This window comes from Marmota monax, unplaced genomic scaffold, assembly GCF_021218885.2.
Source record: "Marmota monax isolate L192 unplaced genomic scaffold, Marmota_monax_Labrador192_F-V1.1 WCK01_AAM20220418_F8-fsc00022, whole genome shotgun sequence".
Classification (NCBI taxonomy): domain Eukaryota; kingdom Metazoa; phylum Chordata; class Mammalia; order Rodentia; family Sciuridae; genus Marmota; species Marmota monax.
The window spans coordinates 20,797,005-20,854,158 of NW_026695215.1; the positions used below are offsets into that span (position 1 = coordinate 20,797,005).

General features: G+C 47.9%; 1 protein-coding gene across 1 annotated transcript; it reads left to right on the top strand.

Moving 5' to 3' along the window:
• Window positions 1–3,038: 3,038 nt before the first annotated feature.
• Ky (kyphoscoliosis peptidase) lies at window positions 3,039–45,923 on the top strand. The gene is made up of 11 exons (XM_046431769.1): window positions 3,039–3,220; window positions 6,131–6,193; window positions 10,093–10,155; window positions 23,203–23,277; window positions 25,145–25,207; window positions 26,903–26,985; window positions 30,566–30,674; window positions 31,261–31,378; window positions 39,674–39,862; window positions 41,362–41,552; window positions 44,462–45,923. The coding sequence occupies exons 1-11, from the start codon at window positions 3,085–3,087 to the stop codon at window positions 45,355–45,357; spliced, it is 1,986 nt and encodes a 661-aa protein (XP_046287725.1). The 5' UTR covers window positions 3,039–3,084; the 3' UTR covers window positions 45,358–45,923.
• Window positions 45,924–57,154: the final 11,231 nt, after the last annotated feature.

The window sequence follows — 57,154 nt, forward strand, 5'->3', positions numbered from 1 at the left end:
CTGGTAGTGTAGGTTTGTTTACACCAGCATCACCACAAATATGAGTAATGTGTTATGCTACGACATCACCATGGTCACGATGTCACCAGGTGATGCGAATTCTCCAGCTCCATTTAATGGTATAGAGCCAATATCTACATGGTCCAACACTGAAATGTTATTGTCATAGGCGAGAATACAGAGATCCTTGAAGCCTGTGTTATTCAAGATGGCAGCAGGATGGTGGAATTTGTATATTAAGGAAAACCTAGAGGCAGAAAGGCCAGATGTGTTTGGGACATAGAAGAAATGGCTTTGGCCGCAGGATACATGGGTCTACAGAAGGAGGGTAGGCTCAGGGTGTGAACTGTGGACTTAGAATCTGCTCTTTGTCCTGTAGGACCAGCAAGAGGTGGGATTTGAGCAGATGGGATAGAACCTCTGTCTAATGCTATGTCAGTAGCTCAGCCTTCTCTTCTGCTCCCCTCCCCTTTACTGATATATCCAAATGCATGTACATACATTTCTTTTCCCATAATATCTCCCTCTCCCTCCAGGAAGAGGTCTCCATGAATAGGTCCTGGGAAGAGGGATGCAGCTGACTTGAACAAAGCCAGGAAGTGCAGAGGGGAGTGAGAAGCTAATCTCATCTTTATGCTCTTGCTCTTGGCAGGGAGTATCTCTGAAAGTCCCAAGAACTGGGCTATTGCATGACAGCCATGAGGGAGAGCCCCTGGGGAGTGGATCCAAGTACTGGTAGCATTAGGATTCAGGGGCAGTAGCATCTCTCAGATCAGCCAAGTTGGCCCCATTTGCTCTCACTGTCACTGGGAAACATTTGTCTGTGTCTGAAGATGTTCTAGGTTGTCACGATAGGTGCTACTATCATCTAGTAGGTTTGTTGCTAAACATCCTGCAATGCAGAGGACAGCTCTCTACAACAAAGAATTATTTGGCCCAAAAGGTCAATGGTGCCAAATGAGAAGCAAGCCCTGTTCCAAAGTCTCAGATTCCAGACATAGTGGAGAAGCAGGATGCCCCCAAACTGTCTTAGTAGACCTCTGGCTGGCACACTTGCAGGTCTTCATCTTCTCCAGAGGCAATTCTGGGAGGGGACATCATGGTGAGAGAATCCCTAAGAGTGACACTTTCCAGCATGGGAGTTAGAGCCTGTTACTATAAGGCAAGTGGACATCAGAATCCCTGCTTTCCCCACTCAGCAACAAGGATTATTGGACAGAAGCTGCTGGTGGTTTCTGTACTCTGAAGGATAGAGGCAATACTGTCCCAGGACAGTAGAAGTAATTCTGGCACCTGAAAGCCACCTCAGCAGACTCTAATAACCCAGAAAGTTTGCATGGTCCATAGTCCTTTTCCCCCAGCTTCCCAGACCCTCCTGAACATGTATGTGCCCATGTGTATGCATGACAAAGAGAGAAAGAGCCCATACACATGTAAACACGGAACAGGACTCAATTTAGCAGGAAAAATCCTGCCTTGGGAGTCATCCACCTCCAGCTGCCCATCCATAGGCTCAGATCTCTAGGGACACCAGTTCAACACTTACCAAAAGCCAATGACAGCTGCCCAGTAGGTGATGAGGTGGTGGTGATACAAAGGGGCAGCAACCTTTATATAGGCCCATGTGAAAGCCAAAGGCACTGGGGGAAGACCTTCAGAATCTGAGGGTGTGGCTGTGTGCACCCCCCCACCTGGCTTCATTACTGGCTTATCACTCCACCTGTCCCTTTCCTCACCCTCAAAATGAGATAAGAATGACAGCTAACATTTGGAGACCACTTACTATGTGCCAGGCACCTTACATGCATGTCATTCTCACAACAGCCTTGTGAGAATTTTTATTACCCCAATGATACGGGTGAGAAAATGGAGGAGAAATGGCTGTTCCAAGATCACATGGCCAGCAAGCGGTGGAGCCGGTACTGGAACACAGCCGCCCAATACTGGCAGTTCTAAGGAGAGGGTGGAAGCTCCTGGGCCGATCTGCAAAGCAGGTCAGTATAGTCTGACGTTAGAAGGGGTTCCAGAGGAAAGCCCTCCATGTGGACAGCATTTATTCATGGTGGAAATTCAAATTAGGGAACTGTCCTCTACCCCGTGGGCCTGTAGTGCCAAAGGCTACCAGGCAGATGCCCATGTAAACACTCCTTAGACCCACAGCCAAGTGCCCTGCTGCTGTTGGCTGGGCAAGCTAGACCAGCTAAAAATAGAGGGTTCTCAGGTCCAGCTCCCTGACAGCAGCAGGCAGCCCCCTGTGCCCCAGCCTCCTCCCTCCCTCCCTCCTCCTTTCCCCTGAGAGCAGGAGTCAGTCTTCTAGAAGGAACAGAGATTTTACCACTTCCATTTCAGGCTAAAGAAGATAGTTAACCTGATGTCCAGTGGACACGATTTTAGTTCTGGACTAGCCATAATGCGGAGGTTGTGACCCCAACACCCACCCAACTCCCTCCTATAGAGAAAGCTGCCAACCTCCAAAACCCACCCAAAAAAATGAATGAGGCCAAGGCCAAAACCTGACCAGTTTCGGCACACCTTGCAGTTTATTCAGGAACCCCCTTGCTGTCTTTCCTTCCTTGAACTAACTCTCAATGTTGATGGCACTGTGCCATTTCTGCATTGGCCAGTGACTTTTCTCAGGAGGTCCCTTTTGGGACCCCCCTACCCCTAAGTTCCCGGAGATGGTGGGGATGAGACAGCAGCCAGCCATGGGGGAGAACAGTCCCGCAGCCCAGGATCAGCGCTTCAAGCACAGGGGGCGAGAGGCCAGGGACACCAGGAGGGACGCTCTGGAGCCCGCCGCTTCTGCGGACCACGGCCTGGGTGCAGGTCAGGGCTAGGCTTGGGGATTTCCTTTCAAAGGTGACTTAGAGCCGCTTCATTAGGATAGCGCCCTCCCGGGCGGGTCCTAATAGTGTGTTTGGCAGAGTCAGCGAAACGCGGCGCCCAGTGGCTCTGGCGGCGGGGGAGCGCCCTCTCCCGCGCCCTGTCCTCTCCCGCGCCAGGCAGCGGTGCACACGGGGCCATTTGCAAAGGAGGCAGCCTCGCGAGCAGCCGCGGCGCGCCGGCCCGGAGGGAGGTGGCACCATGGAGCTGAAGAAGGACAGTAACGCCGTGTCCATCGACATGCTGCTGATCGTGCACTCGGAGAAGCGGCGCGCCGCACAGGGCGCGCACATGGACTCGCAGGCGGACCCGGGCGCGCTGCTGCAGCGCCGAGGAGGTAAAGCGCGCCCGGCCCGGGTCCCTCGGCCCCTTGGCACCTTGGCCTCCACGTCCCAGGGCCCGCCCGCCGAGGGAAGTCTCGTATGTCCCCGAAAGAAGTCAGCAAGCCGGGTCCTCTCCCCTGTGCCTCCACGCCTTAGCACCGGCGTCCCGTGGCAACGCGTAGTCGGGTGGTTGTCCTAGCTTGACTCCCAGTGTGGGCCTGGGTGCTTCGGTCACCCGGGAGCCTGTTTCCTGGGAACCACTCCCTGAAGGGTGCAGATCAGGGTTGGAGGATGCCCTGGAGAAAGGGGGCCAGAGCTTCGGGCTGACTCATGTGTGGCAGAGGCCTGCTGCCCTATGTAGCACACTGCAGGGCACGAGGGACCCAGGGGCATCTGTGTACTGAGCCAGATTCTGAGACGAGGAGCTCCCTAGGTGGCCTTGCACAACTTATAACCTCAGTTTTCCCTTCTTCAGTCTCATTCCCAGCCTCCTACAGATAGAAAGAGCACAGGCTTGGGTGGGATGGTTCTGCTCTCTCAGTTTGAACTTGTCCATCAATGTAACTTGTTCTACAGACTTTCTGGGGAAGTGAAAAGTGGTCAAATAAAGTAACTGGTTATAGAGCAATTGTGGAAGGGGACCCTGGCCTCAACTCAGAAGCAATGTGAATAGAGTATAAATGGTTAATAATGGAGGTTCAATAAGGCCCTGAGAACCATGGGAACCTAATGTCCTGGTCTCCCAGGCTGGTATTGGGGTGCATTGGTTGCCAGTACACCAGGTCTTTGGGAGTGATGTTTGACAGCCCTTATGAGGAAATGATTTCTGCCTCCCCCGCCCCCAACTTCCCCTCCAGTTCTGGAGCTCCTTGGAGCGGGCTGCCACTCTGCCCCTGGCTCTTCTGTCCCCAAAGTCCCAATGCACATTGACCAGCCACCCTCCACCTATCCCACTAAAGCACCAATTCTGTGAATGGTCTTGTACCACAAGCCACCCAGGCTGGAGAGATCTTGGGGAAGCTGTCCAGGGAAAGAAATAGACCCTGGAGGGCTGAGAACATCGAGGGGTGCTCCAGTCTTGGGAGGATATGGGGGTCAGGAGTTGTATAAGTTAGTCGGTTCTCTAGTTCTCAGAGCAGATCCTGGGAGAAAGGGAAATAAATGGCCCACAGGGTATTTATAAGTAGGAAATCAGCAGAGGTCATCAGCTTCATGAAAGACAGGAGACTGCTCCTACTACATGCGCTACAATCCAGACCTCCCCCCATATGTATGTGCTGGAGAAGGTCCCATTCCAAGTCACCCCATGAGTTCCCACATCTTCACCCCTCTGATCATGTCTGTTCTAAAGACTCTGACACCAGAGGAGGGCAAAGGACACAAAGAAGCAGAAAATGCCAGGCAGGGACACCTCTCTGAAAGGTACCTGGTATACAGCACAGCTCCCCATGACTCTAGACCATCACATTTTGCACTCATGACCATGACTCAGGGAGGAAAGCACCCCTGCTTGATAGGAGCTGATATATTTCTACTAATATTTTCCCAATGGAGGTTTCCCAAAGATGCTATGACAGTGGAGAAAACTGTCACTCATTAACAACCAGATAGTTCTGCTCTAGAATGGAAAAAAAGGAAAGAACAAGCCTCCAATAATGCCTGCCGGTAGGTGATGTTCAGGAGACCCCAGGCCAAGTCAGTTTGCAGGCCCGCTCCTTGAGCTGCAGCCCCAAGGGACGAAAACACCAAGCAAAACTAGCTTGCCCAAGGCCTCTTATGATTACACAAGATTCCAGACAAACACCGGCCACTTGCAGGTGTCCCCTCTACATGACCGTTTCCCCACTGGGGAATGGCTCTTCCTCACCTCTGCAAATATCAGAAGAGTGAAGCTCAGTTACTGCCACAATTCAGACACTGGGTGGCCTTGTGGCAGAAAGGAGTCAGAGGGCAAGACAGCCAGGCGAGCGCAGATAGGCTAGTCGCAAGGGCTTTGGGCTGCAAAGCCAGTGGATGCTCTCTCCTTTCTTCTCTGGCTCTAGCATCTTCCCAGTTATTCCCTTAGAGCAGAACTTCTCACAAAGCTTGCTTTGGCGGGGAGAGCTCATATATACCTGTGGCAGTAGAGGAGATAGCCTGTAGCTGCCTGCACCAAGTCTGGAAGAGCTATACGCCTAGATTTTTATCCCAGAAGTTTATGTGACTCATGCATTCCATTCCACTAGTACATCAGTGGGAGTTCCAAGTGGTCTTTGGAGGACTTCACAAAAAAGAAGGGGACTAAGGTGGAATTGGGGGCTTGTGAGTGATTGCAAGTTTGGAGAGCTAGACTCGAGGCTGAGCTTCCAGGAATTGTGTCACAAAGTGTGCTACAGAGCTGGTCTGCTGAGGGAACTTCTGCAGCCACCAAGGTGCACTGGACTTTTCTTCCATGCCAGGAACTCACTTTGATTGCAGGAGCTCCCACTGCCAGAACATATGTCAGTTTCATGCCAGGAACTTGACCTTGCAGCTATCACTTCCAGCTGCTGTCAGAGAAGTCTTCCTTTCCCTTCCCCATTGCATCAGCAACAGAGTCTGACTCAGGTACATCTGATTGAGCCTAGGCCACACAGGTCCATGCTCTAGCTGTAAGGGAAGCTGGGAGAGCAGGCTACTGTCACTTTCCATTCCCATAGAGGGGTGGGCATGCCTATCTCTATGACAATTCTATTTTAACAGTTTTTTTAAATGTTTTTGAATTTTGAGGGTTGCCTTTATTTCCTCAAATGCATCTCATTTGAGGGCAGCCTCCCTTGGATCCCAAAAGAATCAACTTCCACCAGCCCCACTTTAACACAAATAAGTCTGCACTTAGTACATGCTTGCTTGCCTGGGCCTCCCTCTGCAGAGAACCTCACTCCAGTGTCCTTGTTATTTCACAGGATTCCAAGGTGTTGGAAACGGAATCCGGAAATGGCAGAAATTAGAAGGAAATGAACTTTATGGTAAATTCTCCTTTCCTTTCTGTTTTCCTTTCAACCTCTGCAATCTAATACATTGAAAAATAACTGGAAGGGTTGGGTTTCATTCATTTGAAGACTGGCTCTAGACATCTAACCTCTGAGCAAAGAATGGCTGCTTGTGATTCAGCCAGGCCTCTAGGGCTGCTGTGAACCTGGAAAGTTTTCCCTGGCATCAGGGCCTCTGCTCTCCTGGAGACTGGAGCTGGGGAGCAATGCCATGAACTTGAGCACCCACTTGTTTGCTGGCTAAGCAATAAGGGAAGACTTGGCCTCCCTTGGGGTGATGAGGTTTGATTGTGTTCCCACAGAAGATTGGTCTGCGCATGTCACAAGGCTATCCATTTATTTATTTATTTATTTATTTTCTGAACGGAGGGGATGGTGACCTGCCTTGGGCCATTGATGCCTGGGGAGGCACTAGTCAAGGATTCTGTTTATAGCTGCCTGCCGGCCTGCAGGCCTGGGACCCAGAATACAATAAGAAGTCAGTTTCCAAAGCCTCTCTCTCTCTCTGGTACTAGACATCTCTCCTCCCTGAAAACTCAGCATCCCTCTGGAAGTGGTTTGGATGGGCTGATTATAATGAGCCCTGTTCTTTGCCTTTCAGGGATTCATAATCCCAGGCTTCAGGGACAAACATCAGTGACAGTACATGTGATGATACATGAGAATTCTAATAGGAATCAGACCTGCACTCCCAGAGCCCCCCTATGGAACTCCATCAGACCCCAGCTGTGTGAGCCCTGGAATCAGATAACGGGCTTATCATATGCCAGTCTAAAAAAAAAACCACCCTCCATGACCCTTCCCAAAGGGGCAAATAGGACTGCAATTGAGTAAAACCACATAAGGATGCTCTGTCTTCCTTCTTACAGTAACAAAAGGAAAGGATGGGGTTTCAAAAGTAAGTTCATTCATTCATTCCCTCCACAAATATCTTTAGTGTCAGATACAGTTTCAGAAGAAACAGTGAACAAGGCAGTCCAGAACCCCTGTCTTTGTAGGACTACATTAAAATTATAATCATAATAACATTCATTGCTATAGAGTCTCAAAATCATGGTGGTGAAGTGTCTTCCTGTTTCCCCTGCTCAGCTCATGGGTAGAAGTCATCCTCAGGATATGCCTGCTCCTCACCAGGGAGACCACCCCTCTGTGTCCTGGCTGTTGGGCATGCATGAGTACAAAGGCTTTCTTTACTTTGTTCCTGGGACCATCAGACAGTAGACATACCAGCTTGTGCTCTAGCAGGCACCATAGCTAGTTATGGGCTAGTGAGAATTATAATCAAGACCAGACCTCCAGAAACCTGTCAGCCTCAGAAATGGCCTGCAGGGCATGCATGCTGGGCAGCGTATGAGTGGGCAAGTGGGCAAAGTAAGCCTCAGGTGGGTGCAAAGAGACACAGCATCCTTATTTACTGCAGTTCTCTCTGACCTTCCCCGGGTCTGGCATTCATCTTAGGAAATCTCAGGAATGAATTGGAATATACTGAACTCCTGCTATTTTTTACCATCTTCCAGGGTCTTGATTTTGGGGAAAGTTAGTGGAAAATACAAAATAATGCAATAACTATTTCAAGACTATTAGAAAACTCTTGTAAAAGACAGGAAGTGGGGGCTGGGGCTGGGGCTGGGGCTCAGTAGTAGCACACTTCCCTGGCATGTGTGAGTCACTGGGTTCGATTCTCAGCACTGTGTATGAATAAATAAAATAAAGGTCCATCAACAACTAAAAAAATATTTTAAAAAAAAAGATAGGAAGTGGGTCTTAGTCCATAAAGAGGATGATTAAAATAGTTCTTGCAAAACCACCTTGAGAGCTGAGAGTTTGGAGTAAATGCAGAGCTGGGAAGGGAATCGACAGAGTCCTGGTTCCAGAAAAGATGATGGTTTTACCACTCCACCAATGCATGTAATTCAAAGTGAATTTTCATTTATTTTTCAAATGGCATGTTTGTAATAGGCCAAAATTAAAACAGAAAGAAGAAGATGCCTTACTTCTTTCTGTGTTTCTAAATTCCAAGATCTGGGCTTCAGGTATTGAAGCTCATCTTTTCTCATACATGCCCTGGTGGAGCCCAAGACACCCATTCCTGGTGACCAGCAGGCCGCCCAGCCCTGGCAACTGGATACTTTCATCTCAGAAGGAAGCAGCTGATGGCCTGGGCTGGTAGAGTGTGCACCAATGAACATGGCATTGATCCAGAAGGGCACATTTTTCCCCCTGTTGCTGCCCTATACACTCCTTGGACCTGGGTGTTGGCAGGTGTGGGGAGGGGGCCCTGGAGAGCTCCAAACTTTTAGAAGCAGCAGGTGTTGGCACTGAGCCACACTGCCACCCATAGCTTGCCCAGCAACGGGCTTCCCCTGCTGTGATTGGCTGCTTTCCTTGGTCCTGGCCAAAGTCTGCCTAGCAGCACAGTATCCAATGCCCTACAGCTAGAGGGAAACCAGTCATAGAGCCCTGACTATAAATACCGCACAGAAGCTATGCCAGCCAATCACCCTCCTTGAGGATTCCCTTCCCGGATCCTGTTTCCTCCTGGAGATGCAGCCAGCTGTGCCCACAAGAGGCAGCCTCCCTGTCCTGCCTGGTTCTGGCCTGGGGCTCCAAACCAACATGCCATATCACCCTGCATTGGCAGACACAGCCTAGCCTCGGCTAACTAACCCTGGCCTGGGGGCTTCAGGGGCCTGGTTCAGCTTATTCACCAGAGAAGACTAGAGCAGTCAGGCTTGTCCCAGGGAAGGCCCTGCCAGGTGGATCACAGATCCTGACCAGCTCAGGGTCCCCTTTCCCATCCACCTCAACTGGCTTCTGCTTGGGATCAGGCATGGGAAGCATCTGAGTGACCCATTTGGTTGAATGTACAAAAGGAGTCATTCAAATGGAATCTGTTCAGCTCAGCACCCCAGGAACAAACTAATTCCCAGGCTGAGGCATTAGTTCCAGTGGTCATTCCCTGTGGCAGGCCTGCTGCAGGCCAGCCGGAGGCCAGAGGAAGAAGATGGCAGGACAGGGTGGTCGTGGTGGAACCACCTATTGCCATAGTCTGGCCCTTCCCCAGCTCCTCCTCTGTCCCCTGAAGCAGAGGTTCAAGGGCAGCTTCCGTAAGACCAAGGTACAGCCCCGGCAGCCAATAGGCAGCAGGGATGAGGGAGAGGTCATGCTTCTCATAGGAGAAGCAGGGAAGCCTGAAGATTCCCCTTTGATTGCCTATGGCAGAGCCTAGGCATCTCTCTGCAGTAGCCTGACCCTACTAGGCTCTAAGGACAAGTGGTTTTCAAAGGACAGAAATATCTATGGTGTATAGATAGAACCTGTCCTGTGATGTTTATGAAACTGAATCAAACTGCACATTGTCCCCACTCCAAGGCTGGCATAATGACAGCTGCCCCTTGTTCTCCTAACAGAGAGGTGGGAAGCTAAGATTTAAGAAACTTGGTGTTCAAGTTCCAAGTCAGAACCTCCCATATGTGGAGATCGCATGAGGTCTCCATGCATGTGAGAGTATGCAGTGACACCTGTCAGTGTTGTGTTATGGCTAATGTTGTGTTATGGCTCCACAACATTAGGGGTATTACCGGCTTGGTCCTGTGAGCCCCAGCCTGCGCTGGCTCCTGCTGGCAGGTGGAAGGGGCATGTGCACATGGGCTCCCAGGCATTTGCCTCCATATTCAGGTGCATCTCTGTGCCGGTTCACAGGTGGTGTGCACACCATGGGGGTGTCCACGGGGGTGTGCATGTGAATGGGCCAGGCCTGTGGATGTGCTCAAGCCTGCCTTTCTTGCAGATGCACACAGCTCCCTGCTCTGCCCAGGGAAAATTCCACTGTGTTCCCAGTGGTCACTGCAGGCCTCTCTGTCTTCCTTAAATAGGAAACCTGGCAGAGAAGCAGCACCCTCAGCAGCCCCAGGTCATCACTTCCTATGACAACCAAGGTAAGTGACTCGCTCACTAGTGGTGACCTCTCCTGTGACTGTCCCCCCGGTTCTGCTGCCCCAGCCAGAGACAGACCTGGATGTGGAGCTCAGACCTTGGAGAGCAGCTCCTCTCTGCGCCCGTGGAGGTTGGAGCAAGCACCCTTGTCCTCTCCTGGCATCCCAGAGGAAGCCCTGGGAGGTTTCATGGTCTGTGTCTGCCCTTCATCAAAGGTCAAAAAATAAAGTCCTGCTGGGCACAATGGCACACACCTGTAATCCCAGCAGCTCAGGAGGCTGAGACAGGAGGATCGCGAGTTCAAAGCCAGCCTCAACAAAAAGCGAGCCGCTAAACAACTCAGTGAGACCCTGTCTGTAAATTAAAAATACAAAAAAATAGGACAGGGGATATGGCTCAGTGGTCTAGTGCCCCTGAGTTCAAACCCTGGTACCTCTGCCCAAAATAAAGTCCTTGTGCCACCAAACCCCATCATCATCGTCACCACCATCATCGCCATCACTATAGCTAACCTTTATTGAGTGCTAACCCTGTGCCAGGCACTCTGCCAAGCCATTTACATATTTATTCTCACGGACATTAAGCTTCTCAGCAATTCTATTTGATAGGTGCTCTCACGGTCCTCATTTTACAGATGGGTAAACTGAGGCTTGGAAAGGCTGTCATATATCCAAGATCACATGGCCAGCAGGAATCAAAGTCGGCACTTTGATCCGTTGCCCTCTACCCCTCAGCAAGGTCTCAGCTGTTACCCGGCTCAGCTTCTGCAATTCCCCTGGAAACCGATCTCCCCCTGCTGGCTGATGGTGTCCAAGCCCTTCCCTTCAGTGGCTCCTTGGCCTCTCCTGAAACTGAGCCTGCCAAGAGCTTTCCACCTAGTGCCAAGATGGAGTGATAGGGCCCTTCCTTGAGAATGCTTACTTTTCCAGGACAGGTTCAGGGGAGCTCAGGAACGGCAGGCAATAGCATCACCAGGCTGATTCTGCAATCAGCTGGATCTGGGAGCATGACAGGATAGAGATAGGAGGTCATGGCTGGAGGTGAGGGCTGATCAGAGACCCCCCACACCCACCATGGTTGTTAACAGCTCTTCAGTAGAGTCTCATGGCCTGGTGTCGGAGGACCCTCAAAGGCTCAGCCCAAAGAGTTTGTCACCAGGGCCCTGAAATCCTAACCTGCAAGGAAATTATCTGATGACATCCGGGGCGGGGATAGTGGTACCCCCTCCCTTCTGAAGCAGGAAGCCTCTGGAGACTCAAGGGGACTCAGAGCCTCTCGGGGAATTGCTCTCTGAAATGCAGGCCTCCTCCACATCTTCACAGAAAGGCGCTGGCAGGTAGTGAGCAAGGGCCAGTCAACTCGGGTCACCAGCATGAGAGCCCGAGGGAGCCAGCTGTCTTTGCATTCTGTGTTTTATGCTAGAATTCCTGGGACTGCAGCCCAGGATAGACACTAGAGCCCAGTTAGTGGGCCCAGCAAGACCTGCCACCTGCCCTGACCACCATATGGACAAGCCCGGGCCCTGCTGTTTCTCTGAAATGAACTTAACTGCACGTGGCTCATGAGCTACCTTGCTAGAAAGAGAATAGACTAGCCGGCCACTGGTGTCACTTAGCCACACAGACAGAGGTTCCGGGTCTTGTGCATCCGACCTCTTGCGAGGAAGGGAGGACGATCCTAACCAAGTGAAACTCAGTGAGACAGGGGAGGCCGAAGCAGAAAGGATGATGGGGTGCAGGGGACCTGCTAGCAAATTTCCATCAACGTGGTAGCTTTCACAATTCAAAAATACTGACACTTCTGGAGTGGAAATCTAAAATCAGCTGCCCTGGGCTTTTGGAGGCTCTGGGGAGGAAGTCATTCCTGGCCTCTTCCGGCCCCTGGATCTGTTGGTGCTCTTGACTTGTGGTTAGTATTCCCGTCTCTGCTTTCATTACCACCTACCTTTTCTCCCCACGAGCAGTTGAGTCTCCCCATCTCCCTCTTATAAGGATATATATGGTTGCATTTAGGGCCCGGCGGCAGCCAGGATAATCTCTCTACCTGCCGAGTCTGCATTTAAGGATATCTGCAAAGTTCGCTTGCCATAGAAAGCAACTTTCACAGCTTCCACAGGTCCTGGCACGCTTATCTGTAAGGGCCATAATTCATCCTACCATGAGGGATCAAAATAGAGTAGGTGAGAAAGGCCTCATTGAGAAGGTGACATTTGAACCAGGAAGGAGGGGAGGGAGCAAGCCATGAGGGCATCTGGGGAAGACCTTTCAGCAGAGGGAGCCATGGGGTGCAGAGGCCTGAGGCAGGATCCAGGGAGCAGGTGGCTGTGGCTGGAAGGGGAGGGAGGGGTATGGTTAGGGGAGGGAAGGAGAAAATGAGTCCGAGAGGATCTAGGGTAAGACATGCAGGGCCTGGGGCTACCGTAGGCATGCTGGCTTCTAATCTGAGTGTGTTAGAAATTATTGGATGGTTTGGGACACGACCGCTTCCAACGTGTGGAGAATAAACTGAAGGGGCCAAGGTTGAAAGCGAGAAGACCCCCTAGGAGGCATGATCCTGTAGCAAGTTTTTCCTGTGGTCTGGATCCCAGATGTGAGTCAAGGACAGGACCTAAACAGTGGGGAGGATGAAGGGAGAGGAGATGCGGTGGGATGGGTTCAAGAAGAAACATGAAGAGTTCAGATTTGGCCCTGTTGAGGTTGCTGCCAGCACTTATCACATTCGAAAACAGTGACTTACTCCAGTCAGTGTTTCCCATGTTACTTTGTCCTTATCCAATGAGCCTTGGACTTCTTAAGCTCTGTTCTCTGGACTACCAGAAGCTCTATCTATCACAGTAAATACAGTGACTTACTATGTGCCAGACATCGAGCTGAGCAACTTTTATAACTCACCTCATTTAATCTTCACAACTACACTCTGGGGATGGGGTTATCACCCCCATTTTACAAATGGGGAAACTGAGGTTCATAGAAGTTTAAATAACTTGCCCGAAGTAACACAGCTAGCAAAGCCAGACCCAGGAGCTGAACCATACCTGAACATTCCCAGAGCCAGTGGGCTTAACTAGTCCACCATGCCACTTCCTCCATAAAGGACAGGGACAGATATGGTGGCCAAGTTGGATGCAGGACCTCCATCCCACTCCCAAAAAGAAACCCAAGATTTCACCCAGAGGTGGCTGTTCAGAACTCTCAGGTCTTCATAAGACGGATCTGTGATGCACGTATGGATTGGAAGACAGGAGAGTGATCTGTAAGAGGCCCTGTGACTTCAGGTCCAGCGGGTTATTTTGAGGAGTCAGTGTTCTTTCAGGCTCCTGTCCTTCTAGTCATCAGCTCTTAGCACCAAGCAAACACTCTTGGACCAGAAGGGGAGCAACCTTCATTGATCATGCATGAGCTTGGGGACACTGCCACATTTGCAGACCTGGGACTTCCTTGTGGAGCTCCATTCTGCAAAAGGAGTCATGAATGTTCCTGTGTTTTCAAGGTCCATAGGAAACCAGGGGTGGTGGGGACTGTGAGAGAAACCTGTCATCTCACACATCAGCAGGGGCCCACACAAGTTCAGCCCTGAGCTATGGCACCCTGGGGTGTCCTGTCATACCAGAGCAGCTAATACGGAAGGGGGGCCTTCATGCTGCATCTGGTAATACCTATTGAGGTGGTGCTCTGTTGATGTTCCACAGAACCGGACATTTTCTTGTCCCCACCTAGCATGTTGGAATGTTACAGCTCACCACTTCCTGACTACAGCACCCTGGGCAGGACCACAGCACACCTCTGTTGAATACCTGCCCAGGGTCTGTTTAAGGTTGTTTTTACAACGACAAAAGCTTTAACTAAAGTTTTCCCAACTGTCAGCTAATAGAGGAAAAATTTCCAAGGCAAATAATCCAGGTCGTAAGCATGGCAGCCTGTTATAGAAAGAGTTAATGAGACCTTAAGTAGGGGATGCAAAGTATCTAATGGCAATCCGGCAGCTCTGCTCACACATGTCTACTCATGCATGGGTGCACACTCACACACACACACTCACACGCATGCACACACTCACATGCACCCACACACTCACATATCTGGCAATCTTTGTTAATTGATCAGAGCTCCAGGCAGCCACTTCCAATCAGTCAGAGCTAATGAACAACACGAAACCTGTTTGCCCTCCCTGCATTAGGTATTCTGAGCAAATTAGGCCTTTGCACACATCCTGATTGAAACCTGAAGATATCTGGAGAGGAGATGTCAGGCAGGAGAAGCATCCTGACTGGATAAAAGGCAGGCCCAAGGCGGTACACACACAGCTGAGCTTGTTTGCTCCTGTGCATCTCCACTTCTGAGAGGGTCAGAAAGGAAGACAAGCCAGTGGGGTTTGGGAAAATGGCCTGGGAGCCACCTCGTGGGGTTCGTGGGAAATAATCTCTAACATGCTTTTAAATGCTTTTTAATGCTTTTAAAATGGCCAGAGCTGCAGTTTCAAAAATGCTGTCTGGGTGACAGCTAGTAGAGCAGAGGAAGGGTGCCCTGAGAGAGGCGGGACAGGCCATCTAGAGTCCCATGAACATCTCATCTGAATGGGATTCAGTTGCACTTAGAGCTGACTGTGAATATTATTCCACATGTCGACTCTATAATTAGAGATTGATCAAGTTAACTTTTTTTTTTCTTAAAAGAGATTTATTTGATACAGGAATGTCAAAGCCCACAGACCCTCAGTAGTTCATGCTTTTAGGAAACTTGAAGCTCTCTAGTGAATGCTACCCACCTTGAGACCACATGCCCACCCCACCCTTGGTCCTGGAGCCAGAGAAACCTCCCGGAAGTGCCCTCAGGCACCTGTGAATGAAAGCAGGATTCACACTCCCACAGATCAAGGAGGCCAGAGCTTCGCTCTTTTCTTTGAGGCAGTGATCAGCATGAGCACAGCTTTGGAGAAAAGTCAGGAAATGGGACTGAGGAGAATGTCAGACATTGACCCCTGTCCAAGAGGAAAGGGGAACCTCAGGAAGGAGAGAAGGGATTGAAGTCGTGATGGGCAGAGCTTGTGGGCCAGGCCCTTGCTCCAAATGGGACTTTCACAACATTTTGTGTGTTGGCTCAAATGCACTTTACCAGAGAGACATGACTGAATAGGGAGTGGTTGGAAGTATCTGGCCACTATGAGAATTTGGGGAAGAGGTTTGTTATTGATCCTGATACCAACAAATTGTCTACTTTCACAACTCCTCGAAATTTACAGAGACTATTCCAATCCAGCATTTTTTCTGTATTTGATAAAGTAATCCTGCATTAAATAGAGTTTCTTGTTGCAGGACTTCTCAGAGCATTCTGGTGTGTGACCTGCAAGAGGGGAGAGAGGGGGGCGTGTTTCTCAATTCATCTTGCACGAGGCATCTTTGGAGCCTTTTACCACCTGGCACCCACTTTGAAAAATATCTCAGAGTGTTTTGGATGGAGAAAGTGAATAGGCAAAGTAGAAGAGACCCCTGCCTGTGTCCCCAGAAGGAGACACACAGGAAGTATTTGCCAGTGAAGGTGATAGCGCCTGATCCTATGACCAGAACTGAATTGTGCCTTCAACTCTGAAACATTTCATGTCTTCATTATCAAATCACAAGGCTGATTTTCTTTGACACAATTCATGTGCTAGAAACTACACTTCAAAATGAATGTTAGTGCCGAGTGCAGAGGTGCATGCCATAATCCCAGGACTTGGGTATTACAAGTTCGAGGCCATCCTCAATAATTTGGCAAGGGCCTAAGCAACTTAATGAGATCATGTCACCAAAAAAAAAAAAAATTAAAAGGGCTGGGAATATAGCTCAGTGGTAAAGTGCCCCTGGGTTTAATCCCCAGTACCCCCCCCCCAAAAAAAAAGAAAGAAAAAAAGAAAATGAATGTTAGTTAACCCTTTACAGCAATGCCTGTGAGAATACATGGTATCTTTTTTAATCATTTTGGGAATTGCCCTGTTTGGCATTGCAGAACTACAACAAGAAAATCAACCACATTCTTCTGCAGAAAAATAACTGCAACATATTTAGCAGACAAAGGGTTAATTTTTAAAACTCTAGTAAAATCAACAAGGAAAAAGTAATAAATCCATAGGGAACTAATCAATTCATAAAATAGGAATTTAAATGACAAATATAGGAAGACTACTCTAAAAATTAAAGAAATATACGAAACAATGCAGTATCATTGTTCACTGATAAAAGCTTAAAGAATTAATCAAAGTAAATGTCCGTCATCTATTTTTGCATTACACACAGCACATAGCTCAGCTGCTGAAAACGGTGAGCATTTCCCAGGTTTGAAGCCTGCAGGTTGGGCGGACATTCTACTTGTCAGCCGGTTCTCAGCTGAGCCTGGCTCCTGGCTGAGCTTGCGCCTGTGTGTCATCAGCTGGTGGCTTGGCAGGAGGCCAGCTGTTCTCAGCCTCACCTGAGAGGCTCTGCTGTGCTCCCTGTGGTCTCTCCTACCCAGCCTGGCACGTCCCCGGGGCAGTTGTGGCTGGGATTCCAAGAATGACAGCGAGGGCTGCAAAGTCTCTCGAGGGCTAAGCTCAGAACTTGTATAACATCACTTCTGCCACATGCGAATTGGCCGAATGAAGTCAGAAGGTCAGCCCAGATTCACAGGTTGGAACAAAAGACCTCTCATTGCAAAGAAGGACAAAGTATTGTGGCCAGTTGTACAAACACACAAGAATAAGCAAAATGGGCATTTCTCTTGCATGGTTGGTGAAATTACAAACCAATGGAATAATTTGTGGGAAAAGTTTGCTGATTTCTAACAAAAGTCTTAAAAATCCCCTTTACTCTTTCATCCATATTTAAGAATTTATTGGAATGAGCCAATTTGAAAAGTTAGAGATGTTTATGTCAGAATCTTCATCAGATTACTGTATATAATAAGCAAACATTTGGGAAAAAGCAAAATATCCAACAAAAAGGGTTTGCTTGAATAGATTACAAGCCATCTGTAAAATAGAGTTTTATGGGCTAGAGCTATAGCTCAGTTGGTAGAGTGTGTGCCTCGCATGTACAAAGCCCTGGGTTCAATCCTCAGCACCACAAGGGAAATAAAAGAGTATTATGCAGCCATTTAAGATGATAACATGTGGCCATATTCACCCACATGTAAAAACTTACATGACAAAAGCAGATTATATAAAGCATGTTGACTGTATTCCTGCTTTTGGATTTTTAAATGTAGAAATTACGTCTAAAAGGATTTTTCACATTCTCTTTTGTATCTTTCTGTAACATCCAGATTTTTTTTCACTTTAATTCTACTTGTTGTTTTTTTTTCCCCAATCCTTAGGATGTGGTTAGTATTTTTATTTTATTTAAGCACTCTGTAAAATGTAATTTTTTAATTTTATATTAACACTCAGTAAAATATAATTTTTGTAGCATGTAGTCCTGAGTTTTAACACATGCACGGATTCACTGAACTACCACCAAAATCAGAATATAGAACAGCTCTATCTCCCCAAAAATATTCCCTTGTGTAGACTAATCCTCCCATTACTCCTATGTGTTGTAAAAGTACTTGACGTGGTTGTATCACCGATTGTTGATCTATTCACTCACTGAAGGACATTTAGGTCATTTCCAGATTGAGCTGCTGTACACATTCATGTACAGCATTATATGAACACGAGTTTTCATTTCTCTGAGTTAAATGCCCAGTGGTATAATTGTTGGGTTGTATGGTAAGGACCTGCTTTGTTTTATAAGAAACAGCCAAACATTTTTTCCAGAGTAGCTTTTCTATTTTACAACCCACCAGCAATAGATGAGATCCCGTTTCTCCGCATCTCTGTCAGCATGCAATTTAAAATTATGCTATTGCTCTTCCAATAGATGTAATATCTCAGGGTGGTTTTAATTTGCCTTCTCCTAAGGCTGATGATGCTAAACATCTTTTTGTATACCTATTTTCCACCTGGAATCTTTTTTTTTTTTTTGGTGAAGTATCTGTTCTTGTGCCTTTCTCCTGTCTAATTGCCTCTATACTTTTATAAAGAAAAAATTGCCATATTCATGTGGATCTCTTTCTTGACTTTTATCTGTTTCATTGAGCTATGTTATCTATCCTTTTGCAAAAATCAAAATGTTGTGATTACTGTAATTTTATTCATACATCTTAAAATCAGATAGGGTAGTCCTCTGACTTTTATTTTTTCAGAACCCTGTTGGTTATTCTAGTTTCTGTGATTTACCACCTAACTCATAGAATCATCGTGCATATATCTACAAAATTCCCCTAGGGGTTTGATTGAATTTGCATTAAATTTTAGATCAATTTAGAGAGAATTAACAACTTGACTGTACTGAATCTTCCAATGCATAAGCTTGGTATGTCTTCCCACTAATTTAAGTCCTCTATAATATGTTTAATCTTATTTAAAAGTTTTTTAGTATACAATTACTGCATGTTTGGGGTGGTGTTTGTTTGTTTGTTTTATATTTATACCTAAATGGTGCAATTTTGGAGATATGGGAATTGGTAATTTTTAAGTTAATTTTCTAATTTTTATTGTTAATATAGAGAGATTATTTTAATCATATATTCTGAGACCATCCTGAATTCATTTTAGGAGTTTTTAGATGACTTTGAATTTTTTTACATACATCTGTAAATAAGAACATTATAGCTATTATTTATTTTTCTTGTCTTATTGCATTGGGTAGGTATTATTTCCAGAGCAAGTTATTAGGAACACTGAAAGTAGACATTTGTGACTTGTTTCCAATACTACAAAGAAAGTATACTATTTTCACCATTGCTGTTATCTATATACATTTTTATAATACCCTTTGTCAAATTAAGAAAATTTCCTTTTATTCCAATTTTTTAGGAAGCTTTCTCATGAATTGATGTTAAATTTGTGAAAAGTATCTTTTTTAATCAACTGGTATGATCCTGTGGTTTTTCTACTTTAGTCTGTTAATGTAGTGAATTATATTTATCAATCTTCAGATATTAAACTAACTTTACCCTTCCAAAATAACGACCCATGGTTGTTATATATTATTATCTTGTTGTATTGCTGGATTTAATTTTTTACACTTTGTTGAGAATTTTGTGTTTATTTTCATGAGGATTATTAGTCTGTAGTGTTCTTATGCTGTCTTTGGTTTTGTATAAGACTAATGCTGGCATCTTAAATGGAGTTATGAAGTGCTCACTGTTCCTCAGTTTTCTGAATGATCTTATGAAGAATTGGTATTTCTTTCTTTCTTTCTTTTTTAGAATTGGTATTCTTTCTAAATATGTGTTGGAATTTACCAGTGAAACTATCTGGGCCTTGCTTTTTGGTGAGGAGGTGTTAACCAAGTTTAATTTTAAAAATAGATTTAGGAATGTTCAGGTTATCTAATTCTTGAATGAGTCTTTTTAGTTAGTTTGTGACTTTTAAGGAATTGGTCCATTTTATCTAAGTTGTAGAAATTATGTGCATAGCATTGTTTGTAGTATTCCTTTATGATTTTGGTACATATAGGGGGTGTATAGAGATGTCCATCCTAATGTTAATGTCTGGACTCCCAATTTGTGTCATAACTCTTTTTATCTTCATCACTCAAGCTATAGGTTTATCAATTTCACAAATCTTTTGAAAGAACTAGCTTTTGGTTTCATTGATTATTCTCCATTGATATTATTTTAAATTCCACTGGTTTATGTTTTTATCTTTTTCATTTCCCTCCTTCTTTGCCTTAGGTTTAATTTTATATTATTTCTCTACCTTATTAAGGTGGAAGCTTAGATTAGTGATTTAACATCATTCTCTTTTTTGATATAAGTATTTAATGCTATAGATTTCCCATGAAGGACTGTTTTGCCTTCATCTTACATATTTTGGTGTGCTGTATTTTCATTTTTGCTGAATTCAAAATATTTTCCCTGAGACTTCCTCTTTGGAAGGATTATTAGGAAGTAAGTTACTTAATTTTCAAGTGTTTTACAGAGCTAATCTTTTTTTTTAACTTCTAGTTTAATTCCACTATAGTCAAAATGGCCAAAGAAAAACTTCATATGATTTATTTTTTTTAACTTTTTAAGGTTTGTGTTATGATTTAGGATATAGTCCATCTTGGTGAATATTCTATGGGCACTTGAATGTATATTCTGCTGTCGTTTGATGAAGTATTCTATAAACATCAAATAAATTCTGTTACTTAATAGTATCACTCAATTCTTCTATATATTTGATTTTCTTTCTACCAATTCTCTTAATTACTGAGAGGAGAGTGCTAAAATTTCCAACTGTGATCTAGATTTGCCCAGCCCTCCTTTCAGTTCTATCAGTTTTTGTTTCATGTATTTTAAAACTTTGTTGTAGATGAGTATATATTTAAGCTTATCATGTCTTAGTGAAATGACTCATTTATCATTATGTAGTATTTCTCCATCTCTGATATCTTCTATGCTCTGAAGTCTACTGTGTTTGATATTGATACCGCAACTCCAGCTTTAATTTTTTTTACTTGTTCTTTTTAGTTATACATGACTGTAGAGTATATTTTAACATATTTACACAAACACAGAGTGTATATTATTCTAATTAGGATCCCAGTCTTGTACATGATGTGGAGATTCACTGTGGTTTATTTACCTATGTACATAGATTCATTCTACTCCCTTTCCTATTCCTGTCCCCCCTCCCTTTCCCTCATTCTTCTTTGTGTAATCTACTGAACTTCTATGTCATCTTTTTTTAACCAATCAATGTCACAATGAAGTTGAACCCTTAGGAACAGAATATATTTCAGTCTCCTTTCTTACCCTTTCTTACAATCTCTATTTTTAAGTAGTGCACTTACCCCATTTACACTTAATAAAATTATTGGTACATTTGGATTTAGGTGTTCCACTTTATTTTTTGTTTTCTGCTTGTTCTTCTGTTACTTCTTTCCTACTTTCTTTATTATCTTTATGTCTTTCAGAATTACATTTAAATTATTTATTGTTTTATGAAGATTTTTCTCTTTGTATAGATCCTTTGTATGTCTTATAGTATACAAATTTCACTTTTCACAATCTAAGTATTATTAATGTTAACATTTCAAACAGAATGAAGAGACTTTACTTCCATATAGGTAGTTATCATGTATTTTATGTCTACATATGCTGAAAACCTATTAAACAATGTTAGGATTATTGCTCTCAATCATCATCCATGTTAAAGAATTTAAGAGGAATTGGCTGATATATTTACCTAGGTATTTACCAGTTTTACTCCTCTTCCGAGTTTCCCTCTAGCAACTTTTCTCTTCCATCTGCAGAACTTCCATTAGAATTTCTTTTAGAGCAAGTCTGTTGTTAATGAACTCCTGGTATTGCTTTATCTACGAATGTCTTTATTTTACTTGCATTCTTCCATGGTATTTTTACTGGATATAGAATTCTGCTTTGACAGTTTATTTCTTTTTGCATTTTTAAAATGTTCCACATCCCTCTGACCTGGTTTCTAACAAGAAAACTGCAGCAATGCTATACATAATGTATTATTTTTTCATGGTCTACTTTAAATAATTTTTTTGCCTTCAATAGTTTGATTATAATGTGTCTGGACTTGGATTTCCTTATTTATCCTGTTTGGGATTCGCTAAGTTTCTAGAATATGTAAGTTATGCCTTTTATCAAATTTTGGAAATTTTTGTTATTTCTTCCAATAGTTATTCTGCACCACATTATTTCTCCTTTCCTTCTGACGTGAGTGTTAGACTATTAGATTCCTATCTCATAAATCCCTGAGGCATTGTTCACCTTTTTCCATTGTTCAAACTGAATAGTGTCTGTTGCTTTATCTTCAAGATCTCGGACTCTCCCCTGTCCTCTTGAGCAAATCTGGAAGTTTCTGTAAACTATTTTATATTTCAGTTCTATCATCTCTCTTCATTTCTTCTTTACATCTTCGATTTACTTGCTAATACTTTGTATCTTTCTGTTTATTTCAAAACTGTTTGCCCTTGCTTTTTGGAGCATGACTGTCATGGCTACTTTAAAGTCATTGTCTGACTTGAATCTGTATCATCATGGGATTGACAGCTCTTGATTATCTTTTCCTTTTCAAATTGAGATTTTTCCTAAGTCTTCTGCTATTAGGGTTGAAATCTCTGAGGTGCTCTACAGATCTACCCTGTATAGGCAATACCCAGTAGCCTGTCTGGGACTGGGACATTGGTCTTCCCCAGAGTTTAGTTCTCAAAGACCCATGGTGTGATGTTTAGGTTGAGATCTGTCCATGAACAACTTGAGGTGACCACAGGAGTTCATCTACAACTTTATGGAATTGCTCTCCTGAACCCCCTCCTTTTCATGACCCACTTTCTGGTTCTCCAGCTGAAAACCTTGTTTCCTCTCTCTGCCATATACTTCCCATAACTGCATCTGTATTAGGGACCAATCTGCACAAAACAGAGAAAAAAACAATGAATAGTGCTCCCCACTTCTCTTAAGTTCACTGTTGCCACTACTACCGCAGGAAACAACACCACCAAAAATAAGGACAAAAGAGCAACAGAGGATTTCCCCCACTCTCTGACTCTCAGGGGTCCCCCTTCTCATGCCTCAAGCAGAAAAGGTTTCTCTAATGGGCTTTTTCTCTGCACCCACTGTGAAGCTCTGAGCTTGAGGATGCCTTTCAGTCCAATCTAGGTGATGCCGGAGAGGACAGGAGAAATAGACTCAGTGCTGGTTTGGTGATTCTTTCAATCCTGATTCTTTCTTCTCCATCTGCCTTCTACCATTGATTCACAGGATCTGCAGGTGGTTTCCCGGTGCATTCTGTCCAGGATGGACAGTGGCCTCTGGTGGGAGACAGGAGGTGGAGTGTGCATATTCCATCTTGCTCAGATCCAGAAACTGTCTGCTTAGTATGTTGTTTCATTTTTTTTAATAGAAACAGGAATTACTTGCATATTCAGAAGAAAGCTCTAAAACAAATGGTGTTTTGTTGTTCAAACATCTGTCACAGGGCAGCACGCCCTTCCTGGCAGCACCTGGCTGAAAACAGCATCTCCTGCTCCTTTTCAGGGACACAGCTGACCGTGGAAGTTCACCCTCAAGACGCCATGCCCCAGTTCCTCAAGAAGTTCTCCTTGGCTAAACGTACGTACGTACAGGGCTGCTGCTGGTGGAGGGGTGGCAGGGGCCACTGAGGGCAGTGGGTGGGCCAGATTGCAGCCTGGGTATCTTCTGAGGGATGAGGAAGAGTGGCCTGAGCTTGCAAACTGGGAAAAGGCAGAGAGCCATGACAACATCTTCCTGGGATACTCTCTGCCCACCCAGCTTCCACGGTTCTTCTGTCTCTGGAATTAAGCCTGAGTAACACCGGGTAGGTGGCTGAAGGTACCTGCCATTACAAGAGTGTTGTTGCTGGTGTTTTAAATACTATTTGCTGACTGTCTAAGCAACGGCGTATACAGTGCTAAATACTTCAGTAACTTCATAGCCCTTTGGTATAAACTGAAATTACCCCCATTTGTTTTTTTTCTTTGTTTTGTTTTTTTAGATCAGCAGAGGCTCAGAAAGTCAAAATAACTGCCCAAGTTACCCAGCTAGGAAGTGGGTCAGAACCCAAGTCTGTTTCTGAAGCCCGTGATCTTAACTTAGTGCCCAGTGCCATGTACACAGGCCCTGTTCAGGGCCACAGTGGCTTCTCTGATCCCTTCTTCTTCCTCTATCTGTCCATCTTATGGCTAATCAGAGGCCTCAGAAGGCCAGGGAAAGGATGCTACAGAAAACTAAGCTTCAGTCCTCCCATGACCTCTCGATAGGCCACAGTCCCCCAAGGCTAGCAGGCCCTGCAGTCCTCAGTGCTCAGGATCCCAGCCCAGTGTGGAAAGGGAAGCTCGGGAGGCCACTGGCTGGGTCCATTTCTCAGATGTATGACCTTGAGCAAATGGCTTAACCTGAATGTTGAACTCAATTTTCTTATCTGCAAGAAGAGGAAAATAGGTAAACCTCCCCCTAGGATCACTGTGAGGTCAGAAGAGATGGTAAAAATAAGGCCTAGGCCAGGCATAGGAAGTGCACAATAAGTGCTAGCTACTCTTTTGAACCCCCACCATTCCATCCCAGAATGTAGGTGGAAACAAAATGTAGATGTAAGAAACAACAGGACTACTATTTCTCAAAATTACCTGTGTACATTTGCAAAGTTCTGTTGTAATATTTACCACCCAAAGTAGATTTTACACTTACCTTGACATCCCCACCCCCAGCTCCATGTGGACTGGTTTCAAATCAGAAGGAACAGTTCCCTTCCTTTTGCTTGTGGATATGACAACTATTGGCTAGCATTCTTCTTTTTTTAAGATATTTATTTTTTAGTTTTAGGTGGACACAATATCTTTATTTTGTTTTTATGTGGTGCTGAGAATCGAACCCAGTGCCTCATGCATGCCAGGCGAGCACACTACCACTTGAGCCACATCCCCAGCCCCTAGCATTCTTCTTTAACCACCCTGAATTCATAAGATTCAGTTGCCCTTTGACGATCACATGGGTAATTGTCAAAGGTTCTAGGTTCCAAGGTCCATACAAACTGCCTCTTTCATTTTTATCCATGGATAGTTCTTTTCCTCGGGTCATCTGGAGGACACCAGCACACACTCTCAGCATCTCCAGCCATGTTCCAAGATGGCCGGAGAATGCATGGGGTGGCCAGGAATGTCAGGCTCTAGGGGGACCATTGCATCATCCAAAGTGTTGAAGCCAGAGCACATTCTGGCTCTGCTCACAGGCCGCAGCTCTGTCATCCACTCCCTGGTTCCCAGACTTGCCTCTGCCCCACAAGAAAGTTCACAACAATCTCAGCAGCCATTGGGCAGTGGGTGGGGACGGGAACAAGGAACCTATGAAAAGGAGATGGAAGCAGAGGGTCAGAAGCAAGGACCGTCACACAGACATCTTCAGAGCTTGCATTCCTATTTCTTATTAAATGTCTCTACTTCTGGCCTTTGGGATATTGTAGGTTTACAAGGTGATAAAAATGGAAACATGAGACCCCAGCAACCTGGAGGGAAAGATGCCCATGGTAAGTTCCAGGCCCCTCTCCAGGGGCATTCTCGAGAGAGAGCCTATTGAGTTAGCCTCATGAGGCAATCACCAGTCAACTGGCAACAGCTTCCGGGGATACTGAGCATCTGGGGTCACCTCTGGGTTTGAAAGGAAGAGTGTCATGATTGATTAACTATGTCTGCCATGGACAAGGAGAAGAGGGATGTCATCCCAAAGCCGAATATTGACCCTTTCCAACACCAAAGCAGTCCATTATGGGAAACGATAAAAACAGTTCAGAATTATGGTAACTTTTAAACTGAATGCCAAATGTCTCTAAGGCAGGATACATGTGAATAAGCAAACTAAGGCAGGGGAGGAAACACTGGCTAGGATGAGAGACCTTCTGGGTTGGAATCCTGCTTTCCCTGCCTGACTTCCCTAGGCCTCACTTCCCGCCCCCCCCCCGTGGTAGACCAGATGTCCTCTAAGGCTCAATGCACTCTGCCCTTATCCCTATTGTTTTGCTTTAAAATGAGATCCATTTAGTTAATGCAACTGGCATATTAAATGTATTTATGCAAAATCATATTTGGATTTATATAATCTGCTCAGAAGATAGAGTTAGTGAGACGCGAATCATTGTGGATATTCTTCAGTGTAAAATATTAAATACTGCAAAATGGAACCAAGAAAGAGTAACACTAATAAACAGGGTTTTCAATCCCATATTAGAAATGCCATCCTTCTTCTAAATGGGATAGGGAGAGAGCGGTCGTGAGTGGAACCTTTTAAATGTGTAAGTCCACATCGTATTCACCTAGGTCACCTCGATATCTCCTATCAGACAATGGCAGGAGCCAGTGTCTGTGGAAGGAAGAAATTGAGACATGGGGAACCTCGGCAGGGCCCTGCCAGGGTTACCGTGTCCCCCCCCCAAGAGGTAACAGGCACAGAGGAATGAATGGGAACAGGAGTTGGTGCTGTGAGCTCCAGCTCTCCCTCCCAACACTGTTTCCCAATTCTGACTGGAGCTCTCCTGTGTCCAGTGGGGAAGCCTGGGCAGCTGCTGGGCATGGTCAGCATCAGTCTTGAGTTGCCTTTCTTCCCTGTGTCTCTGGGCCCAGCCTCCTTTGGGGATTTCCTCATAGTACCTTGAGCACCTGGCACCTGAATATCTCCACCTACAGTTGGTTTTCTGGGGTGTTCCAGTCTCCAATTGGGCATGGACAAGGAAGGAAGCCAAACACACCTCACCCTATGGGACCCAGATGGTCTGCCCTGCTATGCCCTCCTACCCACAGGGTGCTCTGCAGTACCTCATCCAGCACACGGCCATGGCGCTGACCCTGTGTCCCTGCGTTTGTCAGGAGCTAGCAGCACTGCTTAGACATTTCCCACAAGAATCTGTAGAAAAATAGTGGGAAGAAGGAAATTCCCTTACCAACACGTCTGGGGGTTGCTGAATTAACTAAGGTGAAGCCAGTCTCTTGAATGATGATTTGCCAGGGTCTGCAGGTAGGCCTGTGTTCCCCGAGGATATCCAGGAGGACTAGAGGAATTGCCCTGGTTCTCAAACTAATTTTACCAAAGAACCCTTCTAGGAGATACAGCTCTTGGGAATTGTGTTAAAGGTTGGGCAGTCACAACTCCTCAAAGAGATAGTGAGCACTGGTCCAGCAACCCTCCTCAGTGGGTCTCAGTCACTGACCCAGCCTCTCTGTGTTTCCAGCCTACCCCTGGGACCGGTCCAGCCTGAAATCCATGCCTCTGGACCTGCGGCAGTTTGAAAAACTGGACACCTATGCCTCACAGGTAGGGGGGACGGCCCCTCTAGCCAAAGTCTCCCAAAGTTGACTTGGAGTTCCCTAACCCAGGCTCCTCCCGAACATACCCTGAGTCACCTGGTTGGATGGCCCCAGAGTGCCTTTTCACAGCCTTGGATGTCCCAAGGGCCCTGCCTAAGACCAAAGGCATTCCATGCCAACCCTGCCCACCATCCTGATGCATCCTGCCGGGTGGCACACCCCAGAGCTGCCCATTGGCAGGCCCCTCTGGCCAGCCCTGCTGTGTCCTGGCCTTGACCATTTGGTTATCACTGCTGCTGAGCTCTGCCAGCAGCCCATGGAGGAAAGGATGGGGAGGGTGGGGGACGGCCACGGATGCAGACGGTGAGCGCCACTGACCACAGCAGTGCTCAGCCCTGAGAGCATGAGCTGCCATGGTCTCCCCCCCCCAGGCATGTCTGGAGGAGGGTGGGAGGGCAAGAGGAGGAGCTAAAGTGCCCCCTCAGAGGGGACTGGAGGGCTCTCTGACCCTCAGGAGGCTGGCAGAGAAGGGAGGCCGGCTGTGGCAGGACTGGGAAAGAGATTACGAGGGTGTTTTAAGGTAGAAGAGCAGGAAGACATAAGGCAGCCAGGAAAGGAAGGAAGGGGTGGGGACCCAGAAAAGGAAGGTCACTGACTGAGGAAGCCATGTCCCTGCAAAGGCAGGAGACCTGAAGGAGCAGGACCTCATCAGTAAGCAAGTGTTTTCTGGCCTCACGGGAGGCCTAGGCCTTGCCAGGGCCCCAAGTGGGGAAGGGGTGGGGCCCAGGGTCCGAGGAGGGTGGGGCATTGCTCTTCCTGGCTCCCTCTGGGCCACCCACTGTTCTCCAGCCCTGGCTGGGCTCTGGGCACTGTGCACTGTCTCATCCACCCCACTTCCGGGGTGGCCATTACCAAGTGCCCCACCCTCCTCAGACACCCCCCCTCCCCCCTCCTCAGACACCCCCCTCCCCCCCTCCTCAGACACCCCCCTCCCCCTCCTCAGACACCCCCCTCCCCCCCTCCTCAGATACCCCCCTCCCCCCCTCCTCAGACACCCCCCTCCCCCCCTCCTCAGACACCCCCCTCCCCCCCTCCACAGACACCCCCCTCCCCCCCCAGCAGGTTCCAAGTTCTCCCCACCAGGCCAAAGCACCAGCGTGGTAGGAGTGGCCAGAGAGTGGGGCCTGGGAGTTCCCAAGTAAGTGATAGAACCGCTCCAGGTGAAAGCAAGTCAGGGAGTCCCCTGAGGCCAGGTGTGGACACTTATGGGACACCTACTGACACCTACGTAGGCCCCAGGCAGGAGCCGCTCCACCCTTTCTCAAGAGTTGAACAGGGTCAGGGCTGCTTTTCTCAAGCCTGTTTCCTTTGGAAGGTCTCTGAAGAAAAGCTCATTTGTTCTTTTACCCTAATTATTATTATTTTAATGATAAAATGTATGTAACATAAAATTTGCCATTTTATTCATTTGGAGGGGAGCTACCAGGGATTGAACCCAGGGGTGCTTAACCACTGAGCTACATCCCCAGCTCTTTTTTTTTTTCTTTTCAGGAACAGGGTCTTGCAAAGTTGATTTTAGGAACAGGGTCTTACTAAGTTGCTGAGACTGGCCTCAAACCTGGGATCCTCTTGCCTCGGCCTCCCAAGGGGCTGGGATTTACAGGCATGTACCACCATGCCTGGCTTCATTTTATTCATTTTCAAGTGGAAAATTCACTAAGATTAATTAATTAATTCCATTCACATGTTGCACAATCATTGCCACCGTCTAAAACTTTTTAATCATCCCAAGCAGAAACTCTGCACTCATTAAGCAATGCCACGTCCCACATCCCAAGTCCCACGTCACACGCCCCACATTTCACTCATTAAGCAATGCCCTCCTTAGCCCCTGGTCACCTCTGCTTACATCTATGAATTTGCTTCTTCTGGCTATCTCGCTTAAGTGAAATCACATAACAGCTGTCCTTGTGTCTTATTTCATCTGGCACCATGTGGTAGCATGCACGGAATTTAATTCCTCCTTTTTATGGGTTGGATAATATTCCGTCGTGTGCCTGTGCCACATTGTGTGTTGGGTGGATGCTTCTGTTATCTCCACCTTTTGGTGGAATTAATTTTCATGAATTAATGCTGCAGTGAACGTAGGTGGATGAGTATCTGTCCGAGTCCCCTGTCATCAGTTCTGGGGGGATCTCTCTGGGAGGGGAATTGCTGGATCATCTGCTCATTCTCTGCTCAGTTTTCAGACCCATCATCACCACAATGTTGTCTCCAGCAGCTGCTCCACTTGATATTCTCACCAGTAAAGTGTCAGGGTTCCTATTATTCCACAGTCATGCTCACACTTATTATTTTTAGGGGTACTAGAAATTGAACCCAGGGGTACTTTACCACTGAGCTCCATCCCAGGCCCTTCTTGCTAAGTCAACAAGGCTGGCCTCCAACTTGTAATCCTCCTGCCTCAGCCTCCCAAGTAGCACACATGGGATTATGTATGTTCTCCACCTTGCCTAGCTAACAATATTTTTTAAATTTCACAAAATTTTAATTCTAATGAGCTCCAATTTAATCTATTTCTTCTTCTTTTGCTTGGGTCTTTGACATCCTATCAAGGAACCCATTGTCAAATCCAAGGTCATAATGATGAACCCCAATGTTTTCTCCTAAGAGTTTTCTGGCTTCAGCTCTTATACTTGGGTCATTGATCCATCTTGAGTTGGATTTTTATACAGGGTGTCAGGTTGAGTCCAGCTTCACTCTTGCATGTGGAAATCCAGTTGTTCCCACCGTTTGTTAAAGAGACTACTCTTTCCCCTATGGGAAAAATTGTCAAAAATCAATTGGCGGGCTGGGGATGTGGCTCAAGCGGTAGCGCGCTCGCCTGGCATGCTCGGGGCACTGGGTTCAATCCTCAGCACCACATAAAAATAAAATAAAGATTTTGTGTCCACCGAAAACTAAAAAATAAATATTAAAAAAAAATTCTCTCTCTCTCTGTCTCTTAAAAAAACAATCAATTGGCCATAGATGTGTGGGTTTACTTCTGGGTTCTCAATTCTATTCCACGGGTCTATATGATTCTTACGATAACACCAAACTGTTTTGATTAGCTTTACAGTAAGTTGTGACCCTGGGAAGGGTGAGTCCATCCATCTTGCTCTTTCTTTTGCACAGTTGGCTTTGGCTACTCAGAATCCCTGGTAACCTCACATGAACTTGAGGATTGACTTGTTCATTTCATCCAAAAGAGCTTCTAGAATTTTGATCAGATTTAGGTTGAATTCATAAATGGTTTCCAGAGTATTCATCATGACTAGAAGCCGCTATAGCCTCCCAGAAGCCCACCTGTCTGGTCCCGAGATCTTTACAGAAAAGCCCGTGGTGGCTCTGGGGCTGGTGATTCAGCTGGTCAACACCCCTGCCCTGCCCAGCACCCCTGTGTCCATGCAATTGACCCTCAACCAGCCTTTGTCCTTCTGCACCTCGGCTCTGGCTTCCCTAGCAGCCCTGACTGCAGGTGGCAGGTGCTGGCCTCCCCCACCCTCCTCCAGGCCCTAATGCAGCACACCTTTCCTGTTCCCCAGGTGACAGTCAAGAGTGGCCTGGATGAGCTGGTGAGTGACCTGCTCCAGGAGGCCCACAGTGATCTGGAAAGGGTCCGCGCCATCTGGATCTGGATCTGCCACCACATAGGTAGGCTCATGGTGTAGCACACTGGCTCTAGAACCCTGAAGTCATTCTCTGTAGCCCCCTGTTCCCATCCAATCACCGGTATGTGCAGAGCGAGTTGAAGGTAGGGGAGGAGGACTCCAGCAGCCAGGCCCTCCCTGACCTGCTGCCATGAGGATTTTCCTTTGTTCTCTGGAGGCAGCTTAAAGGATGAACTCACCTGACATAGGCAGAAGATCTGAGCATAGGGCCATGAAGCCGCCTCCTCCCATCCCAACCCCTCCAGCAATGCCAAGAGCAGAAATAGACCCTTTATTTATTTTATTTATTATTACTGGCACACACAGCCCTCATCAGAGGCCTGAGAGCCAAGTGCCTCTCTGCCTTGGTCTTGCTCATCCTCTCGCTGCCTGCACAAAAGGTGCCATTTCCCAGGCCTGGCTAGCTCTGGGGGCCTGGCTCCCTTCAACCCACTGGCCTGCTCCCCACACTGGCCTGGGATGCCCAGAGCACAGCTTGGATGGGGGCCATCCACAGGAAGTGAGGCCTCCTCTCACCTCTGCACCGGGCTCCGCGCTGGTTCCTCACTGTCCCTTCCTCTGCCCTCCAGAGTACGACGTTGAGGCTGCCCAGGAGAAGGACCGCCAGGCCTTCAAGCCCACTGACATTCTGCGGACCCAGAAGACCAACTGTGACGGCTATGCTGGCCTCTTTGAAAGAATGTGCAGGTATGACAGGTGGCCAACAAGGGACAGGAGTCTCCGGGCTGACCACCCGACCCCATCCTTCTCCTTCTTCCAAAGAGCTGTGTGCCTTGGCTCACATGCCAGGCCCAGAAGCCTGAGTTTGCAAACTCTGCTCTGGAATCCAAGTGAGTCCTGAAAAGGTCAATTTCTCCCTTTTTAACACCAACATAATTGACTTTGTACCATCTGCCGGGCTTCGTGAGGCATTAACATAATGGCAAATGAATGCACAGAGATAATTTGGTTATAAAAGGCCCTTTTTCTGCCTTTTCCCTTCTCCATGCAGCTGAAGGTTAAAGAATGGCAGGCCTGGGAACAAAGGATGTGGCTGCTGGCACCAAAGGGACTAGGAAAGGCTGTCCTTTGGGCTGGCACGGGGTCCTCACATGGAAGAAACAGAAATTCTACCTGAAAAGATCTGTCAGATGGATCCTCACCCACCTCCCTTCCCCAGGCTGCCCTGAGCCTGGGTTCCTGAATTCCACTAACGACTCACACTGTCCTACAATGTCCTCCAAAATCTGACCTCAACCCTCTCTCCAGCCCCTGCACCCTCTGACAACACGCTGTTGCCCGATCCTTTCTTTCTTTCCAGGCCCCACCCTGGGACCACAGCACCTTCCCCTCCCGGAGGCCCTCAGCATATACCTTGTACGCCGGCTCGTGCATTGCTTTATGATTTCATTTAATAACTTTTTCAATTTTTTTAAAAAATTATTCATTGTACAAGATCTATAAAGTGCACAAAGCGAGTAGAAAAAGAATTAAGTGCCTCTGAATGCCACCACTTAGAGATAACGCTGTTAGCAATTTGTCACCTTCTTTCCCAGGCTTCGTTCTGTGTGTCTAGGTGCTGCTGTGCTCATTTCTCCTTTATGTCTTAGAACTCTTACGTGACTTTGGGATCTCTAGCCCCCTCTCTTCCTGCCTTCCTGTGAACACTCATCTCAGTATCCTAGACACAGTAGGCCCTCAATAAGTATTTACAAGATGACAGGAAATGAAGGGCAATTCCTGGCACACTTGCGTATTTTTTTAATATATTTTTTATTAGTTGTTGATGGACCTTTATTTATTTATATGCGGTGCTGAGACTGAAACCCAGTGCCTCACACGTGCAAGACAAGCGCTGTACCACTGAGCTTCAACTCCAGCCCCTTGTCTATTCTCTTTCATAAGAAATAACTACCAGTCTGTTTTTAGCTCCACTGTGTCTAGCAATTTGTCACCTTCTTTCCCAGGCTTTCACAGTATGATCATTTTCATCTGATTTGTGAATTTGAAAACAATGGGTTGGTTAGTTTTTTGTGTTTTTTTTAAGTCTAAGAGAAATGCTTCTTTATCTAGTACATGCTTTCTAGCATGCTGTGGGAGTCCCAGATTTGAAGCCAAAAAGACCTGAGTTCAGTCCCCATTTGACCACCTCTTTGTTTTGTTCCTTTGGGTAAGGCACCGAACCTCTCAGGGCCTCAGTCTTCCCATCTGCAACTGGGGAGCCATATTGCCTACCTGGCAGGACTGTGGGACTGAGTGAGGCCATGCAGTTTGGGATTTGGGTCACCTGACTTTGGAGTTGCTGTTTTTAAACAAGTCTTGTCTTTCTTGAGTATTGGAGTTTTTTCTTTCTGTGGAACTTTCCTACAAACTGCACCAGCCCACATAGACTCAAGAAAATTGACACTTGTCTTGAGTGAAACTGTCAGCTTTTGGCCCAATCCAGATGCTTAGCAGTGGCCGTATTCTGGCCCACAGCCGATCATTAAAATCCATCCCAACATTTTGCATCACTTAAAGTAAGTTTCAACCTGGCAGTTAGCAGGCACAAAATTCCTCACTGCTGCCCTGGATGTGCAGAAATAGCTCACAGATTCCCCAAATTCCTTTAACTTCTTCCTTAAAGGTCAGTAATCCAGCCATGCCTCACTTTCTCAATTCCCTTTACCTCTGATATAACTGCCAAAGGTTTGTAAATTCATCAGCCAATTCCTTAACAACTGAAGACATGCAATCCACACTTGCTGATTTATCCCTCATTGGTTGACAGGGTGGCCTTTTAGCAAGAGTTGTACCCACCTGACCATCATTACTTCTTACCAGGGCAGTCCGCCTCCTTGTAATGGTCTCATTAAAGACTGATTTAATAAAGTAATTTGGAGGGGAATCTAGAGATTTTTATAGCATCATTCATTTCCTCATTGTCTTTCTCAAGTTCTAGACATGACGTTTTGGCTTTTTTGTTTCTGTTAGTGCTATTGCTAATAATTGCTGGTCCAGTTGCTTTCTGATTCTCTGTCAAATGTTAATCTCTTCCCTTTCACCTTGACGGCCCACAGCCTGAATTGATTCTGCCTAATTCTTTGCAGGGGCCAAGGTTAATTCCCTAGGCTCCTGCTACTGAGTCAGCCTCTAATAAATTCACTCTAGCACCACCAGCTAGCAGATTTCCAGAGATTTTGAATAACCAGGAGCTTAAGGTTAGTCCGAGGCTTTGAGACTGGGTGGTCGCGTCACCAATCCAATGTCATCTGGCTTTCCATCCATCCTCCAGTTGCCACAGAGTGCAAGTGCAGAGGCATGCATACTCAGATGGCTGCTTCTGGTCCGCATGTCATCCCCCCGAGGTCCTAAAGCACCACTTGGATCCAAATGCCCCCAAAGACAGGAAGTAGCCATCTAAGCCTCCTGAGAGATGCAGATTCCCCAGGAGATGGATAAATTTAAGTTATTGCAAAGCTCACTTTGTCATGAAAGCCCCATGAAAGGGACATTAAACTCCCTCTACCCTTCTGATACAAAGGTGAATTACATCTCTGTAACAAACCAGCTTTAATTTCACTTAACCCACCACCCACAAGTTCACAGGTGGAGACAAAAGTTCAAAGCTTTACCAAAGGCCTGATGCAACAGAAAGTCTCCTGATCTGTACCTCGGGACAACTGCATCCCAGTTTCACTTCAGCCTCTAGCTCACTCTGTGTCCCCAGGCCAGGCAGCCTCCCTCTCTGAACAACTGACTGGTCACCTATTGGAGAGGAGGCCTCAGAGGTCATATGTCTTGAGCTCTACATACCTTTGAGTGAGGTTATCATTGGGAGTTATTGATCTAGCCAGGAGGGTAGTGTAAGAAAAGGGGAAAGAGGGGACATTTATATAGTTAGTGGTCTTTCATAGCACCTGTCAATTTTGCAGAGAAATCAATTACGTAGGTACGTTGTGAAAGATAAGCCGAGGGTTGTTTGTCCTCTTGAGTACAGAAACTGCATTATTTTCAACAAAATGGCAGAATAAAAAAGCATGTTTCATTGCCTCACCTACAGCTATGGTTCCTCCACCCCTCCCTTTTTTCCTGATTGGCTCAGACATCTTGGCAAAGATGATCAGAGTTGGGAGAGTTGGTCAGAGCCCAGTGGGTGCAGGGCACCCCGCCTGCCCACCTTCAGCCATACTGTTCTTGGAGCCTGGCAGTGACATGGCTCTAACAGTGTCATAGGATGCCTATGGCAGGTCCTGGACCATCTCATCATCTTGACCCCCCCACCCACACACCTGCTCAGTTAACACCTGAGGATACACTGCACTAAGCTGGGAAACACCCATCTTCTTAAAATAAGGATAATGCACTCAGACCTGCAGTGACCTTAGGGATCCAGCTAATGATACTGCCTTCTGTCTGCCTGCACTTGTGTTCAATCCGTCTCTATGAGACCATATTGAGTGGCTACCTAGTTCTTTGCAGCCTCAGGGGGCCCTGCTCTCATGGCTCCTCTGGTTGTGACCCTGAGCCCTGGCACTTGCTGGAGACCCAACTGCAGCTTTCTCTGGATCCTCTGGAAGTTCCCTGGGGCATCCTGCCTGCTTGTTTCCTTTGTGGCTTGAGATACACATCAGCCTCATGCTGTGCAGCCTGAATAGGGGTTGTAAAGACTGTCAAAAGTAAAAGCAAAGATTCTGCAGCCTATGGTGTCCTTGGGTGATATTGGGTGCTCTAGCTTTGAAGAGCTGGCTGAGCTCTTTATTAGGTGGAGATGTTTCTCAAGCTGGTCCGTCCTTCCATATTCTCCCAGCTCCTGTTGGCTGTGAACACCCCTCTGCTGAATTCCCTGGGGATCTGCTTGTACACTGGCATTTGAGTGACAGTTCGAAGATCTATCCTTCTCCCACCATGAACAGCTCCTGGGGCAGCCACTGAGCTTCATTGGCTGAGCTTCATTGGAGGAGTGTGTTTGTTGTTGTTGTTGTTGTTGTTGTTGTTGTTGTTGTTGTTGTTTTAGAGAGAGAGAGAGAGAGAAATTTTCAGTATTTATTTTTTAGTTTTCGGTGGACACAACATCTTTATTTTATTTGTATGTGGTGCTGAGGATCGAACCCAGCGGCCCACGCATGCCAGGCCAGCGCGCTACTGCTTGAGCCACATCCCCAGCCCCATTGGAGGAGTTTTTTATTATGTGATTGTGTTGTGTTGTGTCACATGATGTCATGCTGTGCCACGGTACATGATCCCCTGGTGCCTGCTTCAGTGCTTGGTACGTTATTTATATAGCTAGTGGTCTTTCATTTCTTTAAATTATTTTTTATTTTGAGACAGGATCTTGCTAGGTTGCCCCAGCTGACCTTGAATTTGCAATCCTCCTGCCTCAGTTCCTCCAACAGCTGGGCTTCCAGTAGTGTGACTGCACCACCACACATGGCTAGTTAGTGATCTTTTGATGACAGTAAAGGGTCGAGGGTCATTGTGACTAACAACCAGAGGCTAGACACAAAACTCCTACTAGTTCTGCAATTATTATTTGATACATATGGAGTATTTTCTTTTATCAGCACTATTTTACATTATAACTTCCTCTGCCCACTCCACCTTGCACGTGGCTGCCAGATAATAAAATATGCTCATGTCATAGTCAAGCAACGCGTGGCTTACAGCTGAGTTCTCTTTTTTCATCTTTTTTCTGCTGCAGGCATTCCCCATGGCCCTCCCAGACTCTCCTTGCGCTATCAGAGGAGAATCACCCCCTGGAGATAATTTAATGCCAACTTTCTTTTTTGCCCATCATGAGTCTGGCAAGGTCACACTGAAGGCAACCGTTAAACCTGCGAGTAGAACCCTGGTTTCCTGGCCAGGCCTGGTGACCAGCCACCCCCTCCAGCTTGGAGCAGTCCGAGTGGATGTCCCCGCCACTTAGTTTTTCTTCCAGCCCTTTCCATGGTTGGGGAGGCTCTCACTACTGCTCCCCACGTGGTTCTTCAGACCCTCTCTCCACTTCACCCCTTTGGTGGGTGGGTGTCACCCTGGGGACACTCCTGGGGACACGGCTTCTTGCAGAGGGACCTCAGGCTGCCCACATCTCCAGCTTGCACCAACACCTGGAGATTATGTGGATCCCAAATGCTCCTCCTCCTTCCTTGTCCCCAGGTGGCTCTGAATGGGACAAGCATCAGCAGGCAGTTTGCCCAGAGCTGCACGGATCAGTTTACCTTAATGCAAAATGAGCCATTCACTAAACACCAGGGTTCCCAGGGCTCCTTCATCCATCCCTCCACGACATGCTGGGAATTCCTAAGCACAGACATCTACATAACAGTGGGAAATTGTTTACTGAAGAATATAATTTTAAGTAGTATTTATGGATTTTTCCCAATTCTAAAAAATAACACATAATTGTTATTTGAAATTCAGAAAATATAGAGGAAATTTTAAAAGTAAGTTAAAATCACCCATAATCCCATTTTCAGGAGATCTGGTAACATTCGCTCTGGATCTCTCTCTCTCCCCCTCTCTCATTCCGCTGCCCCCTGTTCTCCATGCATGCACATATTTACCCACATGCAGACACTGCGCTGATTGTAGACTTTTATCATTATGTCAGAAGTACTAACCTACCTCCCTAAATATTTTTTTTGTAAATACTTATGTTTTAGGTGTAGATGGACACAACACAATGCCTTTATTTTTATGTGGTGCTGAGGATCGAACCTGGGTCCCACCTGTGCTAGGGGAGCACTCTACCGCTGAGCCACAATCCCAACCCCCCTAAATATTTTTTACAGCATTTTTTTCCTCCTCAACCAACCTCTGAGTGGATGGGGCCCTGTCTCCTATGGAAGGCCCACTGCCCCACCCACCCCTCCACCCACACCTCCATCCCACCCCTCTGGATTTGCTTGCCACCCTCCCCTCTCTGCTGATGTTCTTCTTTAAGACAATAAGACAGGCTCCCTAATCTGAGTCCAGCATCCCCTCAGCACAGCCTGTCATCCTCCACTCTGCTGCAGAGAAATGAGGTCACTGGCTCTTCAAGTGTGGGTGCTGCTCTTTCTCCCCTCCCATGGGCTCCTCCTGCCTCTGGGCAGCCCTTCTGTTCTGGAAGTCATTTTTGGCCTTTTCCAGGAGAAACTTCTGCCATCAGGGTCTGTCTGCCAGTGGGTGCCCACAAGGGATCCCAAAGTCCTTCCCGCAGGGCCCAGCTGGTATGTGTGCACCAGGGTCTCTGGAGAGCCAAGGAGACCTGGACCTCCTTTCATGAAACTGTGGGTCGAGGACAGAGGCTGCCAAACTTCCAGGCCTCTAAGGAATCTCAGCATGAGTGGCCTGGACCCTGCAGTTGGAGGAGGGTTAAAGCCTGTGTGGTAACATTGTCATTATATGCACATGAGGTAACATGGAGGACAGGGAAAATAAAATCAGTTCACCTTCAGGACACCACATTTTACCTCAGTGACTCTCAACAAATGATGTATAGATAATTTGGGGATTGAACTCAGGGTGCTTTATCACTGAGCTATCTCCGTAGTCCCTTTTTATTTTTGAGATAGGTTCTCATTAAACTGCTGAGGGTCTTGCTAAGTTGCTGAGGCTGGCCTCAAACTTGCCATCCTTCTGACTCAACCTCTCAATCAGTAATTTTTAATATTACTGATATTCTGCTAACTTTTAATTCAATGTTTGTTTTCCCAGGGAAAATTCTCCTTGTCCTTATAGTACATGCATGACAGTTTCACCCCACTACCCTGAGAGCCCATGGCCCTATTATTTAGAGCAACTAAAGCTGCGGAGTTGGTCCATGACAGGACCTGGCCCAGGCCCCCAGAGGGCCACCCTCCTGAAACTTTGGGCATGCTAAAGTCCTGAGCTTCAAACTCAGTTTTGAGAGGTCTGCAGGATCAGCACTGTGTGGAGGGCTGGGCAGCTTGTCAGATGCCAAAGGAGCCCCATCTGAAGGGCACCCTGCACATCTGTAGATGTGGGCATTTATTACAACGATTTTCTACAAGTGCAAGAAAACCATTTGGGGAAGGAGTGGCTTTTTCTAATTCACACAAAGGCCTTGGAAGGGCTGGCATGGAGTGCCCCTGGGTCATACTGGCCATGGAATTATCCACACAGTCCATCCCTTGGCAGCCATGTGAGATGCAGGGCTGCTGGGGAGGAAGGCCAGCTGGCATGGCGGGATGGTCAGAGGTCTTGCTTTTGGTGGTTTCATCATAGCCCAGGCCTGGACCACATGAGTTTTAGCTCCAAATGCCTGGTTTTCTGTGGTCTCCAGAGGTGATCAACACCCATTCCCCACTGTCTAGGCTTCCCGAAAGTGGTGCTATCAAGGCTGTGAGCATTGCCAAAAGGACCCCAAAGCTCAGGCTAACACTGCTCAGCAGTTCCACTCCTCCCAAGACAGCTACGGGGAACACCAACCTGGTGGCCCAGACAGTCAGTCTGTGAATGATCTTCATGCACCATGATGTTCACAGAGGACTGAGCTGTCCATCAGACCTGAGAGGAACTGGCAACTGGTCAGGGCTCCCTAGACCAGCATGCAGAGACCAGCTTGCCTGCAGACATATTTGGAAAGGTTAGCCAGGGGGGCAGGGGTCAGCTTTCTCCTGCCTTCATGACCAGCTCCCCCAAAGGACACTGGTTCCTCCAGCTTCTCTTCACCTCCCTTACAAGGACATCATCATTTCCCTGGTTCCATCTTTACTCTTGGCCTCATTTTTCTCCTGTGGAAGAGCTAGTGGCGGATCGTGTCAAGCAGGCTCTAGGGAGACATTTCAGAAGTGATTTGAACAGTCTCAAGGGAGGGAATACAGCCAGTTTGCGGTGGCAAGATCAGCCAGCACTGAGTCTGCCTGTCCCCACCCCCAAGATAAAAGCACTCGAGGATGCACACCTGTGAATGTGTGAAAGGCAGGATAAAGGAGGGACCTGCAGCCTGGGGCCATGGACAGTCCCACCTGGGGACCAACCCCAGCAGGAGACTCTCTCAGACTCCTGTCCCGCCCCCAGGATCGCTGGCGTGCAGTGCGTGACGGTGCCCGGCTACTCCAAGGGCTTCGGCTACCAGACAGGACAGAGTTTCTCTGGCGAGTTTGACCACGCCTGGAATGCTGTGCACCTGGAGGGGAGATGGCACCTGGTGGACAGCACGTGGGGCAGCGGCTTGGTGGACACTACCACCTCCAAATTCACCTTCCTGTGAGTGCCAGTCTCCGTCCTGCTGGGTGTCTGGCTGGTGGGCTGGGAAGACATGGGGTTGAAGGAGGCAACAGGTGGAGAAGGCTTGGTGGGCAGAAGGAGAGGCTGGCAGCCTCATCTAGCAGCTGGCTGTGACTGGAGCCAGCTCTAGGCTACTTGTGAGGGCCCAGACTTTTCTATGACCTCACCCTCCACAGACAAGTCCCTCCTCTGGCTTCCTACTGCTCCCTCCCCTAAACCCCAAGGGCCTCCCTCACTTGCCACCAGCATGGGTCCAGAGGGTAGGGCTGAGAGGCCACCTTAGCTGTCTGCAGTCCCACTCAGGCTCAGCCTGTGTCACCATGCCCAGATGCCAGCATGCTCTCCCATTGCCTCCTCACAAACCAGGCTCCTCTGTGTACTGAAGAAGGGCTATGTGCGTGGGAAGGAGTCCTGTGGGTGGTGCAGACTCCCCGTGGGCCATGGAAGGGCATCGTGGCAGGGTTGCAAACTGGATTGTTTTTACCCTGAAGGGCTCTGGGCGACCCTGGCCTTCTCCTAAGGTCACACAGGCCACTCTGAAGGATCATGATGTCCATCAGCAGCTCAGATTCATTTTTTTTTTTTTTTTTGGTACCAGAGATTGAGCCCAAGGGTGCTTGGCCTCTGAGCCACATTCCCAGCCCTTTTTATTTTCCATTTTGAGGCAGGATCTCAGTAGTTGCTGAGGCTGGCTTTGAACTTGCAGTCCTCCTGCCTCAGCCTCTCAAGTCACTGGGATCACAGGCTGCACCACTGTGCCCAGCTCAGATTCCTTTTTATTCAGAAAAATGAAAACATTCTCTCTGGTTTTTGCAGCTTCCGTCCTGACCCTCCCACACTGTGACAAACCCCATGTCACGTGCCCACAATGTCCGACACACAGGGCTCATGTGCTCACAGACAACCTCGTCACCTCTGATGCTCTGAATGCTGGTCTCCTTAGGTGGAGTGGAGCCTCCCCATTCTTCTCTTGGTCCCTATCACTGGCCTCAAAGCCTCTAACTGGCCCCCAGAAGCCACAAAAGTCCCCACAGATGGGGAGACATGGAGGTGGGATGTTCAAGCACTTTGCCTTCTGCCCCCCTCCACAACACCTCTACTGCCAGCACCTGGTCCACAGGTTACATTATACTCTTCAAATTTCTTTTTGACACTGAGAGGGGAACCATTTTTTCCCCCATGGACACCTTAGGCCATTCATAACAGGCCACAATTTCAAGCATGGCCTTCCCTTAGGAGGAGCCTGGGACTCTGCCTTGGCTCCAATGTCCAAAAGCAGCCACTGAGGAGTCCAGTGGCCATGTCAGAGCAAAGATGGCGCCTCTTCCCATTGGATGCCAGCAGGGTCCCTCCCGTGAGTGTGTCAATCAAAAGAAGCCTGAGCAGTTCCCCCCATAAGCCCTGCTACCTGCCGAGCAGGGTGGGAGTGGTTGATCCGCTCCCCACTCCTGGCTCCTGACCAGCTCTTCCTCCTCCAGCTACAACGAATTCTACTTCCTCACCCACCCCGCACTGTTCATCGAGGACCACTTCCCGGACAATAAGAACTGGCAACTGCTAAAACCTCCTCAGTCTTTGAGGCAGTTTGAGAACAACATGTATCACAAGAGCGAATTCTACAACAAGGGGATGCTGAGCGCCCACCCAGAGACTTCCATGATCAGAACAGGTAACGCGAAGCAGGTGGCCAGGCTGGGCCCCACAGCAGGGACAGAGCCATCTGCTCTGTGCTGCTAGAAGGCCACCCTGCAGGGCCCTAGCCAGAGCCTATATGTGCCCATAGGTGAGTGGGCACCAGACAGCCAAGACCATCAGTGCAGGACATGGATGTAGGTCACATTGGCAAGGACAGAAGCCCCCATTCACTTGCATAAGAAAAAGATGTCAGAAGATGTCCCAGCACCTAAAAGCAGGACACACAGCCTGTCTTGTCACAGGACCAGGCCTGGAGGGCCCCTCTGTCTCAGCTCATGTGCCAGAGGACAGGACTATCTTAGACCACAGACACCCACCCACTCAGGAGCCCAATAAAAGCTGACCAGATTGCTGTGCTCTCCTGGGCTCAGGCAGGGAGCGTGTCTGGGCCCCACAAAGCTGGGGATCCAGTGAGGTCAGGGGCAAGGTCTCTCCCTGGACAGGGAGAGGCAGTTCCACCAGGACAGAGGGCAGGGAAGGCTGTCTTAGAGAGGTGGCCAGTGTGCTGGGTTGCAGGAGATGGAGGACAGGTCCGATGGACTTGTCATAGGCAGTGGGAGGAGGGGGGAGGAGGGAGCATGGCCCCCAACCTCCACTCTCCAGCCCTGAAGACTCCACAGGACTCAGGCTGGCCAGCTCAGAAGCCCCTTCCTTTGGACAAAGGATCCAGCCTTCTCTGGCCAGCTTCCCTGAGGCCCAGGGCAGTGCACCTAGCTATCTCCCACAGCTGGCCAGGGCTGACATTAGCCCTCTCACCTGCCCAGAGGGGCCAGGGCAGCTCTAAGAGCATGAAGGGCCAAGCCTGAGGGGCCAGAACTGTGGTCTAGGCCTCGAAAGCCTTTCTCTAGAGGACTGTCTCTCATGCTTCCCTGAGGGCCCAGCGCCTGGTCCAGGGCTGGGTGTGCAGCTGGGCATCCTGCAGGGCTCAGAAGGCAGTGGGCCCACCTCCCACACCTTGGCAAAGCACTGCCACCAGGGGGCGTCCTGGACGGAGAACTGATCTCACATTGGCTATCAGCTAGGGTGACCTGTGAGCGGGCCCCCAGCCTCACCCCATTCTGCAGGGCCATGAAGGCAGACAGGAAGCCCACGTGCCCTCAGGTTAAGCTGTGGCCACCTTGTCTCTCCTGTCCCACAGGGGTCTCCTTAACCAGTAGGCTGAGCTCCTGCATTCTCTTCACAGCCACAAATGCCTGGCAGCTCCTGCTGCTAAAATAACAGTGTGAGGCTGCTCACTTTTGAGAATCGGTTTCCTGCGCCTGCATCAGATGGAGGCCTGTTCAGTCTGTTGTGGGTCATTGAGCCACAGGAAAGAATCGACCTGGCTACAGCATCAAACTAATGTCCCTGAGTTGAGTGTGCCTCATAGCGAGACAGAAAATTGTGAATGCCAGATTTTCTTAATTTATAGTCATCTTAAACTTTATTCTATACATTCGTGATACACATCAAAAAAAAATATTTCTTGATGGTAGCAATTTACCATAAGAGTAGGGATGGGAAAGAAGAGGGAATCTGAGGGGGACAAAAGGAAGGGAAGGAAGGGGACCCCAAGAGGTGGGAGAGAGAGCACAGACTGGGACAGGGAAGCAGGAGCCACGGAGGGTGGGGAAACGCCATGCCTTCTACCCAGGGCCCCGAGGGGTCGACAGTCCTTTACTAAAAGCTTCTCAGCCATTCTGTTCCTTTGCTAAGAACCCTCTGGGCCAGGCAATGTGGCCAGGCTCTAAAACATGGCAGAATAGGCCCTTCCAAAGACCCCACAGCCCAGCTGAGGACAGACCTTCTACAAAAATGTTCACATAATTAATTACAACCCTAATGAGTTCTCTGAAGAGAGCCAGGGTCAGGACAGAAGCTTCCTGAGAACTCAGGTTCGCCTGAGGGGTCAGAACGGGCTTCTTAAACAGCTGAGCCTTTAAGTTGAGGTCTGGCCAGGTTTGGGGGAAGGGTTCAAGGATCAGATTGCCTGTCTCCACCCGTGGACAGAGCTGGGGAGGAGGAGCTCCATTGGCGCACTCTTATAAGACAGAGCTGAGGAGAATCCTGGGGTTGGGGCTGCGGGTCAACTTCTGGGTGAAGGTGAGGCAAGACTCAGAGAAGTCACTGCCCCTCCCTGTGGTCCTGGGAGCCAGGGAGGGCAGGTAGTTGAGTCCTCACGGGCTGCAAAACCCAGGAACCTGTTCCTTAAAAACAGTGACCAGGACAGAGGAGTTAAAAATGTCAGGGCAAGGGAAAAGACCAAGGAAGAGGGTATGCAAAAGACCCTCAGGGGCACACACTGCGTCTTCTAGGTCCCATTCCAGAAACATGGCTCAGGTTTGCCTATGTGAGAAGGAGGGGGTGGGGCAGGGGAAGCACCTCACCCTCACCCTCTGGGCACAGTCTCCAAGAGTAAAGTTTTTAAGGGACCGTGTTGACATGAGAGCTGTTGAGCCATAATGAACAGATACTGGAAGGAGTGGTGTGAAAGCAAGACCTAAGACTTGAACAAGATGGTGCCCTTCTGTCCCTTGACCCTCTCCCCTGCTCTGGAATCAGGCCAAGACTCCAGGCAATCTTCATCTAATGTGAATCTAATGGGTGGGAAGAGCTCATACAGCTGCAGGCAGGTTTTTCTTGAGACCCCTGCTCTCAGCTGTCTCTAAAAGATCCACCTAAAGTGGGTAGAGGAACTCTTTCCGCTGGCCTATACCATGTTCAGTAACATCACCTCAGTTGGTTCAAGTCAATCTTGGTGAAATATTTACACCACAGAAATGGGCAAACACAGTAAGTTAGACTTTGGGTTTTTTTCCCCCAGAGAGTTAGCTGTTAAGTATTTATCAGCACGCAAGCACACGCTGGACCCATCTCACCTGACCCCTGCCTTTCTCTCCACAGTGAACGGAAAGGCCACAATCACCATTGAGAGCTGCGCCCCAACGCTGTTCATGTTTATGCTCAATGGCAAACAGGAGCATGGGCTGCTGAGCCTCAGGAAGAACGGCATGAAGCTGGACGTGTACCCTCCCACCATGGGCACCCACAAGCTGCAGATCTTCGCCAAAGGCAACTCCGACATCTATAGCTCGGTGCTGGAGTACACGATCAAGTGCAACTACGTGGACCTGGGTGTCCGGCTGCCGGCCGAGCTTCACCAGCCCGTGGGCCCCAGCTGGTTCTCGGAGCAGATGGGCATTGTGAAGCCCTCCCACCCTGACCCCATCATCCACACCAGCGATGGGCGCTGCTCCATCAGTTTTGGTGTGGAGGAGGGCATCAGCGTGCTGGCTTCCCTACACGGAGATGATGGCCCCATCACCGAGGAGACCCAGCGCCGCTACATCTTCCAGCTGCACCGGGAGAAGAGGACAGAGCTGAAAGTCCAGCTGCCCCATGCCGGCAAGTTTGCCCTCAAGATCTTTGTCAAGAAGAGGCAGGAGCCCGGCAACTACATCTTTGTCTTCAATTACCTCCTGTGCTGCGCCAACACCAAGGTGAACTGGCCCGTGTTCCCTGAGAGCTTTGGCAACTGGGGGCAGGACAATGAGCTGCTGGAACCTCTGTCGGGCGTGCTTCCTGCCAACCGGAATGTCCCATTCAAATTGAAGCTGCACGGGATCGCCAAAGCCCTGGTGAAGGGGCAGGACACATGGCCCCTGACCCTGAACCACGAGGGCTACTGGGAGGGCAGCTGTAGCACTGCCGGCTGCCAGGAAGTCTACGTCATGGTGCTAGAGAATGCCAACCACAACTTCTACTCCTACATCCTGAAATACAAAGTGAACGCCCAGTGAGGGCCTGCACCCCACTCACACCACCTCAGAGGGCCCCAGGGAAGTGCTGAGAGCCCTGGACACCACTGAGTCTGCACAAAATCATTTTCTAGGCCTCTGCCTTGGTTTCCCTGCTCCGCTGCAGGTGCTGAGATATTTGAGTCCTAAAGGCTTCCCTCAGTGTGGCCACTGCTAAAGGGACCGAGGCAAGGCCTTTTAGAATATAAAGGTGCTATGTAAATCCAAGGTCTTGTGAACCGTACCCCAGTACCCAGATGCCCCCTTCTTGTGCTAACGCTACCATTGTTGTTAACAGGGCTCATGTGGGACAGCCGGGCTACGGTCCAGGCTGCAAGTTTTCTGCGTGATACTTACAGAATTCTCCTCCATGTGCCAGAGGAACACGATTTGCCAGGTGGTCACCCCCGAATCATGGAACCCTTTCCAAGTAGCTCATGGTATCTCTCTGCAGCTCCTCCTGGACCCAGGGAATTTGGGGTCTGGCCATCTCATGCATTCCCACTGCCTCTTTATTAGCCACTCCTTGCTCTTCAAAAGCCCTGGAATAAAGAGAATGTGGAAAGGAAGGTACCCGACTCCCACCTGGCTGGAGCCTATGCACCCCTGGTCCCTGCGGGTAGCCAGGAATGTGACAATGAGAGTGGACAGCAGACCCAGCACCTATTCATGGGTGCCCGGCAGAGACTGGAGGGTGGGTGGTGGTGTTCAGTCCTGCAACCCGAGTCTGAGGTTGCGAGGCCTGACTATGGGACTTCCGACAAACATGCGGGGCGGTTGATCTGGCCTAAAGCCTGGGGCTGCCCCCAGCCCTCTTCAGCCCCCTGCCCTCCCAGGAAGCCTCCAGAGGTCCACTCTTTCGGGAGCCTTGCTGGTAACCCCGGTAGAGACCAGTGCCTGGGTAGGAGGTAGGGTGAATGAGTAGCAATGTGTTATATCGAAGTTCTCAGGAGACTCGGGTGGTAACAGGGTTCTGCCTGCTCCAGAGTCCCCACCACACAGCCAGACTGGGGGCATCTGCCCTGGGAGCAGTTTTTATACTTGTACTAGAAGAAAAGCCTTATCCCATCTTCCTGTCTTTCTTTGAGATGAGACACACACTCCCTGGCCTTTGCCAATCCTGCCTTCTGTGGGGGTGGTGGGGGGAATTTAAGGCCCCTTGCTCGCTCAGGCCTGTCCTGAGAAGCCCCAACTGCCCAGCTGACCCTCAGCGGTGACTGAGGCTGAAGTTGTCATGGCAACCGTGGAAAAACTGGCTCTAGCAGGGCAGCAGGGAGGGAAAGACAGAGAAAGACGCCGTGAGGCCACTCCAATGTGGTCCTAGCACATGGACACACTCTGGGGTGGGCCCTGATGAACTCTTGGGTTGCTCGTCTCTGCTGCCCCTGCCTATGTCAGGTCCCTGAGAGCTGATACTACCTAGCACCCATCCTTGGTAGTCGCTCCACATGCCCCAAGGCTCAGCAGCAGCCACAGCCAGCCCAGAAAGGGGCCTCTGCATTCATCCGCCAGGTGTGTACCTCACAAATGCTCCTGGGACACTTGGTAAGTGCCAGGCACTGCACCAGATGCTGGGGCTACACAAGTGAACCCAGGGTGGCCCAATCGCAGCCAAACAGAGCTCAGGGTGGATGGCCCCAGGTCTGTCTGAAGTTTCAGGCTCCCAATACTTCAGTCCATCATCCCCTGGGGCCCCTCCCACTGCCACCCAGCATGGACCTGGCCCAGAGCCTTGTTACAAGGTGCCCAACTTCCACCAGATGGATCCTCCCTGGGAGGCTGAGATGCCCTGGCCTGTGTCCAGCATCCGCTAACAGGGTCTGCCACCCAGCACTGTGTCACTCATGCCTGAAAAATGCACAAAGGCCCCAGAGGCTTAACCACTATGCATCATCCCAGGGAAACAAGGGGAGTGTTTACACCCTGAAAACAGCCTTTTCTCAGACCTTTGATATTATGGGTTGAAAGAAATGTGCTGCGTTTCTTCAAAATAATAAGTGCCTTCGGTGACTCATGTCACTCACTGCAAGCAGCGCTGATTGTCACAGCTAGCCCTACATTCTGGAGCGTGTAGAGGATGCTACCCGGCAAAACAGGAGCTGTCCCCAGCACCAGGGAGGGAGGCCCCGCCTCTCAAAGCACCCGCCGGGCATCCGCATGCCCCTCCCTCCTCCTTTAACCAGGCACCCCCTTTGTAAAGACAGCTGTAGGCGCAGTCAGGAAATCACCTGCCTTTCTTTTCACGGAAGTAAAAATACATGAAACGAAATTCAATCTTCATGAATTTTTACACGCACGCTGCTCAAGCTAGAAATTCGGAATTGCATTTTTGAAGGCTTTTATTCAAATCCCCATCTTTGTTTCCTGCTCGACGAGTCCCCGTGGCCGGTGGAATGGCACGAGCGCCACCTGGTGGTCGAAGTGCGGAGCTGCCGGCGCTGCAAACAGCGAGGAGGGAATGCATCCCCTGGTTTTTTAGGCAAAAAAAAAACTTGAAAAAATAGTGTTGAGTGTTTATGTTAAAAATCACTGGGTGCTTTTCTCGTGGTTTCTCAGCGTTTTCGCGTGTGTGCACCCAACCCGTCTTTGCCATGCACAAGCTGTGAGGGGAGCCTGAGGGACTGCCTGGCATGGTGAGAAGAGATGGTGGTTAAGAATTAAGAGCGTTTTGCCCGGAAATCCCTTCTTGAAACAGAAATGCTGGACATAGGACTGGATGGGGGCAGCTTTGATCATGGTCATTACTATGCCAGTGAAGGACCGAAACTGATCAAACTCAGAGCATTTGCAGGAAAGTCCCAGGATGGGTGCCAGGATGCATAAGGGTGGGGGAGTGATGATGGGGCAGAGGAGAGGGGTGGCAGCCACCACTGCAATTAACTTCTTTTCAGCTTGTTTCAGAAGTGCCAGGAGCACAGCTGGCCGCTGTTTTCAGTCTGATTGGGATCACTGTGAGTCCCCCCCATATGTTACATTGTTCCACCAGGACAAACCCCTCACAAACCTGCTGAGATTAAAGTGAAATAAATCAATGAACTGAAGCATGAGGGATTCAGGCTAGACATCAAGAACTATTTCCTGTTGTCAAGCGGGAGGAACACGTTGCCAAAAAAAAAAAAAAAAGTTTGTGAGATTCTCTTCTCAAAAGACTTGAAAAGCAATAGCGTAGAGGTTTAGACGCTCTGCTCACTGGAAGGATTAGTTTTTCTTTAAACCAATTAATTCTTGCAGTACACCGGATTGCTCACAGCAAACACATTATTGCCCCATCGTTCGCTATTGGCAAAGATTTCAGAGGTAGCGTGCATCTGTGGCCCGCATCGGTTCCTCTGAGGTCTATAATTTCTTTTCATTAGAATAAATAGTAGTTAGAGACCTGATTATGGCTCATAACGTGCACATTGAGTTGTGTGGGCCCGTGGCTGTAGTGTATGTATGCTGTTCCCATATTTTGCTGGTGTTTTCCAATAAAATTTATATTCATTTTTATCCAACAATGTAATTATCGATCCATTTTTATCATGGTGTTCATAAGAGGGAAAAAATTTTTTAAAAAAACACTTTCATGTTCAAAGGGAACAGAAAAAAAAAATCAATGTCCCAGCCATTTGAATGTGATGGTGAATGCAAATCAAATGTCAGGCAAATAACTATTCCACATTAAAGAAAACATAATTAGGTTAGCTCCTACCCCTCGTTGGCTTACATGCCTTTGAAGAACATGAAGGCAATGTTTCTTTCATTGAATCTTGTTTAACTTGAAAATTTTTTAAGTCAATCCAAATTGCTTTTTATAGTGGGAGAAAAACATATATATATACCAAAAATGCCTGTCGACCTACTTTTTTTTTTTTGGTTTTTGAATACATAATATCTGTTTCTTGATGTTCATATACATGCAGGAACTTTCTAGCAGGTTACCTAAACAGATTATTCATAAATTAGACATTTAGAGGAATATAGAAAATGAAAATCGAGACACCTCTGAGAAGCTGCGGTAACCATGGAGACCATTCTCGTAGCTGTAGTGTGAAGGACAAAAAGAACTTGTGTTCCCAAATCTGGGCTTGTCGTGTTCCTTGCTGCTAGAGCCACAAGCCTGAGACATTGCAAGCATGCTTCTCCTTGGGAGTGAGCCTCACGGGGGGGACCGTGTCTTTAACAATATATTCGGGGGCGGTCAGAAGACACGAACGCTGTACAGCAGAAGGAAAGAACTCTTGCATTATCAGAGCAGTTTGAAAATGCCAACCGGGAGACTGGAATCTGTGACCTCCAACGTCCCTTCCAGTCCGGAGAGTTTGTGAAGCTGTGTCTGTGTGAACAGATGCTGGCAGGCATGGGGCCTGGGGTTGTCAGCTGCAGAACATCTGAAGGGCCCCGCTGCGTTAAGAGCCTGCTCCTCGAGCCCCCGGCAGACTGTGCAGCTGGCCCCTCTCTTGCCTGGGGGCAAGGGGCTGGAGAGAGTCCAGCAGAGGGGCCAGGGAGAAGCAAAGGCCTCTGACAGGATGTGGGTTCTCTCTGATTTCGCATGCAGAACCAAGGAAAACTAAAAGACAGCTGGGCTCTGTCTTTTGAATATTGCACAGGCGTCTCCAAGTGAAAAGGTGCAGAACAGAAGTTACTTTCTTCCCCCAGATCACCAACTCCCCCTGGACCCCTGGTTCAGTCAATGCATTCTTATCCACCTGATACCTAAGTCAGAATCGTGGGGGTTACCAGTGACTCCTTCAGTCCCTGGTGATGGAATCTGGTCCATTACGGAGGTGCCTCAAGTCTGACCTCCTTTCCCCCTCCCCTCCCTCCCTTCCCCCAACCTGCAGCCCCATAGTCCATCCAGGTCCTCCTGCCGTCTGCCATCTCAGTCATGCTGTTTGGTCTCCCCCCTGTGATGAGATGAGCTCCACCTGTTCCATTTCCATCCATGTTGGCCTCTCGTGGAGACACCAGTTAACCAGGCTACGTTGAGACAGGTTTCCATGAAATGATCCCAGAAAGACATTCACTGTCTTTGGAGAAGGCATTATTTAGCTCAGGTACTGATAGAAAAGGTAGGTCTTCAAGAAAATTTTGGTTTCATTAGGGGAACTAGGAAAAACCCAGTCTCCTTCTTTTTTGCTAAATAGACTTGGTTCCAAGGTCCTTACTCCTTGGTGAGTAAGGACTGGGACAGTGACAGAGCCCCAGAGGAAACCTTGCCTGCAGGTGAACAAGCTGCACCTTGAAAATCAGGTTATGCACACTCATGGCTCAGCCATCATCCCCCTGTAGTCCTCCAGGATCAACAACCGTTCTGGTCACGTGTTTAGGTACACCAGTCAGTTCTCTGGGAGATGGATGCTGAGACAGTTAGAAATGCAAATGGTGTTGAAGAAAATAATACCTATGACAGATCAAAGGGGAGGGAACAGGATCTAGGAGAGAGTCCCTCAGACAGTGGTAGGAAGCTCACCCAGTCCCAACATGGAGCTCCAGAGCAAAGATCTCGTAGAAGAGTCTCGAACAGAGCAAAACAGATCAAGTCCTGGACAATCCACCATGCCCAGCCCCTGGCTGGAGATGCCTGGGTAGAGCTTAGCCTCTGCTCAAAAGCTAAGGCAGGCTCTGAGGCATGAACAGCTGGAGGCCCCCAGCTAATCAGCAAATTCTTTCCAGAAGGGAGAGCTGAATGAAGCTCTCTGTGGCTGCACAAGGGAATTTGGCTATCCTACAGAGGACTCAGGAAAGGCTGGGTGAAGATTCTGGAAGTGGAGGCTGCCTGCCCCAAAGCCATCTTGGATCCAGGGGACCCTTGGTGAAGCTTCACAAGATGGTTTGTGGAAGGGACCAGGTGAGGCTTCAGCTCTGGCTGCCTCTGCACTGCACTGGAGAGATGCACCCTCCAAGGACCCACCTTCAAGATCCTGTGGACCAGTTGGACAGAAAGCAGCCCCTTCCTTACTTCTGCCCACCACCCAGGACAGCCTCACACTACAGCCCACGTGATGTTCTTACTTACAACCTTCTAATTGCTCCCCATTGAATAAGGGTGAGGCTCAGCCCCCTACTCTGTCCTCACAGTTCTTTCTCAACTTAGTCTCTCTTAACTGTCCCCTTAGAATAGTTCAACCAATCCCAGCAGCTCAGGAAGCTGAGGCAGGAGGATCGCAAGTTCAAAGCCAGCCTCAGCAAAAGCGAGGTGCTAAGCAATTCAGTGAGACCCTGTTTCTAAAATAAAATATGAAATAGGGCTGGAGATGTGGCTCAGTGATAGAGTGGCCCTGAGTTCAATCCCTGGTACCAAAAACAAAACAAAACAAAAACAGTCAATCAAGAGATACCCAATAGCCACAGACCTTCACGCCACCCTGCATTAGCACATACTGTTCCCTGTCATGTTGACACTCTTCCCCACCTTTCTGGCCTTCCGGGATTGGGCCAGCCCCACCACCTCCACCAGACCTCCCATCCTCCACCACCCAGCCCCACATGGGAGTATCTGCACATCCTCCTTGTTCACTTCACACCTGCGGCTCATCTTTCTATGTGATTCTGTGAAGACAGGGGGCTGGGAGGTTCTGACCCCTGGGATGTTAATGCCTTCAACACCTATTCCTTGAATCTCCCTCTTGACATAAACTAGGTTTTTCAGAAAAGCTTGGTGAGAATTTCTCTGGGAAAACTGAGAACGAATGTGAAGACAGAGCCAGGGAAAGGACATAGCAGTCCAGGGACATTTCACTGAGTATTTGCTAAGTGTCTTCCCATTTCACCAGGACCAGCCCTGGAGCATCTTTGCTCAGCTCTGGATGCCACAAGCTGGACCAAGGTACTCTCAGAGAAGGGCCACACCCCAGGGAGGACTAGGAATCGGGTGGAGGGAGAGCGTGGAATAATCACCCGAGGAGTTAGATAATGGTGCTCTCCAAGGAATGGAGGGACCCTCTACCAAGACCAACTGCCTAAACTTATTGACGAAGCTCTAAAAGAGGGCACAGGTTTACTCTGCAGAAAGTGACTTACATGCAAGACTCCAGTGTGACAAGAGTGGCCACCCTGCCTATGGAGGTGGGTGGTAGAGTGGGGTCAAGCATTTTGGCCATGAATGGTCTTATACAATTGCTTTTCCTCTATTTTAGTTCCTGCCCTGTTCAAAGGAGATTCTATAACCTGATCTTGATACTTCTGCTTAACCCAAAGTAACACACAAATATAGCTAAGGGCTGCTGATCCCGTCCCCATCCATCCAGAGCTCAATAAATCTTTCTCAAAAACAAAAAAAAACTTCTTGAGACCCCAGGAGAACCTGTTATCTTAGGAAAGGGTTGCAAAATGGCAAAGCTCTATCTAATTAGGGCCAGAAGGCATAAGTATTTTCTACTGGCAAAGCTTGAGCAGGTAGAACTACTTTCAGGGGAGTTGATATTTTAAAAAACATCGTTCAAGTGAACACTCAAAGCTCACGTTTTCTCTATACATGGTTGTCCTCAGCACTGATTCTCTAAAGAGAAGCAGCTTAGCCAGGCTCACACTTATAATCCCAGTGACTCAGGAGGCTGAGGCAGGAGAATTGCAAGTTGGAGGGCAGCCTCAGCAACTTAGCAAAGCGCTAAAGAACTTAGGAAGACCATGTCTAAAAAATAAAAAAATTAAAAAGGGACTGAGGATGTAGCTAAGTGGTAAATTGCCTCTGGATTATATTCCCAGTATAAATAAATAAATAAATATTAAAAAGGCAGCAACTTGGGCTAAGTGTTAAAGAGCAAAGAGCTCTAAGGTGTCTGGTGTATCCAGTGGACAGCTGAGCTTGGTGGGTTTGAGAATGGGAAAAAAGCCCGGACAGGGTCCACAAAGAGATGTCACCTTTCCAACCAGTCATCTAGATGTTCATCACTGAGACAACTCTGGGCTCAGTAGGAAAGAGTGTGGTGATGAGTAGGGATCCTAGGCGCTAGATGGAAGGGTGGGGTGTGCCACGTGTTTGCCAATCCTGATCTGCAAGCAGCCAAATCAGGGCCAAGACCATAAAGGAAGGGGATTATGCAGACAAGTGGGCAGCATGGGCTCCAGCAAGCCCGTGCTCTATCTGTCAACCGGTCAGCTGCCAAGGTCTTTGGAAGCTCCAGCGACCTCCTAACCACCTCTGAAGAGGAGTCGGTGGACACCCCCACTTGGAGCACACAGGAGCTCGCAGGTGGCTCACTCCAGGGGGAAAGTGCGGACCACCCCTGCTAGTTCTTTCATCTCCTCGATAAACAGCATCTCCACCTTGAGAACACATGGTCACTACTTTGAAGTCGTATTGATCTGTCATTTCCAAAATGAAATAATAAATCTCTGGGTTATTTACTTGTCCATTTACCAAAAATCCTGTTGAGTTACAAGACCCTAAATAGTCATTTCCTTCTTTTTCCCAACTAACTAAAGAAGTAGATGCACAGTGGTGAGCTCCCTTGTCCCTGTGGGGAATGTGTGTTTACAGGAAGAGAGAAATGGCCTCCTGGCTGAAGGCTCATGGCATCTGCCTCCAGGAAAACAATCAAAGCTTAGGCAAGCGATTGATCAGAGAGGAGAGTCCTTAATAGGGGAATGCACCCGCCCTGTGCTGAGATGGCTTTGATTCCACTGGGGGACGGCGGACTGCCTCCATGACACAAGGAATCAGCCATCATTTTGCTCTGACTGTGGAGGGACCAAAGCAGGGACATTCCCCCTCCAGGGTGGCAGGGACAACTGTGGAGAGGCTGGGGACATGAGGACAGAAGGACAGCCACAACCATGAATGGCCAAGAACAATTGAGCTGTGTGATTAGTGAAGAGTAGATAATAGGAGCGGGGGACCCCTGGCAGTCCCCACAGGGACAAAGGACGTTGGTAGAGAAAATGAGGAAGCTTTATTTAAAAGGAAATGACTTCAAGACGCCAAGTGCCCAGTGAACACTGCTGATATTCGTATCGTATATATGTGTGAACACCAGGAAGATCTGAAAATTAATATTGATCCTTTTATTACTTTATACAAATGTGAAGTAAAAGGAGGCACTTGGAGGCCACCTCTTTCCCATGTCCTTTGCAGTCCCACCCCCCAGGAATGAGGCAAGCGTGGATCCCAGACACCCTTTGGCCTCCATGTCATAAGCATCAGATCCCCTTCCCCAAGCCCCAGGAGAAACTCAGTGGAGCGAATCTGTTAACCTGGTTGTGGGAGGGAAGCCGCTGGCAATAAACGCTTCACTTGATGTTTTTTAAAGCTCAACCAGAGTGTTAAAAGGCCATTTAGGCAAGAATCCAATGGGCTTCTTTCTGGAAAGATGGCCACTTAGCCACTAGTCTCGTTTGACTGAAAGCTGTCTTGTGCAGTCAGGAGCCATTAATGTATGATTGAAGCCTCCAGTTTCCCTCTATAAATATTGATTGGCTTGGGGGAGATTTTCAGTGAGCTGGGGACCCCTCCTTGCAGATCTCTGACTCGGGCAGGCCTGTGGCTTGCACTCTGATGGCCAACAGGCAGGACAGAGTGAAGGTGAGGAATACAGATCCCAAAGCAAGTCTTCCAAGTCCTTCCAAGTCCAGCTCTGCCATCTGCACCTGACTCAGGCAAGTTCCTGATCTCTGTCTCCTCACTGATAAAATGGGGATAACTGTCACACCTACCATGGAATTTTCTTGTGGGGTTTAATGAGTTAATAGTGATACAGTGACCAAAAAAGTCCCTCCCAAAAGGTAAGCACTCCATAAATGCCAGCCAGCTCCACCCTCCTGTCCACTGTCATCGGCATTATGGTGACAATATCGATGTGTTGTTCTCTAAAGGATTCAAAGGTGTCAAAACCCTCACAAAAAATCACACCAGTTGATGGTTTCAGCCTCTAACTCAACACAGAGATCCTGTCTTCAACACACTAAAGATTAGGACAGAAAAGCCTCCTGGCTTCCCCTTTATTCTCCCTCAGAGAGAGGTCGTTACACAGCCATAGGTCATCAACACAGCATGTTAGCATCTCACTCTTAAAAATGGAAGGACCTCCAGATATTCCTAGACTTGAGGAAAATGTCTGACTTCAAAGGACAGGAAGAGAATGATGGTCACAGTGAACACTGTCATGGTGCCCAGTCTGTGCCAGGAATGGCTAAGGATTGAATTCTTGAAGATGTCAGTCAATTAAATTTCCCACGATTCTGTGACATAGAGAGAGAGAAATGAATAAAAACAGACCCATTCAAAGCTACGATTATGAATTTCAGAGCACTGGAGACAAATAAGTCCTCCAGAATAGAAATAAAATAAGTCGCCTGCAAAGGTTCAGGAATCAGAATGGCGTCAGGCTTCACAGCAGCACAGAAGTAGGAAAACAGTGGGTCCATGCCTTCAACACTCTGCAGGAAAATGATTTCCAGCCTGGAGTCCTAGCCTTCGCCAAAATCTCCATCAAGGGTGAGAACAGAATAAAAATGTTTAGAAACACTCCAAGTCTCAAAGAAAATCCACCTTCCATGAGCCATGGGGTCACCCAAGAATGCAGACCAAGAAAGGTCCACTCAGAACCAGGAAGCTCCTTCACAAGGGAAGGACACAGGGAATTCCCAGGAGGATGGAAATGGGAAGTATCTGGAGAACAGTTGTCATTGAAGATGATGAACCCAGTCCAGGGAGAGTAGGGCAGACCCATCCAGGAGGCACGCCACAAGGGAAAATAAAAAATGGCGCCCATATGTGGCTGTCTGATGCAGTGGGCATTATTGAGGGAATTTTAGAGTGTCATGGAAGATTTGGAAGAGCTGTTTGGTGAAAATTATGCAGAAAACTAGGGAAATGGTAACTCCATGGGAAAAATTTGTACAACAAACTAAATGTAATCATAGTAGACTATGTGTCAATATTTACAAGGTCATAATAATGTAAATATCAAATATTGATGTTAGACGCTGTTTGGACATCTAATAGCTATTCCAACCTCATTCTCCCTTATTCATCTCACACTCCAGAGGGAGCAAACCCTCACTTTCTCTTAGCTATGCTTAGTAGGTTATTGTAGTCTTGGGTATCTTAGATATATTTCCAGCTGTTGGGATGATGTGGTACATGATGTCAATTTTTAAGTTCATTTTCTAATTGCTTGTTTTTAGTGTGTAGAAATACAAGTGTTGCCTATTGATCTTGTACATAGTGATCTTATTAAATTCATTTATTAATTCTAATAGCTTATAGGGAGATTCTTTGGGATTTTCTACACAATCACATAGCACGAATAATTATTTTTTATTTTCTCCTCTCTGGATGTTCTACCTCGTTTTTCTTTCCCTTGTCTGACTGTGCTGGGTAGGAAGGATGAGGACAGTGGGTATTCTATTTTGGTTCCTAGTCTCAGGGTAAGTGTTCAATATTTCACCCTTTGGGATGTTGTTAAATAAAACATGCATGCCTGGAATAAATTTAGCTTGGTCACAATATATTATCCTTTTTCCATATCACAGAACTTGACTTATTAGTATTTTGTTTAGAATTTTTACATCTACATTTTGTTGAGAGATTAGCCTGGGATTTTTCTTTTCTGAAATGTCCTTGTCAGACTTGATATCAAGGTTATTCAAGCCTATAAAATGAGAAGAGAATTGTTTGCCCTTTTATCATTTCTTTGGAAGAGTTTGTATGGTTTATTTCTTCCTTAAATATTTAGAAGCATCCACTGGTGAAGCCATCTGAACCCGGTGTTTTCTTTCTGGGAAGTTTTTCAATTAGGGATCAATTTCTTTAAATTATATATGACTCTTCAGATTTTCTATTTCTTCTTGTATCCATTTTGGTGTGTTGTGTTTTAAA

What these genes read in the sequence shown, in the direction of transcription:
- Ky (XM_046431769.1), top strand. Translation starts at nt 3,085, where the DNA reads ATGGAGCTGAAGAAGGACAGTAACGCCGTGTCCATCGACATGCTGCTG. An exon ending in AGAAGGAAATGAACTTTATG is followed by an intron (nt 6,194 to 10,092) that starts GTAAATTCTCCT and finishes TTCCTTAAATAG; the next exon opens with GAAACCTGGCAGAGAAGCAG. An exon ending in TGGAGGGAAAGATGCCCATG is followed by an intron (nt 25,208 to 26,902) that starts GTAAGTTCCAGG and finishes CTGTGTTTCCAG; the next exon opens with CCTACCCCTGGGACCGGTCC.